Consider the following 70,889-nt stretch of genomic DNA (forward strand, 5'->3'; position numbering starts at 1 on the left):
GAGGTGGGGGGGAGTCAGGGGCCCCTTCTTGCACCTGCTCTTTTCCAAGTGCCTGCAGCTCAAAACAATCCTCATGCTGAAGCAGGGTGTTTGGGGTGGCACGTCCTGCTGTCCTTTAGAGAGCAAAGTCCCTGAGGGACAGCCTGCTTGGGTGGGTGAGGAACACTAAGGGCCTGGTGGCAGGAGCCGGGCGGGAGAGAAGCCATTGCCTGAAGTCTGGGGGCGGCGGGCGGGCACCAGGTCCTACGGCCCCTGGAGGGCTCTGCATGGGGCCCCTTGGTGTTTCAGGCAGAGTGTGATACCAGTGGCCCAGCTGGGGTGGAAGCAGCAAAAAGTCAGGGGGTGGTCAGATCCTGGGAATATTTTGGAGTCACCAGGATGTGTTGATGGATGGATGCAGTTGCGTGAGAAAGAGGCACGTAAGGTGTTTGACAGGAGTATCTAGAAGGCTCTCCATCAACTGGTTTTCAGGATTTGGGTCAACTGTTCAGTGTTCGGCAAGTCACATTTGTCCAGCAGGTGCCCCGACAGGGACAGAGGTACCCCGACAGGGGGGTAAAGGAGCTTCCTGTCGTGTGAGATCCATCACGTGCACGATTCACCAAAAGCGCCCAGCCCGGGGAGGCCCCCAAGGGAGAGGATGCGGCAGGAAGGTCCAAGGATGAAGCTCAGGGACCCCAAGTCTGACGTAGGGGTCAGAAGGAGGAGCAGGGCGGCAGCCCGGGAGACCGGGTGTGGCCAGGACCCCAGGGACCCGGGCGGTGGGGAAGGCGCGTGCACTTGGGTTAGTCTCGATACCACGGGAAGGAGCAGCCGCCAGCTCAGTGTCTTAAGACAACACGGGTTTATTCTCTTAGCGTCCTGGAGGTCAGAAGTCTAAGGAGTGGCAAGAGCTGGGTCTCTTCTGCAGGCTCTCAAGGAGACTGTTTCCCAGCATCGATTCCCTCCCTTGGCTCGAGGCCCCTTCCTGCAAAGCCAGACGCACAGCGTCTCCTACCCTCTCCGTCCCCATCACCCTCCTGCCTTCCTCCGACTCTGGCCCCCTGTGGGGACCTGGGCTCACTCGGGGAGTCCAACAACTTCCCCACACCTGCACCATCCCTTCTGCCAGGGAAATGCATAGTCCTCACTTCCAGGGACCAGGACTTACACGGGTTTGGGGCCCCAGGACACTGCCAGCCACGCAAGTGATGAAAGTACTTGAAAAAGGGGCCAGCCACCAACAGCATCAACTGCCCCTGAGGGGTCCAGTGGAGGAGCCCAGGGAACTGAGCGTGAGCCCATCCACGTGGTCACACTGACCTTGATAAGAGCAGGGAGCAGCTCCTGCAAGGAGGGTGTCCCAAACTGTCCTCAGTCCTGGACAAACCGGGTGTCACTGCTCTTAGGTTTTCAAGTAGAATTACCAGCTCTAATTAGCACCTAATTAGGTATGATCTAACTAACTCTGCCCCTGAAGTTAAGCCTTTTTCTAATGCTACACCTACCAGAGAAATATAAAAAAATAAAATAATACCTCCTTATCTGTTCTCTGCCAGAAGATTTAGGGATGTCATTTTTTTTTAAAAGGCAGATTTAATTTTAGAACAAGCCAAAGAAATCTAAAAAGTGAAGTTCAAAAGACTTGTAGAGGAGTTCCCTGGTGGCTCAGTGGGTTGAGGATCCAGTGTTGTCACCACTGTGGTTCTGGTTACTGCTGTGGGGTGGGTTTGATCCCTGGCCCAGGAACTTCCACATGACATGGGTGCAGCCAAAAAAATAAATAAAATGAGTTCCAAGTACAAAAAAAAAAAAGACATAGAATTCGAACGACGTCAAATAATTTTACTGTAGATAACAACTGTTGCATACACGAATGAAAAATAATAATGAAATACCCACGTTTATTTTGCATTTACTATATCCCAAGCGCTGTGTTATTTTTAAGCACTTGTCATGGATTAGCACATTTATTCTTCAGGATAATGAAATTGAAGCAGTACTATTATTAGTATTAGTATATTTGGTCAAGCTCCCAGCATGCAGAAGTTCCCCTGCCGGGAATGAACCTCCCCCCAGCAGTGACAATGCCAGGTCCTTAACTGCTAGGCCACAGGGGAACTCCAGGAAGGCAGTTTGTTAGGCTCAAGTTACAGGTGAGAAAATAGATACTCAGAGAGGGTGAGTAACCATTGAAGGCCACACCGCAGGGAAGCTGTGTACCATTTTTACCGCTATGTGATGCTTCCTCTGGATGCTGAAAATGGAGAGGCAAACGGAACACAGGCCACAAACCGTCTGCATTTATTTCAGGTTTTTGCGCCTCCAGGCTTTTTTTCCAACAACAAAAAAGTAGATTACCTTTTTTTTTTTTTGCACTAGTGTTGTGTACTATTTGAAAAAACTTATGCACAGAAATAAAAAGGAGTCCTTACCATTGGCCCCTTCAACGCCTCCAGCCCCCAAACTGAGCACCATGAATGGGCTGGAGCGCGCATTTCTGGATTTTTCCCTCAAGCAGCTTGTTCTCAGACTCCATGAATCCGATTGAACATAATAAAGCTTTTCTCATGTATTTATCTATTTATTTCCCAAATGATCCTTCACACCTAAGCAGGACATGGCAGAGGGTAGCATGACAAAGTTCCAGATGGTTCCGGAACTCCCAGTCCACGTCTCCGTCGGGGTCTGATCCCCACGCTTGCACCCTGCCCCCTCCCTTCTCACAAACAAGCTACATGGTTTCAGAAACTTTCTCCCGCAAACTCCTCACCCCTGTGGCGAAGTCCAGGAGCATTTCGGAATTGCTCATTAAATAAAAGTGTGTTCACCCTGTGTTCATAACAAAGGTCAAAGTATAACAACCCACATAAAAACAACGTTTGCCCGGGAGGTTAGCTGGCATGTTCGGCAATGGACACTCCTTGCCACCCATTGGTTGGAGGCAGGATGACAGCAATAACATCTCGGGCAAAAGAGCTGAGCTGTTTATTACTCTTTGAATACAAAACATCTTTGTACACTCAGAGAAGCCGATCTTATCGTGCTGAGAGTGGATTAAACAATAATTTACTACCAATCGCTCGTTAGCCACCAGTGCAATATAAGTAAATAAACACAGACACGACCAACCGTGCAGAAGAAAAACCTGACCTCTATCCTCCAGTCCCACTCTTTGACAAACGAACTTTCCAGCATCTTTTCCTTAGACTTGAGCTGATGAGAGTAGCACACACCGTTGAGGCAGCACGAACACACCTTAGGGAGCTGCCAGGCTACCCCTAACCTGCTGTGTGTCAAATTCTCTTTCCCCAAAAGCAGGCCCGTGGTCCATCCCGGGAAATGGCACATCCAGGTCAAGGTTGGAAATTCTGGGCACCAGATCACCTTTCAGAAAGGCCACAGAGCTCCCCGTTTCCCAACAGTGGAGTTCTCAGAGTTATTTACAAACACCCACCCAGTGCATGAATGAACAAGTGGTGAATCAGGTAAGAGAAGTTCCAGGAAGATTTCCTAAAACGAAGAGGTCAGCGATGGCCCGCGAATGCTCAGGGAGACATCGGTGCGGAGCTGCAGGAGCAAAGCACCCCGACATGGCTTAATGTCAGACTCCAGGACACACAAACCCACCTCACCCTTCCTGGATGCTAGAGAGGCGAGAAAAGAGGATGGTGAAAGGCTATGGATGCCAGCATCCAGCGATGCCGCGGAGTTCCCAGCACCCTCGTTGTCCTAGGCACGCTGGGCACAAAACTACTGACAAAGAGGCCCTGGCTGCAGATTTTTCTGGCAATTCCAGCCTTTACACACCATTTCACCAGGGAACTCCTTTTTCGTTTGGGAACCTCAGCAACTTAAGTGCTTGTAAAGATGCTGACCTCCAGTTAGGGGGCCAGGGACCAATTAAGTGGTAAGGCTCGTGCCACTCACTCTGGAAGCAGGGAGCAGGCTGAGAGTGATTTTCAAAGATGATGACGGCACTTGCTGGTCTGCTCCATTCACTGCTGGCCTGTAGGATGTTCATTTATTTATGGTCTCAAAATATTTTTATATGGATCATTGATCTACATTTTCAAACAGTGTTCTGTATCATGTCTGCCCCTCCCCCCACAGCCCTTGCCCACTGGGCCAAAAGCAGGCCTTGGAGGTGAAGCTGAGCAGAAGCTGCTGGAACATGTACCTCCTGTAATCAAGCACTAACGTGGCCTCCTACCCTTGTGCCATTTTGCCTCATAAGCACCGTATGCTTGGCCAGGACCTGTCTTTCCTCTGAGCTACACGTGCTGATCCAAAGCCGCTACTGCAGGGGAGCCAAAACCCAATGCTGCCTATGATGCTAAAATGCCAGCGTGCCAGGGCTCAGGGTGTCTTCCAGGAAACCCATCAGGTAAATTGCCATCAACTGTACAGAAATCATTTATCTTGGGCAAAAAAGTTTGGTAAGCACCACTGTCGCCTGGAGGAGGCAGGTGACCGACAGCCGTACCCCAGGCACTGGAAGATCCCGAGGGCAGCCAGTCCCAACCCCAGCATCTTTAGGAGATGAAACAGCCTTGCTTCCAGGAGAGCATGCTGGCTGGCCCGTCTCAGGAGGGTGATGCTCTAGCCACCAGCCCTCTTGCAGATGCCGACGAGGGCAAAGCCAGGTGCAAAGTTCTAGGCGTGAGAGGAGACGCGGGCTCGGCCACATGAGATAATTAGGAGATGGGTCTGGCTGGAGCAGGGACCGGGGAGACGTGTGGGGTAGCTAAGGGAGGCAACTGACCTCAATCTGGGGAGTTTCAACCTGACAAGACTGTGGTGGGCCCAGGAGTTAATTGAGCTTTTCGTTCTAGACTAAATGCAAGCAACTTGCCTCGTGCTCTGTCTTGACCCCTCATAAACACAGAGAAGGGTTTTTTGTTGTTGTTGTTCTGTCTTTTTTAGGGCTGCACCCGAGGCATATGGAGGTTCCCAGGCTGGGGTTCAATCGGAGCTACCCGCCTACACCATAGCCACAGCAATGCCAGATCCGAGCCGCATCTGCCACCTACACCCCAGCTCACAACAATGCCAGATCCTTAATCCACTGAGCGAGGCCGGGGATCGAACCCACATCCTCATGGATACTAGTCAGATTCATTTCCGCTGAGCCACAAAGGGAATGCCCAAGGGATAAAGAATTAAACTGGTAGAAACTGCTCCGCATACTCTTGGGGTGAAATTGAGTCACATCTGTTCTTTTGCTAGTCTCCTGTGCTCCAAAGGCCTCTTCGCAGAAATCCAGTATCTTTTCCTGGAGGCGTCCCCACCCCCCCAGATATTATCCTCCCTAAGAACTCGGGGGAGTTTGTGGCAGGGGTAGGGCAGGGTGATTTCAGGCTGCACGGACAACGAGAAAGGGACAACTGGCCATCTGCATCCCTGAATCCTTTGCTGAAACGAGGCCTCGACACTTTGGATTTTTCCAGGGGCCGCCAGGCAAGCCCACGGCCTCAGGATCAAGTCTGGTCTACAGGCGGGCTCCAAATGCCGCCCACATTTTGAATCCATTCCCAGGCACGGCCAGGGCAGCAGCCTGGCCCAGGATGGCTGCCCTAGCTGGGGCCACCTTGGGGGCCCTGCACGGCACAGGACAGCTCCCTTCAGCCTGACCCCCACATAAGGCGCCCCGCTTCCCTGGTCAGCGGGTGCCCGGACACTCTTGAAAACAACCTTCTGGGCTGTCCCTCCCACCTCCACCTTCTGAAAGAAGGCCCTTCAGAGGCTCCAAAGGGACACATCCTTCAGTGGGAGGTTCTTCAGTGAGTTCCAGGAAGGTCTGAAGAGCAAAGGAAACAAATGCAAACTTTGGTGCAACTCCCCACGTCAGCCTCGAAGTCTGGAAAATTGCAGGCGTGTCTTCTCTGCTTTGCCTCTTTGGAGGCTCTCACCCACCCCCCTCTCCCCTCAAGGTGGCTCGTCCCTCCCCTCCTGTCTCCCCCTCTCCCTCTCTCTTTTTTTTTTTTTTTGCATTTGAGGGCTGCACCCACGGCATATGGAGGTTCCCAGGGGTCGAATCGGAGCTGTAGCTGCCGGCCACAGCCCCAGCCCCAGCCACACCAGATCCAAGCCACATCTGCGACCTATACCACAGTTCACAGCAACACCGGATCCTTAACCCACTGAGCGAGGCCAGGGATCAAACCCGAGTCCTCATGGATGCTAGTTGGGTTCGTTAATCACAGAGCCATGACAGGAACGCCCCTCTCTGCCCTCCAGGTCTACCTCAGTCTCCCCTTTTTACGTTCCTTTTCTTTTAAAAAATGTAGGTGGGGAATCTGGGGTTAGTAGATGCAAACTATTGCATTTAGAATGGGTAAACAACAGTTGGTCATAACACCAGAATTATATCCAATCTCCTGGGACAGATCATGATGGAAAAGAGTATAAAAAAGAATGTGTGTGTGTGTATATATATATATATATATATATATATATATATATGCATATTTATATTTATAACTGAGTCATTTTGCTGTACAGCAGAAATTGGTGTGTTAAAAATCAAGTACAGTTTAAAAAAATAAAGAAATAAAATGTCCTAAGGGGAGGAAATAATTTTTAAAATAAATTTAAAAAACGTGCTTTTGGAGTTCCCTGGTAGCCTAGGGGTAAAGGATGCAGTGTTGTCACTTCTGTGGCGAGGGTTTGATCCCCGGCCCAGGAACTTCCGCATGCCACAGGCACAGCCAAAATAAATAAAAAAATAAAATTTTAAATGTATTTTTAATTAGTGTTTGAGATTCCTAAACATGAATTTATAACATAAACACAGCAAACCTTTCTAGCTGCATGAGTGTTAGGGCAATAATGCGAAATTAACCTAGATGAGACTAAACAGGTCATGATGCTTCAAGCCCCAAAACTTAGTTCAATGATTTTTTTTTTTTTTGCTTTTTTTGTAGGGCCAAACCTGCAGCACATGAAGGTTCCCAGGCTAGGGGTGGAATCGGAGCTGCAGCTGTCGGCCTACACCACAGCCACAGCAATGCCAGATCTGAGCCACGTCTGCGACCTACACCACAGCTCACGGCAATGCCGGATCCTTAACCCACTGAGCGAGGCCAGGGATCAAAACTGCAACCTCATGGTTCCTAGTCGGATTTGTTTCTGCTGCGCCACGACGGGAGCGCCCTCATTTCAATGATTTAAAAGAAGTTATTATAATCCTTCAAATATTTATCTTCTCCCCATACAGCACATATACTATAATAGAAACCCATACACAAGGCTAAAACTAGTGATCCAAGAATTTAACCAACAAGCACCTGACTGCTAGTACATGAGTTTCTTTAAAAAATGGATTTAGTTCTACCTTCTGTAATATCAAAAATAAAAAAAAAAAATGGGGGGGTGTTCTCGTCGTGGTGTAGCAGAAACAAACCCAACTAGGAACCATGAGGTTTTGGGTTCGATCCCTGGCCTTGCTCAGTGGGTTAAGGATCCGGCGTTGCCGTGAGCTGTGGTGTAGGTCACAAATGCGGCTCAGATCTGGCATTGCTGTGACTGTGGTGTAGGCTGGCAGCTACAGCTCCGATTCGACCCCTAGCCTGGGAACCTCCACATGCCGCGGGTGTGGCCCTAAAAAAAACCACCACCACAATTTTTTGGAACAAGTACTATACACAAGTATGTGACGCAGAGTGACAAGAAGGGGCTGTGGAGAATGAATGGGCAGACGCAGAGAAAGCATTTGGAAGGACAGAGAGAGTTCTCTGGCTACGGATGGGAGAAAAGGCCATCGCTGGTTTGTTGGTGGATGTGCTCATGCCAGGCAGGCCAACCACAGGCCATCCCGCCTCGAGGGTTCCCGAGGCCCATCCCAATCTGGTCCCCAAGACTGCTTCCTTCTGTGGGTTCTCTTGTCTGTTTGTTCGCCAGCATCCAAATATATTTATTCACAATCAGCCAACAAGAACATTTCATTAAGGCTTCATGAAACTGCTGAAAAAATTTGAAACGTGAAAACCCACCGACATTTCCCAGAATTACTGCAAATCGTACCTTAAAAAAAGAAAAATCAGCAAATTGCAGATTACTTTAATCATCCATTGTCTCCAGACTTGTCTTTATTTTGTATCTAGTTGGAGACCCAATTCCTGCCGGAAACCATCAAAATCATTCCCTCCATTAAAAAGGACTTCCTGAGGTGAACCCCTACGAGTCAGAGCAACCCTTCAAGGGGAACAATTCAGGGACGGGGAATGGGTTCAGGTCACGGCTCCTTCTCTTCCACTCCCGTCTCTGCTTCTTCTTCACTTTGCTTTCCCGCCCTGGCACCTGCCTTACAGGAGATGATTTGCAGAGACTTCTAGACCGTCGAAGGAGCTGAGCGAGAGGGGCCGCTGCGCAGGTGGTCCAGCCCCAGGTCACCCTCTCGAGCCCTCCCCTTCTCGCCCTTCCAGCCCCTGGCGTCTCCTCCACCTCGCGCCCTTTCTGCCCTGCCACTTCTTTGACTCCACCGACGGCCGCTTCTCACCCCTGCCCGCCTCCTGGGCCCCCTCCCATCCTCCATCACGCTCCCCCATGGTCCGCCCCCTCCTTCCGTCTCCTCTCGCCCTCTCTGTCTCCTTCCGCTCAAGTCTCCGCAGCCTCCTACGGCTTCCTGCCTCCTCCTTCCTCCCACTCCATCTCTCAAAACCTCGTTCAGCTGGTTCTCTCCCCCGCTCCATTCCCCTCGGCACCCATTCCCTGCACCCATGGTCTCTCAGCGCCCTCTGCAGGTCCCCCCCACCTCATCCATTCCCCCCAAGTCTCAGTGCCCCCTGCAGGTCCCCCTCCACTCCCATCAGGTCTCAGCGCCCCTTCAGTTCTCCCCCACCTTCCCCACCCCCCAGATCTCAGCGCCCCCTGCAGGTCCCCTCCACTCCCCCTCTTCCACCCCCCCAGTCTCAGCGCCCCCTGCAGGCCCCCCTCCACTCCCCCTCATCCACGCCCCCCTCAGGTCTTAGTACCCCCTGCAGGTCCCCTTCCACCCCCCCCCCAGTCTCAGCGCCCCCTGCAGGTCCCCTCCACTCCCCCCATCCACCCCCCCCCAGTCTCAGCGCCCCCTGCAGGCCCCCCTCCACTCCCCCTCATCCACGCCCCCCTCAGGTCTTAGTACCCCCTGCAGGTCCCCTTCCACTCCCCCCAGGTCTCAGCGCCCCCTGCAGGTCCCCTCCACTCCCCCTCATCCACGCCCCCCTCAGGTCTTAGTGCCCCCTGCAGGTCCCCTCCACTCCCCTCTTTATCCACCCCTACCCCACGCTCCCTCAGCACTCCTCGCAGCTCTCACCTCCTCTCCTCCACCCCCAGCATCGGCTATCACCCCCTGCCCCGAGCCCCGCCCCTTACTGCCGCCCCCCCCCCCCTTTTCCCGCCCTGCACCTGCGCACTGCCATCCCAGACCCTCGCGCCCAGGCGGCTGGTGGCGGCCGTGGCCTGCAGCACGCGGCACGAGGCAGAGCCCACCCGACCAGGGCAGGCCAGGCGCCCAGGCCACGCCTCCCGGGTGAGGGGCCGCCCCAAGGGACCAGACCTTAGCCTCCTGCAGAGCGGGAGCTGCTCCGCGTGGCCGTCGGCGTGGGCCCCGTGGGCAGCTGGCGGGAAAGGTTCTGGCGGGCGGCGGGGAGGGGCTGGGCCAGGGAGGGGCTAGGAGGGTAGGGGTGTCCCAGGCCTGGAAGGGGCGCGTGCTTGGCCTGAACCTGTCTGGCCAAGACTGCATGGGTAGAGGCTCTAAGCCAAACATTTCCGAGGCTCAAAGGGTACTCGATCTGAAATTATGGGCTGGTGGCCCCCTCTAGGCCCAGAATGTGCATTTGCTAAAAACCAGCTTAGGGCCAAGCCTTCTAAGCCCAGGAGGTACATTTGCTGAAAGGCTGCCCAGGCCCAAGCCTTTTAGGCCTGCAATGTGCATTTTCCAGAAGCCTGCTCAGGCCCAAAGGTGTTGGTTCTAGAATCTTCTGAACAAACACCTGCTTTGGCCTAAATCCTGCCTAGGCTCACCCCCCACTTGGCAGAGACTGAGTTAACTTAGTCCAGACCCCTCTGAGGCCTGTAGTTTTTTGGGACTGGAACTTTGTCAGACCTTGATCCGTACCCCGTGAGCCTGCTAGACCCAGTCCCCACTGTGCCCACCCAGAAGGCTTGCTTCTTTCCCCAACAGGCCAGGTTGTAATGGCAGGGGCCGAGCTCTCTGTCGTGCCCAAGCAGTTCACCCAAATCAAAGAACCCGAGTTGATGCTAGAAAAAGTCCTGGAGGAGGAGCAGAAAGAAGATGGGGTGTGCAGAGTGAAGGATCACCCAGGCTCTGCAGAGCTGGAGGCTGGGAGCACCCATGGGGCCCTCCAGGCCAACATCCAGGAGGAGGAGCTGGAGCTGGTGCTGGCCACCCCCGAGGACAACGAGAAGCACATCGTGACCCTGCAAACGGTGCACTTCACCTCGGAAGATGGGGCGCTGCAGGAGCTCGGCTGGCTGGAGGAGGGGCAGGTGGGGGTGCAGCCGGCCGGGAGTGGGCTGCCGTCGCTGGTGTGGCTTGGCGAGGGGTCCCAGCAGAGCCTGCACCAGTGTGTGGCCATTAGCATCCAGGAAGAGGTGTGCTCGATGCAAGAGCTGGAGAGGCTGCAGTTTCAGGTTCTGGAGGAGAATGTGACTCCTCCTGGTGAAGACAGTCGGTCTGCCGTGAGCCTGGCAGGAAGCACTGAATCCATTAAGGTACAGCTAGTTTTCATAAAATGGGGTGGGGGGGCAGAAAACTATTTTTTAGGATTGCCCTTGGGAGTTCCCTTCATGGCTCAGAGGTTAACAAACCCGACTAGGATTCATGAGGATTCCGGTTCCATCCCTGGTCTCACTCAGTGGGTTAAGGATCCGGCATTCCTGTGAGCTGGGGTGTAGGTCGCAGACACGGCTCAGATCCCACGTTGCTGTGGCTGTGGTGTAGGCTGGCAGCTACAGCTCTGATTCAACCCCTAGCCTGGGAACTTCCATATGCTGCGGTTGAGGCCCTAAAAAGAAAAAAAAAAAATAGAATTGCCCTTTGTGCGGCATTATGTATGGCCAGGCAGTTTTAAATTTGCAATTTAAAATTAAACATCATAGGAATTCCCCTCGTGGTGCAGCGGCAACGAATCTGACTAGGACCATGAGGTTGCAGGTTCAATCCCTGGCCTCGCTCAGCAGGTTAAGGATCCTGGCATTGCCGTGAGCTGTGGTGTAGGTCACAGATGTGGCTTGGATCTGGCATTGCTGTGGCTGTGGTGTAGGCTGGAGGCGATAGCTCCAATTAGACCCCTAGCCTGGGAGCCTCCATACACCATGGGTGCGGCCCTCAAAAGACAAGAGACAAAAAAAAAAAAACATAAAAAAATAAAATTAAACGTAATAAAAATGTTTCCCAGGAAAATCCTGGGGGACCTCGTGTTGCCTTTGAAGAGTCTAAAAAGTTACAGCACTTAGAACACTGTAAGGTGCATTGGTGTCTAAATAGTGTCATGTTTTGCCACCCAAGGTCTTGGTGCTTAATAAACACGGCCTAAGCACTTTGGTTGCCGTGGAGCATCTCTGTGCTTCTTCAATTTTTGTTTTTCTCCATGGATTTTACGGCTTCATCAAGGTGAGGCTTTGAATTGGGCTGTAATTGAGAGTCTTGTATTTGTGTGAATACTTCCTCTTGTTTATTAGCTGGACACAGGTCAGAAGGAGGAACAGCTCCTGGCGGAAGGAGGACTCAGCGAAAAAGCAGAAGAGCAGTTTTTTCTTGTGGAAGCGAGGCCCGGAGAGGAAGGAAGAGACGAGATTGTTCTGACAATTTCAAACTTCACCGTGGACGAACCAGAGACACTTCCTGCAGCGGGCGAAGCGCCTGTTGAAAAAGCCGTCGAGACACACAGTCAGAAAAAGACAAAGGGTAGGCCAGTTCATGTGGGCTCAGAGCCTCTGCCCACCGCAGGGCTGCGGGTTTCCTTTAGGGGAACGAGCTGGCCATGGGTGTTTTCAGGGGCGGACTTCGTTGCTTTCGGAATGTCAGGAAATGGGAGAAATTTTGAACCAGTGTCCTGTTTCGTGAATCCAATCCAAGAGTTTTGCGTCTTGCACCCAGATGTTTTTAAAAGCTAGGAAAGATGCGCCTTTCAGAGGGCTGTGCACTTACATGGAAGTTCGGGCCCCTTCTGCTCTCTAGTTTGCAGCCCCAAGGTTAGGGGAGGGGCTTGGGGGTCTGATGGAGACAAGAGCCGGTGCTTCAGAGCCAGGACAGGTGCCTTCTCTGGGAGGGGCTGTTTAGATGAGGGCCTCGAAAATGATTTGTTCTGTTTTTTAGAAATCTTTGTCTCACTTCTTTAAACCAGGGTTTGCTTCAAGCACATGTATTATTAGGTGTTCGTATGTTTATAATTGTTGCAGCTTCCTGATGGCTTGACTCTTTCATCATGACATCATGTTCTTAATCGCCTTGTAACGATTTTGGTCTGAGTCTGTTTTGCCCGTGCGTGCAGCCACCCCGCTCTGTCTTGCTTGCCGTTTGCATGGAGCGTCTTTGGTGAGGGTACCACAGGAGGGGACAAAAGGGACATGCTGGGTCAGTTTGATGTGGTTAAATGGAAGGTTGAACACCTACCGCAAGATTTTTCCAGCCGCATAAACGTCGTCTCTCCTTCCTGCAGAAGTAAAGCGAACCTTCCAATGCGACATCTGCATGTTCGCCTCTTCTCGGATGTCCAGTTTTAATCGTCATATGAAAACGCACACCAGTGAAAAGCCCCACGTGTGTCACCTTTGCCTGAAAGCCTTCCGTACTGTTACTCTGCTTCGAAATCACATTAACACCCATACAGGTAAAACGGCTCAGAGGGGTGTTCTCCTTGAACGAGGTGTGTTGAGGCTGATCACACGCAAACCCACCTTTTTCTCTATTAAACTAACGCGTGTTTTAGACTCTGGTTTTCTCTTTTTTTCCTCCCTTTTGGTTAAAAACCTTGAATGTTGCAAAATTGTTCTCACATCCCTCTGGGGCATTTGTGGTTTAAAGAGCCTCTTTGTCATTTTTAAAGCATTTTGAGACTGTCATTTATAAGGTACAGTTCCCTAGGAAAACGTGGTTCGATCATGCTGAAAAGAAGAAACTGTGATTGTTTTTCAGGCACCAGGCCCTACAAGTGTGGTGACTGTGACATGGCGTTTGTCACCAGCGGAGAGCTTGTTCGGCACAGACGTTATAAACACACTCACGAGAAACCCTTTAAATGTTCCATGTGCAAATACGCCAGTGTGGAAGTAAGTTCACCCTTGCACGTAGCATCTTCTTGAGAAGGGGCTGTACACGTTCTGTGTAAGTTCCTCCAGCAGCAGAATTTCCTGCAGCCCCTATGCTGGAAATAACGCTTCTTCTGTTTTTTACATTAAAACTTAAACACAGGATTTCTTTTTCTGTTCGATGACCAACTAGTGACAGCAATGGGTAAAGGTGTACAAATTGCAGATACTCTGTGGTCCTTGAGACGTGCTTCTCGTGTTTGTTCAAAAGTTCTGCCCAGCATTTTAGGTAGCACTCATTCCACACAAGCAAGATGTTTTTGCTCAGGAGTTCCTGTTGTGGCTCAGCGGGTTGAGAATCCAGCTAGTACCCATGAGGATGAGGGTTTGATCGCTGGCCTTGCCTAGTGGGTTAAGGATCCGGCATTGCCATGAACTGCTGTGTGGGTTGCAGATCTGGCCTGGCTGTGGCTGTGGTGTAGGCTGCAGCTCTGATTGGCCCCCGAGCTTGGGAACCTCCATATGCTGCAGGTGCAGCCCTAAAAAGACCCCCAAAAAAATGTATTTGCTCTAACACATGACATAGATTTCATCTGAATTTTTGCTGAAAGTTCGGAGCTGTCCCCATTGGCCCTTGGTCTGATACAAAGCACCTTCCTTGAAGGTTTAGACACGGCCACGTCCACTCGTAGTGGCAGAGACCACCTTTCCAGGCTGCAGTTACGTGTCGTGGTCATTTCCTGTTTGATGTCATTCTGCCGACTTAGCGTGCCCTCAGTGAAATGACAGCAGAGCGGTACCTTTAATTTTCAATGTCATTTTTCTTAGTTACTTCTGAGGGACTCCAGTATCTAGAGGGACACGTGCTGGGTCCGGATTTTGAACCCCGTTGGGAAAGGCCCAAACTGAGTGAAAGGGGTGGCTGAAGTTGAAATATGGTAGTGATGCAACGAGGTTTCATCAGCTAGGAAATTTCACAGACAGGGTCCAAATTTGATTCCAAGAAATTTTTCTTTGCACGTACTATTTTTAAAAACCTTTTCTCATCTGAGTTAAAGGTCATGATTATAGTATGAAAACACACAGTGAGAGCGTCAAAGAATGAAGCCATCTGAGACTCCGACGCCTGGCGGGGACCTTCTGGCAGGGGTCCTGGCTATTCTCAACACAGAGCTCCCAGGGTGGGCGGTCTGCCCCCAGCCTGTGGAGGGGGTTGCCCTGGACACCTGGACCCTCTGCTGCTGCCCTCACCCCTGTCCTTTGCAGCTTCCAGTCTTGCTGGTCTGCTCTCCCGGGGGATGGGTGGGGGGTTCAGCTCCCTGAAATGCACATCACACCAGCCTCTGAACCTCACTTTCAGAGCCGTCCTGAGTCGGTTTCCCCACGGCAGCCTTTGAACGTTCACACCACTCACAGCCTCGAACCTTTCATGTGACAATTTTAAAAACTCTTCCTCTTTTGCTTTCTTATATGCTCAGAAATAGCCCTTTTCCTTCAAAAAAATCTGAGCCGAATTGTTGCTTTAGATCTTGTTTTCCATTTGTTCTTGAAGGTTCTTTAGGCTTGTGTGTCCTTGTGGCACAGGGAACTGGGCAGAGGGGACCTTCCTGAGATGACCAGCAGGGCAGGCGAGGGCTTTCCGACACCTGTAGCCCAAGCATGCTGGATGCCCTCTGTTCCGCCAGATGAGGGCCTGGAAGAGGTGAATGCAGAATAAGGACAGTTCTAGAAGGGAATAAAAGAAGCAAAAAAATGATCAAATGGGAGGTGCGACTGCCTTTTAGCTAATTGCCTAGGACACGTAATTAATCAGGTTAGAATGTAGTTTCTTCTACTTAAAAGCTAACTTTTTGCAGTGAAATTACTACCACCTAGAATCTATTCTTTTTGGGGGGGCACACCCGTGGCATGCCAAAGTTCCCAGGCCAGGGATTGAACCCAAGCCACAGCAGTGCCCCAAGCCGCAAGAGTGACCGCACCAGATCCTTAACCCGCTGAGCCACCAGGGAACTCCTAGAACCTATGCTTAATGGCAAGGCTTCCCCTCCATCCCCGTGCCATTTAGGGTCCACAGAACTTGGAGGTGTGGGGCGTCTCTGACAGATGCTGGTCCATTAAAGAGCTGCTGTTTCAAGAGTCTGTGTTTATGCAAAACAAAAACGTTCTGGCCTCCATGCTTCTGCAGCATGTTCTCAACTTGGCAGCTCTTGAGAGGCTGTTGCTTTAGAAATGGAAATAAAATCGTGCGTGGCACTGAGCAGCGAGCTTTCCATTTTCCTTTGCCAAGTGACGTTGGATACGAGAGTCTCTGGAACTGACTGCTCATTATCACCTGAGGATCTTGAACACACATCAGATGAAGAACAGCCACCGCCGGAAAGAAAAAGCAGTGGTGTAGCGTGTTCTTGGGGGTGTGAACGTGGGCTCCTTTAAGTGTCTTTGATGATGCTGATGCATTGGAGACTCCCCAAGTTGGAGGAAGTCTCTGTTGCCCTAACTGCCTTTCATTTGTGTATTAGGCCAGTAAATTGAAGCGCCACATCCGTTCCCACACGGGAGAACGTCCCTTTCAGTGCCCACTGTGCAGCTACGCCAGCAAAGACACGTACAAGCTGAAACGCCACATGAGGACACACTCAGGTACAAGTGTCGCATGCATAAGGCCACGTGAGTAAAGGGTAGCATTCCTTTGTCACAGGGGACCTTGCAGCGCTCACAGAGAACTTTCGAGGCGCAGTGGTTCACAAATCCGTCTAGGAACTATGAGGTTGCGGGTTGGATCCCTGGCCTCGCTCGGTAGGTCAGGGATCCGGCATTGACGTGCGTTGTGGTGTAGGTCACAGATGCCACTCATGGCTGTGGCTGTGGTGTAGGCCGGCAGGTACAGTTCCGATTAGACCCCTAGCCTGGGAACCTCCATATGCTGTGGGTGCGGCCCTAGAAAAGGCACAAAGACCAAAAAAAAAAAGGAATTTTTGACACAGGCACGTTGATCTGCATCTTTGCATTTATTTAGTGTTAAGGAAGCATAATTCAGCACATAAACACGGCACAGAAATACCACGTGGGGGAGCTCCCCCTGTGGCACACCAGGTTAAGGATCAGCTGTAGTGTAGGTCACAGCTGTGGCTCAGATTCAGTCCTTGGCCTGGGAACTTCCACATGCCATTCGTACAGCCGAGAAAAGAAAAAATGAAAAATTAGAAGAAGGGTAATTTAAAAATTAAATAAATACTGCTTGGCAGCCTTCCCATAACAAGTAAAAACCTTCACCTATTTGTTCCCATAGGCTTCCCAGGTTTTTAAAAGTTGATGCCAAAATCCATCCTTCGACTTTAGGGCAAAATGTAAAACAAAGCGTGCTGGCTTCCAAGCGCGCTGACTCTGTGTGTGGTTGCTGTGGAAGGACTGTGCTTGTGTCCGCTCCTGGGTTCCTCCCGCCAGGGTGGGAACTAGGGATTGGTGTTGAGCCAGGAGTTGCCACTGGATGTTAGAAGAGTCGCCCACCAGGACTGCTGTCCACACATCTGGATGGCCCACTGTCGGGCTTGATTTAGGAACCGGGCACTCACCCAGGGGTTACACCACGAGAAAGGGGTTGATGGGGGCAGGGGGTCTTGGGGGAAAGAAAAGCTTTCAGCTCCAGCGGTCCTTGGGGGCGCATCAGGGATCTCGGGGTGAAGCCCCTTGGCGGCAGGGCTGTGTGTCATCATTATCATCCGTATTCCAGGTGAGAAGCCCTACGAATGCCACATCTGCCACGCGCGCTTCACCCAGAGCGGGACCATGAAAATACACGTCCTGCAGAAGCACAGCGAGAACGTCCCCAAATACCAGTGTCCGCACTGTGACACCATCATCGCGAGGAAGAGCGACCTGCGTGAGTGTCTCCTGTGGCTGCCCCGTGTGCACCTCTTCTTGGGAAACCAGCGGCGCCCTGGGCCTGACTCTGGGGGAGGCAGCAGGCTGTAGGAACAGCACCCAGGTTTTTTTCCAGGGGTCCTGCAGTGCCATCCTGTGGCCAGATAGCGTAAGTGCAGTTTCAGGGTTCAGCCCAGGATGGGTCCAGGCACACGGGTGAGCTCTCACCAGCCTTTGCGCTCCGAAGGGGCTTTCAGGGATGTTATGTTATTCCATAGTGGGCCCGTTTTTACAGATGATGAAGGGGATCAGAGACAAGAGAGTGAGATGTTCAGAGCCCGGTGATCAGGGCGCGGGAGGTGGCCTGGTGACCGACTGACTCTTTCTTAATGTCCTCAGCAAACTTTTCTTAAGGTTCTGGGAGCTGAGGGTGCATAGTAAGAAGCAAGACCTGGTTCTTCCCAGGAGGAACTTGCTTCAAAGAGCCCCCTTCACATGACATGAAGTACACAGTGTGACCCGGTGAATGCTCCCTGCGGTTCCAGGCACGTGAGGGACTCAGAGGGCAGAGTCCCAAGGAGCTGGGATTGTAAACCAGCCCCTACTTAGCAGCAGCGGTGACCGTGAGGGAACCAGCCCCTCTGTGGTTTCCGGGCTCCTGGCCTCTCACTTTCCCTGATCTCTTTCCACGATACGTAACATGGACACTCAAAATACATTGGCAAAAACAGAGTCCCCCGTTTGCCCAGAGAAATTCTGGAGATGAGAGGCACTGGTTTTGGAACCCTCTCTGAACAGATAAAGGTGTTTAATGAAACCTAACTTTTCTTTTTCATCCAAAACATTTGTCAGTTGCAGAAGACAGCTCTGTGGACCCTTGCAGGGTCCAATCCACATGCCCCAAAGGGATGTATTTGTCAGCACGGCCAAGAGATACAGGCTCTGTCCCATCCGAGTAGGTGATGCTGTCCACCTGCCCCGTAAGGTGCTTTGTAAACTGGCTAATGAGGCTCCCTTCCTGTCAGGCTCTTTATGCGACCACGTTGGTCAGGGGTGCACTTCCGCCCTGCTGGTGTGGATTTCTGTTTGGCCTCTTCCATAAAGGATCCCCACACCACCTTGCTTTCGACTCAGTTGAGCAGAAATTATCCTAGAGGGTGCCTGTCGATTCTCACAGAGGGAGAAAACAGAGCAGTGACTCTAACAGGACGTCTGGCCATATTTTAAATTCAAATGGAGAGGTTCTATCTTCGTTACATAAAACCATCTTCACCTTATCCTAAAAAACCCGCTCACGCTGTCAGGTTGTCCAAATGCTTTGGTAGACAAACACGTCAGGTCCAAGATGCTCTACTTTCTATAAGGTTTAACTTCATGGGAAGAAATGTAAAGGAGTTCCCTGGTGGCCTGGCAGTTAAGGACTCAGCGTTGTCACTGTTGAGACTTGAGTCGCTGCTGTGGCATGGGTTTGATCCCTGGCCAGGAACTTCTGCTGGCTGCAGAAAAAAGGTAAAATGAGATGCCAGTATGCGTCATCTAGAGCAGCGATTTTAGCTGAGAATGGTGTTACCCCCAGAGACATTTGGCAGTATCTGCAGGCACTTTGGGGGTCACACGTGGGGAGGAAAGGATGCTGCTGGCACTAGGGCTGGAGGCCAGAAATGCTGCTAAACATCCTGCACAGGACAGCCCACCTCACCCAAGAAGGAACTAGCGTCAAGGGTTAATGCAGGCAGACCTTGTTTTGTTGCGCTTTGCTTTGTTACGCTTCTCAGATCCTGCGTTTTTTACAAATTGAAGGTTTGCAGCAACCTTGCATGGAGCAAATCTGTCGGCACCATTTTTCCAACAGCATTTGCTCACTCGTTGCCTCTGTGCCACACATTGGTAAATCTCACAATCTTTCAGACCCTCCAGCAACGGGCTTCTAATCTGCTAAAGGCTCAGAGAGTGATTAGCTTTGTTTCGCCGTAAAGTATTTTTGAATGAAAGTATGTACCTTGTTTTTAGACATAACGCTATTACATGCTTAATTGATTACAATACAGCATAAACATACATTTTGTATGCACTGAAGAAAATCCGTGTGCCCCACTTTATTTGAATTTTCGTGATGGTCTGGAAAGGACCTGCCGTTATCTCCAAGGTCTGCCTGCACTGCCAAGGCTGAAAAAACCCAATGTGGGGCGGTGGGGGGGGGGGATGCTCTTCTCATGTAAGATACTCTGTAACTGTTTTAGGTGTCCATTTACGCAACCTGCACACGTACAAAGCTGCTGAGATGAAGTGCCGCTACTGTTCTGCCACCTTCCATGAGCGCTACGCTCTCATTCAGCACCAGAAAACTCATAAAAACGAGAAGAGGTTCAAGTGTGAACACTGCAGCTACGCCTGCAAGCAGGTACTGTTTTAGGCACTTTGGGGAGCAGCTGAGCGTTTAAAGCAGCTGTTCTGAAAGGGTGGTTCAGAAGTGTGGTTCATAGACCCCTAGAGGTCCCTGAAACCAACCAGGATCACAAGATCAAAATCACTGTCATTCATTAGTGATAACGGGCAGCACGTTATTTGCCCCTTTCGCGCTATGTGATGTTGGCAGTGATGGTGCAAAAGCAGTGGAGCTGCCTTAACATGAATCAAAGCAGCCACACCAAGCAGGACCAGTTTGTTCTTGTCCTTCATGCACTGGTGGCAAAAAGCAAGGGCAGTTTGACTCAAGAATGTCCTTGAGGCGTTCCCCTCGTGGCACGGTGGGAGTGAATCCAACTAGGAACCATGAGGTTTCGGGTTTGATCCCTAGCCTCGTTCAGTGGGTTAAGGATCTGGTGTTGCTATGGCTGTGGTGTAGGCCAGCAGCTACAGCGCCAATTAGACCCCTAGCCTGGGAACCTCCATATGCCATGGGTGCAGCCCTAAAAAGACAAAAGACACACACACACACACAAAAAAAAAAGAATGTTCCTGAGAAAGCAGTGAAAGTTGTTGGCTTTAGGAGTTGCCACTGTGGTGCAGCAGGTTAAGGATCCAGCATTGCTGCAACTATGGCCTAGGTCACAGTAGCAGCTCAGATTCAATCCCTGGTCCGGGAACTTCCATAGGCTTCTGGTGCAGCCAAAAAAAAAAGAATTAACTTTATTCCATCTTGACCTTGAATACTCACCTTTTTAATAGTCTGTGGGGTGAGCTAGGACCTTGACCTACAGCCCCGACCACTGTCCTCCAAAGCCCGATGGGCGTCTGGAACCCATGGAATTTTTTTTTTTTTTGAGTTGCCAGCTCAACTAGCCACTTTTTCATAAATCACTGTTTTTACTTGAAAGGACCACTGACAAACTCTGCTTATTCCATTACTGAGTATTTAATAGACATTTTCTTGAAAGCACACAAACTGATCTGGTCACTTCAAGGAAAATGTGTTGCCCAGGAAACAGTGTGCACTTTCAAGAGGAAATTAGACTTAGAACTGGGGGAAAGCTACCTCCACCCGCATGAGCCTGACGGCTTTCTAATACCTGAAGACTGTTCTGATGAGACTGGAGTGGTTTTAAGAAAACAGGTTTTTATAATACGTATTCAACACTTAGAAGCCCTTCCTAACTCAGTAAACTGATATTTTTCAAATAAGCCACCTACCACTGAGCGAATCATGCACATGTAAAGATCCATTCAAAGTACAGGATAGCTCTGTAGATTTGAATGTAACAGAGCTCCAAAGTCATCTTTGGTATGGTTTTGGATTCCACCTTTTAACCAACTTTTAAGAAATTGTCACTTGTTGAATTTTGGTATACTGTCAGAGAAGAATATCCACAATTATTTGAAAACCCTGTACACATGCTGCCCCCTTTTCCAATGACGTATCTGGGAGAGAACGTTTTCTTCATCTGGTTTAGCTATGCCAAACTCCAGCAGACCAAAGGCACAAGCTGTTTTCTTTTAATAAGGCTGCCAGACCTTGAAATAAAAGATGGAGGAGTTCCCGTTGTGGCACAGTGGTTAACGAATCTGACTAGGAACCATGAGGTTGCGGGTTCGGTCCCTGGCCCTGCTCAGTGGGTTAACGATCCGGCGTTGCCGTGAGCTGTGGTGTAGGTTGCAGACACGGCTCGGATCCCGTGTTGCTGTGGCTCTGGCGTAGGCCGGTGGCTACAGCTCCGATTCAACCCCTAGCCTGGGAACCTCCATATGCCACAGGAGCGGCCCAAGAAATGGCAAAAAGACAAAAAACAAACAAACAAAAATTTGTTTTTTTGTTTTTAATTAAGAACAGCGATGTTCACCCCATGCCTTTCCCTCCATATGAAGATTTGTTAGAAGACCATCAGGAAGGAGGGGGAAGCATTTAGATGCATAACATCCTTCCTACCCCACGGGTCTGATGAAGGGAAACTCTAACCATAGGTTTTCAAGTCTGCAGGTGCCATCTGCTCTTCGTAAACTCGGGTCACGGCGGACAGTTACAGCAGTGGGGCTGCAAACACACGAGTTGTCTTTTGGAGGGGAAATCCGTTATGGCTTTGCTCCCCAACATTCATTCTGCCACAAGCCCCGTGGGACCTCAGACCCTCTGGGACAGACTGTGGGGGCCTGACGGGAGGGGCCATGTAAGAGCTGGTTTCCTAGAGGCCGGATGGCGCTGCTTCCCCCAGAGTGCCGTGTCGAGGATGCAGTCGCTTTGTTGTCCCTTAAAAATGTACACACATCTTTGGGGAGGAAGGGGAAAAAAAAAAAGGTGTACAGTAGATAATGTTGGATACTGAGAAACTCCGGTCAAGACCTAAGCCACTTGCTTTCCTCCCCTTCCCTCCCAGGAACGTCACATGACCGTTCACGTCCGTACCCACACCGGAGAGAAGCCGTTTGCCTGCCTCTCCTGCGACAAATGTTTCCGACAGAAGCAACTTCTAAATGTTCACCTCAAGAAGTACCACGATACAAATTTCATCCCAACTGTTTACGAATGCCCCAGGTGTGGCAAAGGCTTCTCCCGCTGGGTAAGCTTTCTCAAGTCCCACTAAATCCTCTTAGAGACATCCTGCCATCTCCCAGGCACAGAGTCACACTCGGGCAGCTTAAACTTGATTATAGAAACTTGCTAGAACTCAAGATTGCATCTGTCATGCCTTGGGAAAGTGGTTATTCATTATTTTGGAGCCATGAAACTCGAAAATCTCATAAACGTGTGGTCTTCCTTCCATGTGTGTGGGGGGGAGACAACCAACCTGCAGACAAAATCTTGCAAATGGTTTTAGGGGGTTCTTAGACTCCCAACACTCTGTAGACAAAGAACCCCTGCTTTTAGTGCAACATTTAAAAATTGTCCCTGTGGATTAGATGTAGGCTCTTTCACAGAGAGAATGCAATTTTCAGTGTGTTTTGTAGGTATTCTTTCTTAGAATAGTGCTGTTGGTACAGTGCTAAGAAATACATTTACTCTTCAATTTGACTTTTTTTTCAGGTGTTGCATTAGCTACCTGTGGTTGCATAACAAATTACCTCTAATCTTCGTAGCTTGAAACAACAAACACCTATTCTCTCTCCTTCTCCGTGGGTCAGGAATCTGGGAGAGGCTGGACTGGGTGGTTCTGGCTCTGGGTGTCTCAAGAGGTTGCAGTTGGGATGTGGTTGGGGCTGTGGTCATTTGTAGGCTTCACTGCCTGGAAGGTCCACGTAATAATTAGTAATAAAGCCACCACCGGTGGTTAACTAGATCCCTAGATGATATATGCTTTGCTCTAACTTTATAGAAATTTTGAATTTCCTGAGGTTGACTATTTTAGGGGGAAACTATCTTTGAAAAGAGGGTGGTGGGAGTTCCCGTGGTGGCTCAGTGGTAATGAACCCCACTGTATCCATGAGGACACGGGTTTGTTCCCTGGGCTCGCTCAGTGGGTTAAGGATCTGGCACAGCTGTGAGCTGGGGTGTAGGTGGTAGACGTGGCATGGATCTCATATTGCTGTGGCTGTGGCTGTGGTGTAGGCCAGCAGCTGCAGCTCTGATTCAACCCCTACCCTGGGAACTTCCATATGCCACAAATGCAGCCCTAAAAAGCCAAAATAAATAAATAAATAAATAAAACAAAAGACCGTAGGATAGTTGTGTTTTGGGGGTAGGGTGAGCCAGTTCTGGACTGTTAATGCTGGTGGTTTAAAGTTTCAAATAAAAGGGGTGGCAGTGCTCCCGAAATAGTCATTCGTATGGAGTTAAAATTGTAAAGAAGTTGCCTTTTTGGTGTGAGAAACAAGAAAGCAGAGAAAAGAGTAAGTCAGCCTCATAGAAGCCCTGAGAACATAAAATCGGAAGTTCTGAAACTTTTCCGTTCAAGAAAGCACCTTTGGAGTTCCTGTCGTGGCTCAGCAGAAACGAATCTGACTAGCATCCATGAGGACGTAGGTTCGATCCCTGGCCTCACTCAGTAGGTTAAGGATTCAGTGTTTGTTGTGAGCTGTGGTGTAGGTCACAGACGCATCTCAGATCTGACATTGCTGTGGCTGTGGCGTAGGCCGGCAGCTATAGCTCTGATTCGACCCCTAGCCTGGGAACCTCCATATGCTGTGGATGCGGCCCTAAAAAAACAAAAGAAAGCAAGCAAGCAAGCACCTTTGGACTTACATCTAGAATATATGAAGGACTTTTACAACTCAATGATACAAAAATAACTACCTTATTAGAAACAGGCCAAAGATCTAAGCAGACATTTCTCCAAAGAAAATATACAAATGGCCCATAGGTTCATGAAAAGATTCATCACCGAGGAAACGCACATCAGAATCACAGTGCGATAGCTGTAGAAGCAGCCATTGGGATGGCCGAAGGCAGATAATAAAAGAGACGGAAAAATCAGACCTTTGTACATTGCTGGTAGGATTTGTAAATGGTGAAGTCGCCTTGCAAGGCAGTGGCAGTTCCTCAAAAAGTTAAACATGGAGTTATCATGTGACCTGGCAGTTCTCCTTTGAGGCGTGAAAACATACGGCCTCACAAAAACATGTACAGATGTTCACAGCAGCATTATTCATAATAACCAAGAAGTGGAAACTCCCCCAATGTCCTTCAACTAACAAGGAGATAAAACATGGTCCATCCACAGGGTGGAATATTATTCAGCCATGAAAAGGATACAGGCTATGGTGTGTGTGAACCCTGAAAGAGGTCAGACACAGAAGACCACATGATATGATCCATTTTAATGAAATGTCCAGAAACAGGCAAATCCGTGGAGACAGAAAGTTGATTCGTGGCTGCCAGGAGCTGGAGGGAGGGGACACAGAGGGACTGTTAAGAGTAGAGGTTCCTGGGAGTTAAGAGTAGTAGGGTTCCTGGGAGTTCCCGTCATGGTTAAGGAATCCGCCTAGGAACCATGAGGTGGCAGGTTCGATCCCTTACCTCGCTCAGCGGGTTAAGGATTTAAGGATTCGGCGTTGCTGTGAGCTGTGTTGTAGGTCGCAGACATGGCTCAGATCTGGCGTTGCTGGGGCTCTGGCGTAGGCCAGTCGCTACAGCTCCCATTAGACCCCGAGCCCGGGAACCTCCATATGCCGAGGGTGCGGCCTTAGAGAAAGGCAAAAAAAAAAAAAAAAAAAGAGTAGAGGGTTCCTTTTTGAAATGTTCTAAAGGTGAGTGTGGTGGACGGTTGCAGAATCCTGCAAATAAACCAAAAACCTTGAAGTATACACTTTCAAGGGATGAATTGTATAGTATGTGAATTAGATCTCAACTAGGCTCTTTGAGAAAACATAAAGGGACTTTCCGGTTCTGCGCGTAAGGAACCTGAACTGAAGTTGCCACTCTTTCGGAACAAGGAGAAAGCAGGACAGAGGGGACAATCGCCAGCTCTTTTAGGATCCACAGGAGGGGCGAAGACACACGGCAAACCGCTGCTGCCAAGACTGGAGACCCAAAAGGTGTGTGCAGGGCGTCCCTCCTTCCTGAGCAGAGACTTGGAAACAGAGCCTGCTGACGTGGGAGAACTGGGCTGTCATTGACGCATGGCTGCAGGTCAGTGTGCGCAACTCCGAGCGCTCCGACGTGCATGGGATCCGCTCCAGCGGGACCCCCACGATATTGTGAGATTTACCAGCAGGAATTTAGCAAGGTCCCCACAGTGAATATCTAAAAAATCTCCTACTTCCTGCAGGGGCAGTGGGGAGGAGCTGGTCCATATTGCCCCAGGGCTCTCAGTCCCAAAGGCCTGCCCTACAGGAAACTGACCAGGGGTTCCTATTGTGGCTCTGTGGGTTAAGAACCTGACTAGGATCCATGAGGATGCGGGTTTGATCCCTGGTCTTGCTCAGTGGGTCAAAGATCCGGCATTGCTGCTACTCTGATTTGACCCCTAGCCTGGGAACTTCCACAGGCCATGGGTGCGGCCCTGGAAAAACAGCAAAAAGAGGAAACTGGTTAACCAGAGCCTGGCCCGCTGGGGTTTTATCAGAGCCTCACTGACCTGGAGAAGGAAAATAGCCAGCCCGTTCTAGACGTTCTGTCCACACCCAACAGAGAAAGAAAAAGAAACTGAGCTCCCGAAAAGGCTGAGACCTAAAAGGCTGCACATCCTGCGCTCCCAGCACCACGTTACTGAGGCCTGTTTACTGCAGCCTCTTAAGCAGGACGTCACGCCCAGCTCTCAAGAAAAAAATGCCACCGCATTCCAAATGACAAAAACAACCCCACAATCTGAAGAAACAGAGCAAGCATCAGAACGAGAAACGGGGAGTTCCCGTCGTGACTCAGTGGTAATGAATCTCACGGGCATCCATGAGGGCACAGGTTCGATCCCTGGCCTCGCTCAGTGGGTTAAGGATCCGGCGTTGCCGTGAGCTGTGATGTAGGTTGCAGACATGGCTTGGAACCCACGTTGCTGTGGCTGTGGCGTAGGCCGGCAGCTCAGCTCTGATTAGACCCCTAGCCTGGGCACCTCCATATGCTGCAGGTGTGGCCCTAAAAAGACCAAAAAAAAAAGAAACAACAAAACACAGAAACAACAGAGATGTTGGAATGATCAGACCAGGAGTTTAAAACCACTGTGATTAATGCAAAGTGGCTCTAAGGGGGAAAAGAGGCAGCCCAGAGGCACAGACGGGCCGTGTAAGCAGAGCTGGAAATCCGAAGACAGACCCAAAAGAAATGCTGGACATCAGTATTGTAAGAGAAGTGAAGACGGCCCCGGGTGAACAGCAGGTCCTGCTGCGCGGCACAAGGAGCCACGTTCAATATCCTGTGATAAACCGTATTGGAAAAGAATACCAAAAAGAATATGTGTATATGTATCGTGTGTGTGTGTGTGAAACGGAGTCACTTTGTTGTACGGCAGAAATTAACCTTGTAAGTCGACCAGAAGAGCTAAATAAATGGAGAGACATTCCATGTTCATGGATGAGAAACCTCCGTACCGTCAGGATGTCACCGGCAGATTCAGTGCAGCTCCTACCAAAATCTCAGCACGTTAGTTTCTGGATTGAGAAGCTGAGTCTAAGGTTTAGAAGACAGAGCAAAAGACCCAGGAGAGCCTACTTAACACTGAAGAAGAGTAAAGTTGAAGGACTGACTCTCCGGCTCCAAGACTTACTCTAACGCTTTGGTGGTAATCAAGACAGGGTGATATTGGCGAAGGAACAGACAGCTCAGTGGAACAGAAGAGAGCGCTCAGAAACAGACCCCCATAGATAGTCGGCTGCCCTTCGAGAAGGAGCAGCACAAGAGAGAAAAGACCTCCTTTTCAACCAGTGGTGCAGGAACCACTGGACGTCCACACACACACACACACAAAAAAAAAGAATCTAGACACGAATCTGGACACCCTTCGCAAAAATTAACTCAAAATGGGTCACAGACCTAAACGCAAAACACAAAACTATAAAAGGCCTAGAAGATAACATAAGACAAAAAATCTAGATGGCCTTGGTATGGTGGTGACTTTGTGTGTGTGTGTGTGTGTGTGTGTGTGTGTTTGCCTTTTCTAGGGCCACTCCCATGGCATATGAAGGTTCCCAGGCTAGGGGTCTAGTCGGAGCTGGAGCCACCGCCTACACCAGAGCCACAGCAACGCAGGATCTGAGCCACGTCTGCAACCTACACCACAGCTCACGGCAATGCCAGATCCTTAACCCACTGAGCAAGGACAGGAATCGAACCCGCAACCTCACGGTTCCTAGTCGGACTCGTTAACCACTGCACCACGACGGGAACTCCTGGTGGTGACTTTTTAGATAAAACACCAAAGACACAATCCATGAAAGGAGTAGCTGGTAAATTGAGCTCGAATAAGATTAAAAACTTCTGTTCTCTGAAAGGCTTTGCCAGAAGAGTGAGAAGACCAGCAACAGCCTAGAACATAAATGCGAAAGTCACATCTGATAGAAGACTTAATCCAACTTATAAAGAACACTTGAAACCCCGCAACAAGAAAACAACCCGATGTGCAGATGGCCAAAGGCATACTCAGAGGCCTCACCAGAAAAGAAATGCAGAAGGCGCGCGAGCGTATGAAAAAGGGTTCCCCATGGGGCGTCATCAGGGAGATGCAGATTAAGATGAGATACCATGACGCACCTACCGGGGTGGCCAAGATCCAGAACGTGGACCAGACCAAACGCCAGAGAAGATGCAGAGCAACCGAAGCTCTTGTTCTTTGCTCCTGGGAGTGCAAAACGCTGCAGCCACCTTGGAAGCCAGTTTGCAAGGTTCATACAAAATTAAATATGCTCGTGCCATACAATCCTGCAGTCAGGCTCTTTGGTATTTACCCAAACGTGTGGAAAGCTTATGTCCACACAGACAGCTGCTCACAGACAAGTATAGCAGCTTCAGTCATAATTGCTCGACTTGGAAGCAACCAAAATGTCCTTGGGTAGGCGGATGGATAAATAGACCATGGGGCATCCAGACACTGGAATATTACTCAGCACTGAAAAGAAATGAGCTGGGGAGTTCCCACTGTGGTGCAGTGGGTTAAGAACCTGACTGCAGTGGCTCGGGTGGTTAAAGGATCCAGCATTGCCGCAGCTGCAGCAGAGGTGGCAGCTATGGCTCAGATTCAATTCCTGGCCCAGAAACTTCCCTGTGCAGCTGTGGGTGTGGCCATAAAATAACAAAAAAAATTTTTTGAATAAACTAAAAAGAAATGAGCTATCAAGCCATGAAAAGACATGCAGGAACTTCATTTTTTATTTATTTTATTTTTTAATTTTTTACTAGATTTACAGTGTTCTGTCAATTTATGTTGCACAGCAAAGTGACCCAGTCATTCAGATATATAGATATATATATACACATATGTATGTATGTATATTTCTTTTTCTCACATTATCTTCCATCATGTTCCCTCACAAGTGACTAGATACAGTTCCGCGTGCTATACAGCGGGATTTCATTGCTTATCCACTCCAGATGCAATCATTTGCGTCTACCAACCCCAGGCTCCCAGTCCATCCCACTCCCTCCCCCTCCCCCTCCCCCTTGGCAACCACAAGTCTGTTCTCCAGGTCCATGAGTTTGTTTCTTTCCTGTAGATCGTTTTATTTGTGCCGTGTATCACAGTCCAGATATTAGTGATATATCAATATCCTATGGTATTTGCCTCTCTTTCTGACTGACTTCACTTAGGGTGAGTGTCTCTAGTTCCATCCAGGTTGCTGCAAATGGCATTATTGTGTTCTTTTTTATGGCTGAGTAGTATTCCACTGTGTATATGTCCCACATTGTCTTAATCCATTCATCTGCCAGTGGACATTTAGGTGGTTTCCATGTCTTGGCCATTGTGAATAGCGCTGCTATGAACATACGGGGGCATGTAACTTTTTCTTGGAGAGTTTTGTCCAGAAATATGCCCAGGAGTGGGATTGCTGGGTCATGTGGTAGTTCTATATTTGGTTTTCCAAGGTGCCAAGACATGGAGCAACTTTAAATGTGCACTAGGTGAAAGAAGCAGTCTGGAAAGACTCCATACTGTATGATTCCAACCATAAGACACCCTGGAAAAGGCAAAACTACGGAGGTAGGAAACCAATCGGGGGTTGCCGGGGGCTGGGGTTGGAGGAGGAGGAAACAGGCAACCCCCAGAGGATTTGCTAGGCAGTTGTCTCTGCCTCCCTCTCGGTTTTGCTGTGACCCTTTAAACTGCTCTTTAAAAAGTTAAGTGCTGAAAGGGAGTTGGGGTAGGGGTCCATGAAGATTCACTGTATGGTTATTTCTGCTTTTGTATGTGTCGTATATAAAATTTTCCATAATAAAAAGAGAGAAGCCGTGTTTGTAAAGCTAAAAAAAACTAAGTGTTTACAAATTAAATAAATGAAAGCTCTTTGGGATATGTGAATCCAGTTGAATTTTTAAAAAGAAAATGAGTCACAAACTTCCCTTCTTTAGCACAGTGGTCCCAGGGTCCCCCCACATCAGAAGGTCACAGGCTGCCCCGTCCTTCCCAGAAGGATCCTGCTCTGAATTCAGGACCTGGGGAGCCTCCTCTCTCAGAAACATTCCCCCCCCCACAGATGCTTGTCATGTTGCTTTGCCCTCTGGGCCCTAAATATCAGTGTGTTTACTTAAAATCTTACCCCACTTACGTTTTCAAGGCTGGATGTGTTTCATGGGTTCATCCGAAACTAGTGTCGGGAGTTCTTTGTGTGTGTGTGTGTGTGTGTGTGTGTGTGTGTGTGTGTGTGTCTTTAGAGCTGCAGGTGCAGCATATGGAGGTTCCCAGGCTAGGGGTTGAATCGGAGCTGCAGCTGCCGGCCGCAGCCACAGCCACAGCAACGCCAGATCCGAGCCACCTCTGCAACCTACACCACAGCTCACGGCAACGCCAGATCCTTCACCCCCTGAGTGAGGCCAGGGATCGAATCCGCATCCTCATGGATACTTAGTCAGGTTTGTAACCCGCTGAGCCACGACAGGAACTCCAGGAGTTCTTTTTTTTTTTTCTATATACTACTTTAATCATAGATAATAGAGGTTTATTGCTGCAAACATACATGTTGAACAGTGGCAGTGCTCTATAATTTGAAATTATTATTTGAAGTTATTTTGAAATCAACATTTAATTAATACGCCTCCTTGTTATCAGCCGCTTATATAGGTTTGGAGAACATGGTGAGACTTAAGAGACACTCTCTCCATTAAACTCCTGATCTGTGCAGACTAGCCTGCTATTTCGTAATGAAGACTTTTTATAAAGACTGTCTTCCAGTTTTTGCAAGGTTATTTTAAACCATTAGCAGTTGGCGCTACAGATAAAGATTTTAGCACGCCTCCAAAGAGTTGTTTAGATGTACTCACGCATGTAAGCAGTGATGTAAAGAGCTTGATCTTTGTGCTGACCGTGGGAAGAAATCCCCCAAAATGTCCACACCGTATCAATGACGTTCACAGAACCGCTGCACCTGAGGCGTTCTTCGCCACAAACTCCGCGACATCGTGGGGAGATGGGGGATGTGGAGAGAGACGGCACTTTGCTGGGGGAGGAGCCATTGCTTTGGTCCTATTCATAAAGGAATCCTTGACTCTAAAAGGCTTGGTTTGGAGTTCCCGTCGTGGCGCAGTGGTTAACGAATCCGACTAGGAACCATGAGGTTGCGGGTTCGGTCCCTGCCCTTGCTCAGCGGGTTAAGGATCCAACATTGCCGTGAGCTGTGGTGTAGGTTGCAGACACGGCTCGGATCCCACGTTGCTGTGGCTCTGGCGTGGGCCGGTGGCTACGGCTTCGATTAGACCCCTAGCCTGGGAACCTCCATATGCCGCAGAAGCGGCCCTAGAAAAGACAAACATAAATAAATAAATAAAATAAAATAAAAGGCTTGGTTTATACGTCATCACCATAGAAACCAGGGGGCGGCACAATTTTTTTTTTTTCTGAAAAGAGCCAGATCGTTGTACAATGATCATCACAATCCAATTTTATAGGATTTCCAACCCACAACCCCAGCAATAAATGTAATACATTCATTGAGTAGTAAAAAAAAAAAAAAAAAAAGAGCCAGTAAGTACGTATTTCCAGCTTCACAGACCAGTTTCTGCCCCAACCACTCAGGTCTGCCGGTGTGGCCCCAAAGCAGGCTTGGCGGATGTGGCCCACACGACTTCCTTGCCCGGGACAGCTGGCCGGCTAGACCTGCCCCTCTGCCTCAGTGGGCAACCCCTGTGGGGGCCGTAAATGGAAGACCCCTCCCCCCTCACCTGTGAAACCTTCCTCCTCCTGCCCAGGCACCAGAATGTTCTGAGCACCACGCTGAAGTCAAGATGCAAATGAGAGGTTCGTTTTCAGTAACTGACCTATTTAATCCCCTGCCACCAGTAGCTTACTTTAGCGTATGAACTTTTCAAATAGTGTAAGTATTCTAACTTATTTTAAATCATCCCTACTGTTCACATAAAAATGTATCATTGACTAGGAAATCTCTGAGCTGCCTTTTTAATTCCAAATGTTGTACGGTCTCTTTTTTCTTCTTCTTCTCCTTCTTCTTCTGGCTGCACCTAAGCATGCATAAGTTCCCAGGCCAGGGATCGAACCCGCACCACAGCAGTGACTTGAGCCACAGCAGTGACAACACCAAGTCTTTAACACACTGAGCCACCGGGGGACTCCCGTGGTGCAGTCTTCATATCTCTGTGCATTGTAGGTCAGGAGAAAAGCTGACGGGGCAGTAAAAGTTCCATGGTATATGGGTGATTTTCATAAAAATCAGTCATACATTGATTTTTTTCCATTTGTTTAAGTTTTATGGAAGTATCGTTGATTTATAACATTTGACGATGTCTGCTGTGCAGCAGAGTGGCCCAGTTACACACGTACACACAGATACATTGAATTTTGGGTGTGACATCAGGCCTCACTTTGGAGATAGAAGCATTCAAGAAAAATTAATTTCGGAGTTCCCTCTGGTGGTTCAGTGGGTTAAGAACCCAACTGGTATCTATGAGGATGCAGGTTCAATCCCTGGCCTCATTCTGTGGGTTAAGGATCCAACGTTGCCATGAGCTGTGGTGTAGGTTGCAGAGGTGGCTGTGGCGTAGGCCGGCAGCTACAGCTCCGATTCGAACCCTAGCCTGGGAATTTCCATATGCTTTGGGTGCGGCCCTAAAACGCAAAAATAAGTTAATTAATTTTGTCTTCTCATTGACTTGTCCATCGTTTTAAAAATATTTAAAATCCAGGTTTTGGCTAGAACTAAACACGACGGAAAGGATCACCCTTTCTTAGTCATCTTTTTGTACAAGGTCGTGCAAAGTACTCGCCCCTCCCGGTTTCCCGTCCCTTTAGCCGTGGATTTTCCGTGCCATCCCCAGCGGCGCCAAGTTTCATGGTGCTCTGTGTCATTTCTCCGGCAGAATAACATGAAGAGACACTCAGAGAAGTGTGACTTGGAGCAGGAAAAGCCGGCCCCCTCGGAAAAAGGAAGAAGAGTGAAGAAGAGAAAGCCGGCCGTCCCGAAAGAGGCAGCCACGCAAGACGGTACCTCGTCGTAAACGGGGCGGGGTGCATTTGACCGTTTTCTCATTGTTGGGAAAGTGGGAGCGATGGCGGGGAGCAGGCGGGCCTGGGGCCCCGGCGGGTCCACACCTCCCGTCACCCAGGTCCTGGCCGGACACGGTCGAGGTGGTGGCCTGACCCTGTGCCTGGTGGAGCTTCTGGGCTCCCGGGCCATTTCCTGGGGCTGCTGCCACAAGTGACCACACACTGGGTGGCTTAGAACAACCTAAGTTTATCTTCTTCCGGTTCTGGGGGCAGACACCCTAAATCAAGGCATCAGCAGGCGGCTCCCTCTGGAGACTCAGGAAGGGGGTGGGGGGCCATCCTCGCTTTTCCTGGCCTCTGGTGGCCCAGGCGCCCCTCGGCCTGAGGCTGCATCACCCAGTCTCCGCCTCCGTCTGCACATGGCCACCCGCCCCTTCTGCATCTTGCCTCCTCTGTCCTTCGTAGACACTTGTCATTGGATTTAGGGCCTCTCTGGAAAATCCAGGGCGATCTCATCTCAATTATACCTTCAAAGACCTGTCTTCCAAATAAGGTCACGACCCCAGGTTCAGGCAGTTAGGATGTGGTGTTGGGGGGCTGCCGTTGACCCCACTCCAGCCTCAGGGAGCAGACGTGCGTCCCCAGGTGTTAACACAGAGGTTGTCCTTGTCCTGGGGACCCTGTGCGGGACAGCCTGCTGCACAAGGGGCAGCCCCGACTCCAGGGCTGCTGTCCTCTGTAGTTGCTGTTCCTTTCGGAGGAGAATCTTGGGCCTTGTGCGTGATCGGAACCAGGCAGCCTCACAACAAAGACGAAGCAAAAACATTTGCATGGCAACCGCGTCTTTACAATTCCCTAGATTTCAATTCCAGCCCCAACCCTGGACGTGGGAATATTCCCACAGGCAGCGCTCAGCCTGCTCCTTCCTCAAGGCTTGTCACCTAAAGTAGAGGATGCCCGGTTGAATTTGCATTTCAGATAAACCATGAATAACTTTGTCATGTGAGTATACCCCATCGCTCTCTGGGATAGACTTATACCAAGCGGTAATTCCCTGTTTATCTGACACTCAGGTTTAATTGGGCATCTTGCGGCCCTTCCCCGCCCCTTATTAAATAACAGTCCTCATGCCAGACTCCCTTGCTCTTTTCCCATGTCTCACCCGCCTGGCCACGCTCAAACCAGGAGCCAGGCCTGCTGGGCAGGTGACCGGCAGGACCAAGGGGTCTTCTGTCAGGTAGGACCCACAGTTCATTTCTGGAACAGCTTGCTGTCTCTGCAGGAGTCCCACAGAGAGCTCCCACAGTCCCTCTCCTGAGTGCAGCCCCACGCTGCCCACAGGGAGAGAACTGAGGGCCAGGGGGGACCTGCCCCGAACCCCAGGCCAAGGAGGGCGAGGCTGTGGCTGGAAAGCAGGGGGGACCATCCTTATGCACTTGCACCCCTACCCAGCTGGGGCTCCAGCTTCTCCATCTACAGCCTCACATCCGCCCACCTGTTTGTGGGGTGACATCAGAAGAAAAGGGGACGTCACAATAACGGGCATAAAATCACGAATCCAGCCTGGACTAGATTGTCTTTGTGCGGAAAGTGTCATAAAATACCTGTTCTCATCGTTTTTACAGAGGAATGGCCCACAGAAGTCTGGCCGCCTCCCAAGGAGCCCGTGGCATCTCTGCCTGGGTCTGTCCCTCCCGCTCACCCCTCCGCGTTTCTCATCTCCCTCCCCAGCAGTCACCTTGTCGGTGTCAGCCTGATCCTTCCGGCCAGCCTGAAACAGGCTAGTGTCTTGAGAAAAACAAAAACACCGGCAAGACTCCCAGCTGCACGTGGCTCCCTCTCACTCCCGCAGACTCGCCGGGTCTCCTCTCACCCTGCCTGCCCTGCCTGCCCCTTGTGGCCCCATCACGCCACCCAGGGTCCCTGCGATCTGCTGGCCTGTCCCTGCTCCCCGCAGCCCTTGCGCTGCTGACCCGACATCTTCACCTCCCACCCCAGCTCACCGGACAGCTTCCTCCTGGCGCTTCTTCGGCCCCTCTGGCTGCCTTCACTCCCTCCGCCTCTTCTAAACACAGCTCCTCCCGCCCGTCTCCCCCTCCGCAGTCAGCCTGGTGTCCAGAGAGGATCGCCGCCCCAAGCCCCACACCTGCACCCATGTCCACACCCGCACCACATCCACCCCTGGACCACGTCCACACCCGGACCACATCCACCCCTGGACCACGTCCACACCTGTGCCCACGCCCACATCTATATCCACACAGCCACACCTGCACCCACACCTAAACCTGCATCTTCACCAGGCCCACACCCTCTTGTGTGGCTTCAGTTCCTCCAGGCGGGTCCCGGATGGTCTGGGGCCAGGCCCCAGAGACTCTGCAGACTGGGAGCGAATATTCAGTGGCCTGAGACGCATCTCCCCTCAGTTGTCTCAGGCTCCGTCCATCCACAGCTGAAGTCTGGACGCCTCCCTTGTTCTCTTCTCAACCCTGACCCACACAGCTTGCACTGGCAGCTCCCTCTCACCCACACCCGGGGGCCGCCGGTCCCACGCTTCAGACCCTGCACGGCTGAGGCCACCCCTGCCTCCCCCCGGGCCAGGACATCGTCCAGCAGCGCCTCTCCTGGGGGGATGTCGGGACTCTCCGTCCTCACCACCCACCCTCTGCAGCTGCTTCCCTGACCACCCACTGCTCCAAGCCCAGGAGCCCAGGCGCTGCATGCCCACTGGGGCCCCCGCCATGTGGGTCCCCCTTCCCGGCCAGGCCAGGCTCCCCCTTTCCTGTGCCTGGAATTCCTGGGTGACTGTGCCCCAGATCCCCGAGGTCGTACCTGTGCACCCCTGATATCTCAGCTCTCACCCCCGACTAGCTTGCCCCCGATCCCACGCAGGTACCCAGGACTGTGCCTCTGCTTTACAACCCCTGACCTGGGCTGGATTTCACGTTCTGTCCCTTGGGCAGGTGCCTGTTGCACCTGTGCCCCTGGAAGGTGGGCTTGGCCATTGGGTCCCCAGCACCTCCCACCAGGCTGGTATTGGTGTGGCTACATTCTCCTCTCGTTAAATAAACCAGCGAATAAGGAGCACAGTCCTTTCTTGGCAAAGACAAACTGGTGAAATGGACTCAAATCCTTCAGCTCTAAAGAGACCCCGAGGCCAGGATCCTAAGACGTCCATGTGAACATGAGCCTTCCTGGCTCGTTAAACACCCAAGGGCCCCCTCTTGATACCCACATGCAGTGTTTCCTCTTAATTGATATTGAAGCCCCTAAGCACTTCGTGCCCAGTTCTACCTGAGTAAGAATAGCCTCTAGGAGTGGGCTGCGGAGGGTCTTGAGGGAGTGGCCCTCCGTTGGTGTCCATTCTGCTGGGGCACAGCGTTCAAGCACCAGGGCTTCACCTGAACCCACATCCGCACCTGCACCCACACCCACACCTGGACCACATCCACAGCCTCTGCTGTCACCCGGCAGCCCCTCGCCCTTGTTCATCCTGAGCTGACATCTCCTCAGTGTGCTCCCTGGATGGTGGTGTTGCAAGAAATTGAAAAAAATATTTTGCGAGATGAAAGGAGGGTTCCAGGGTGCCTCCTCCGCCTTTGGCTTACACCGTGGTCTGAAGCAGGAACATCCTGTTGACCAGCTCAGGGAAGGGCCCTGGGGACACTGCCAGCCTTGAAGGGTCACGTGCCAGAAGGGCAGACACGGCGAAGCTCTCGCAGGTTTAAATACCGGTAATGAAAAGACCGGACGCGTGACAACATTTTGCACGTGGAAGATGGTCAGCTGTGTGTTCAGAGTGTGAGTTGAGACAAATGACCCAATTAACCGTGGCCCAGAACACGACATACTGTGCATTTTCAGCATTTTTTAACCTGTGTCATCCAGACCGTCACCTCACGTCTCCATTTGCCACGTCCCTGGGGCACCACAACCCACACCAGGTCCTTGATAGGTTTGTATGCGCCCCTGTCGGTTGGCACCGATTCTGTGACGCCCACATTTACGTTCGTACATAAGACCTGGGTCTTAGAGCCCTGCCCGCTTCACTCCCCCAATGCTTCAAGGAGCCACAAGCAATATTATCTTGCCACATTCCCTGGTCTTGGAAAGTAATTGGGAAAATCAGTAGGGGTCGAATGTGCGTACACCTACGGGGTTTGCACTGGGCCTTTGTTTTTAGACTCTAAGAGCTGCGCTGCTTAGAAGCTGCTAGAAGGGGGCAGGGGTGGTTGGGCTCTGTGTATGACTCACAGAGTGTACCTGGCGGGACACTTGACCCGGAAGTGACGCGGGACATGTCGCTTGGCCAGAGGGACAGGTGCCTGAGAGTAGCTGGCATTTCTCCTTTCGTGAGTGTTGTTCCTGGGCCACTGAGACGGGACTTGGGTGAACAGCTCAGCCATCAGGTCCGTGGGGTCTGCCGTTGCCTTACAGTAGGCTCTCCGCCTGGGGGTGATTCTGCCCCCCAGGGGGTCAGGTGGCGATGTCCAGTTGTCACAACTGGACAGGCTGAGGTCAGGGAGGCTGATAGCCACCCTCCAATGTGCGGGACAGCCCCCCTGCTCCCTGCCCCCGATCCCTGGCAGATTATCCTCCAGCCGAAAATGCCTGCAGAGCCAAGGGTCAGAAACCCTGCCTTAAACAGGGAGCTGAGATCAGGATATTTGTGCCGCCCTATAAAGGGAGGCTCATTTTCTAAAACACTTGCTGCTATGCTCCAAATTCAGCGGTTGTTTCCCAAAGCCAGTGGCACCGCTTACCAATCCCAATGTCTCGGCTTTATTTAAAATTTGCCAACCCTGTGCCTTTTTCCCCAAGAAGCCGCTGCCGAGGAAACCGCCCTGATGAGCGGAGCGCCGTCCTTGGGAGGGCTGGTGCCCGTCGACCTCGGAGAAGCCGCGGCCGGCAGCGAGGACCCGGATGAAGACCTGACGTGCGAGCTGATCTTGGCCGTGATGGGTAAATGATGCAGAGTCGGGCACGTTCTTCCAGCGCGGGGGCCTCAAAGCGCATAACAAGGGTTTGGCAGCATCGCTGAAACGCTTAAGAGCGCGGCAGTGGGTGGTCACAGTTTTTCCAGAGCTCGTGGTAGAGCCTAGATTTGTTTGCCCGTTTTCAACAGGATATTCCAAAGCCATTACAGGTACTTGATAAAGGGCTCACATCCCGAGGTGGAGGAGAAAACCTCAAACCTATGAATTCATTCACTGGATACTGGGAAGGCAGCCCAGGATGAATGAGCAATGATTTTTGGAGAAGAGTTATTTAGGTTGCAGTGGAGACTTAGCCATGCAGTGCTTGGGCAGGCAGTCAAAGCTGGGAAACTACATGCTGGATTGTACACACCCTGATATTTCTGGTAGTATGTTTTAAACATCAAAGTCTAATTTTATGTCCTTTTTTACAGAAATGAATTTCCCATAAAATTCAGCAGACCCTCATGCTTTCGATTAGTTCTAAATTCAGTGTAGAAGAATGTTAATGCTAGTTTAAAACAGTGTGTAGAAAATGAGTTATTTCTTTACTTCGGGAGATCCAGAGTAAGACTTGCTTTTAGATTTCCTATATTCTTTCTTAATTATGTCCTTTGGCAGCTCTGAATCCCCCCATCACATTCCATTACTGCTTATTTGATTAGATCAGTTCATCGCACTTTTATTTTGCCGAAACATCTTTGTTGATATTTTTTAAATAATTGGCAGAGTGAGAAGACACACAGCAGTGTGACAGCGACATGCATATTTGTCAAGAATTGCTGCTTTTTTAGAACACCCTATAGTGAGTGTCTCTCTTTTCCCAACTGCAGAGATTTTTCCACAGTCGAGCAGCCTATGAAATGCCTCTTGAGTACTTTCTATGTCTCTCTTTTCGGCCACCCCTGCGGCATGTGCAAGTTCTCAGGCCGGGGATCCGACCTGAGCCGCAGCAGCGACCTACGTCACAGCTGCAGCAGTGCCAGACCCTTAACCCACGGTGCCGGAGCGAGAACTCCCTCCTTAGGACTTAAAATTAACTAGTTCCTGTCTTTATACCGAGTCATCTTTTTCTTCGTTTCTTAGCTCCGCAGCTGCTTTGGCTGTGAACTCCCCTCCCCCATGCGTCAAAATCATTCTTAGGTCCTCAATTCCAAGTCCTCTGTTCAGCTTTATTGCAATATCATTGACAAATACAATGGTAAGGTATTTAAAATCGAAACTGTGATGATTTGCTGTGCAACTTGATAAGCCTGTACCTTGTGGAAGAATTTCTCCCAACTAGGGAACTAAATTCAGATTCCTAAAATGCTGATCTGCTGTTTAAAAATACCCCAAGTTCAGAAACCTTGTAGAGCGTGAACATATGGAAGTAATTTCCCAGCAGGAAAGGCAGTATATTCTTTTTATGACAGTGAATTAATTGAAACTGCACGTCCCATGGTGTGTTGTATGCTGTAATTGGGCCTATTGGAACTTTTGTAACAGCTTCTTCTTCTTCTTTGACGGTTGTTGAAAGACGTTTTGCAAAACTCAATAAAATGAAATGACTTAAAAGCGCCATCTTTGTCATATGTGAAGGACAGTTTTTTTAAAATATCTCCTTTTCCTGGTGAGGATGTGGAGACATTGAAACCCCTGTGTGTTGGTCACATGTGTGAAATGGTGCAGCTGCTATGCAGACAGGGTGGAGGTTCTTCAAAAAATGAAAAGTAGAATTACCATGTGATTCAGCAACTTGGGCATATGTCCCAAAGAATTAAAAGCAGGGTCTTGAAAAGATATCTGTACCCCTATGTTCATAGAAACATTCTTCATAGTGGCCAAAAGGTGGGAGTAGCTCAAATGTCCATAGATGGACGAGTGGATAAACAGAATGTGGTCCATCCACACAGTGGAATATTATTCGGCCTTGAAAAGGAAGGAGATTCTGGACACACTACAGCCTGGATGAACCTTGAGGATATTATACAAAGTGAACAGGACATATACTGCTGACTCTGCTTATACGAGGTTCCTAGAATAGTCAGATTCATAGAGACAGAAAATAGAAGGGTGATTGGCCGGAGGGGGGCTGGGGGCGGGGGAAGGAGGAATTACGGTGCAATGGGGACAAAGTTTCACTTGGGAAGATGAAAAGGTTTCCTTAGATTGGTTGCAAAGTGAATATCCCTAACATTGCTGAACTTCAAATAGGGTGCTAAATTTCCTATCATGTATCTTACCAAGATTTAAAATTTTTTTAATTTTTTTTCCTTTTTTCTTTTATTGGCCGCGTCTGTGGCATAGTGGAAGTTCTGGGGCCAGGGATTGATCTGAGCCACAGCTTCTACCTATGGTCACATCTTCAGCAACTCCAGATCCTTAACCTACTGCACCACAGAGGTGGCCCCTTAAATTTTTTTAATTTGAAAAGAACAGATATGTAAGCAACAAGTTTGAAACTATAAGCCCTCTTGGCATCTAGTCACCATCAAAAACTCCTCGGAAACAGTCTTTTGTGGGTCATTTGCAGCGTTTTGCACTTGTGCCGCCTGGATGCTCAACTTTGATTCAGTGAGGCACCCAGATTCCCACCAATCCCTGGATCAAAAGAGAATCCCTGCCTTTGATTCTGTGACAGGAGCAATGACAATAGCCCCCACTAGAGGGCAGTGGTTTCTTTCCTTTTTATCCCCAGGGCCGGTTACAAACCACCGCAAGTTACAACAAAGCCTTGGCGTTGTGTTTGATCACTCGCAAGCCACCCAGAAAGATGAATAAAAAGCTGTATGTCTTTCATAGAAGCAGGAGGCTTTCTGGCACTTGAGGCTGCTAAGTGAGACAGGGGCCTTTGCAGGGCCTGGAAGAAAAGCCGCTCGTGGGCTTGGGGTCAGAGAGCCTGGAGAGGGTCGGGCAGGACACACTTCAGCTTAAAATAGGCCTGAGATCCAGCAGGAAACCGTTCTGGAATGCTCACCTCTTGTGCAATTTAAATCTCTGTTTGGGGGCAAGGCTGTTTAAATTACAACACGGTTTGACAACAGTTTTACTAAATAAAGGATGCTTGTTAAACAAACCTGAGGCTTGACGGACACCTCTGTTGTCTGAGGTCCGTCACTGAAAGGGTTGGTTACCCCCACCCCCGGGGGGGGGGGGCGGGGGGAGGCTGGTCCTGATGGAACTCAGGCAGCTCACAGGATCAAGTTCAACAGCCTTTTAAAAATGGCGGGGACTTTTGCAGGTCTTATTTCTGGTGTAAACTTTACGTTTGGGGCTCACCATGGATAACCTTATGGACTAGCCCCTGTGAGTGTATCCTGTACGACCATCGGTCATTCATGGGCAGTGCTCTTCATACTTAAACACCTTCAGTGAAAAGCCTTTGGCTTGTCTGACTGTTTATACGTTTCTCTCCATCCTTTTATTGCAGCTTGTTTTTAATGGCCTGTATCAGATAAAACACAGATTTTAAATGGCAGCCTCGTTTATGGGGCTCCTTAAGTAGCTTTTGCATCCTCTCCGAGGCTGTGATTATCAGCCTTTATTCTGTAAATCAGTGTCTTCTATGGTATATGTGCAGTTGAGGATGTCAAAAGACACAGACGCTGGATTTTCTGAGCAGTTGCAGATAAGTCCTATCGGGGGTGTTCATCACGCAGGTTGAGACAAAAAGCACAGTAAAGAAAAGAAAAAAAAAAGCCTCTTAATTGAGCCCCCGAGGCTGGGAGCCAGCCCCCGGGGGACCACGCAGGGAGGCTGCAAATAGCTCTCCTGCTGGAATATTCCTCTGAGAAGCAGCCAAATGAGCGGAGATGACACGTGATGTCATTTCCTGTTAATGAAGTCTGACAGTCTGTAGACGAGTCCAAAGGTCGCTGATTAAAAGACTCCTCCTGATAATTAGTATAATTACATCCCAAGACCTGAACTATCAGCATCAGAAAAGTAACAACAGAAAGTAGCACGCCAGACAATGAATTACTTTCAGGCAATCAGCATCGGCCCCTAAATTGATCCAAAAAGCTGCATTTAACCTTTTCTAAGGTATAGCCCTTTCACTTCATGGCTGTTTGGAAACTTTCAAGACAAACGTGTTTGTGGAGAAGAGCCAGTATGTCAAAGCGTGAGAACCGCTTTACCGCCTGAAAATGCGAATGATGCGCTTACGGCGTTGAAAGCATCAGTGAATACTGACCTAACGATTCCCAAAGGGATTCTAGGACTTTTCGATGCGGTAAAAACATTTTGTCAGTTAAAGAATTCGTCCGAAGCAGGAAAAAAAAAAAGTTCCACTACACAGGCATGCCCAGGTTTGCTGCTGGTGTAGAAGCATTTAAATACAGCTGCCCCGGGCGCTCAAAAATCAATTTTGAATGGAATCCAGGAACAGAGAGGGCTTTTCTCCCCCAGCCACAGAGTGTCGTTGGCAAGCCTGCAGTCCTGATGCCAAATCCCTAAATTGCAAGGCTAGTATTTGGAAGGAGGAGGCTTTCGGAGGAGATGGAGGACACTGAGTGATGGATGTGCCCAGCTAAGCAGGAAAACCCCTGGAACGTTTTCTGCAGGGACGAGCCGTGGGGACCGCAGTGTCACCAGTTATGACAGATTTCCTAGAAGGGGCCATGCTTGCTGATTGGTCTTTTTCTACTTTGTGCGTGTGGATTTTAGAGCACAATCCTGAAGTTGCTGGTATTCAATAGCAGGGGCGTGGACCGTGTTATGTCTGACGACTGAACTCCCTTGCAAGCCTCCAAACGAAGCGGAGACGCTGTTTGGAGCGTCTGAGAAGGGCAGCAGTCGTCCAGCTGCAGGGCGCAGCCTGGTGCCTTTGCTGGAAGAGGCGGGATGGAGCGGGGTGTCTTTAGGAATGGATGGCATGGCTGGAGCTGCCGGCGGGCAGCAAGGATAACAGGACAGCCCTGCCTGGCACTGCCATGTGCCTCTGCAAGCGACGCCCAGTTCTCTGGGGGTGCTTCTGCTCCAGGTGCACCCTGTGCAGAGTGGCCAGGAACAGCTCAGAGCAGCATCACCTGTCACTTGGGTTGTTTGTGCTTCTCGCTGCACCTGTCGTCTTGTCTCCTGTTGGCCTCGGCCAGCGTGGTGTCCCTCCTGGAGCGTGGCTCTGTGTTCCCTGTCCTGCCACACAGCTCACCTGACCGTCATCCGATCCCATCATGGGGGCAGGGGCAGAACCCCAGCTCCTTCAAGGCTCTTGACCGTGGCATCTCCAAAATCTGTCTGGGCATTGGCATTGTCTGGAGGGCTTATGAGAATCACTGGCCCGTGGACTGGACACGCTGGCAAAGCCAGCTCGGGGTCACCTGCCCTCCAGGCTGGGCTTCTTCCCTGTTTTCACCATTGTTGGAAAAAATGAAAATGCTTTTATCGGTAGCCGGGATTTAAGCGTTTCGTTCTGGGTGGTTCTACCCCAAAGAGCAACTCAGCATCTCTCTGGTGGCCTGTCAACTGGTTTTTGTTCCAGAGGGAATGGAAGAAGACATGTGACTTGTGTTCTGGAATTTGCCAGGCCTCCTCCGTGGCTTGGCACCACGATGCCACGCTCAGGTGAACTGGAACAGAGCATAAGCCGTGGGAAGGGGAGGGAGCCGGCAGGAAGATTCGGGATCTGCCGACCATACAGGAGTGGCCATCAGGCCGATGGTAAATATGTCATGTAGGGCACGAGGGTTTGAAAATGCTTTTGTCTGACTTGGCAAACTGGGTTTGTCCTGGGTCAGCATAACTGCTTTGAATAACAGACTCATTTCAGAGTAAGAACAGCCGGGTCTTAAAAATTATTCTTACCATTTATTGGTGCAGGTTGGGTAATATCAGATGGATGGATGGATGGATGGATGGATGGTGCAGATAAATCCTTGCATTTTTTTAAATTGTGTTTTTAAAAACGTTCATGAAGAAGTAGAAATTAGTCATGGGAATGTGGGGCCTTCAAATGCTGGCCAGATGGAAATTAGTTTACTAATTGCAACTTTTTATTTAAGTGAAATGGGTGTTGGAATTCTTCTCGGTGCTGTTTTCCAAGAAGGCATCTTTTTTTAAACATATTTTTAATTTTTGAGGTGTAACTTACATACAGCAAAATCCCCCCTTTAAGTAGGCCCCTTCTATAAATTTGGACAAATGAACAGTCATGGAGCCACCATTCCAAATCCCACTGTGCCCCTTTGTAGCCAGTGGCTAACCTGCTCCCAGCCCCTAGCAACACCGGTTTCTTTATGTCCATATAGTTATTTCCAGAATGACATATAGATGGACTCCAATCAGGAATCTGACTCGCATCCATGAGGACGCAGATTTGATCCCCGGCCTCATGCAGCGGGTTAAGGATCTGGCATTGCTGTGGCTGTGGCGCAGGCTGGCAGCTACAGCTCCGATTTGACACCTAGCCTGGGAACCTCCATATGCCACAGGTGTGGCCCTAAAAAGACCAAAAAAAAAAAAAAAGCCTATATGTGTGAGTCTGGTTTCTTTCACTCACTGTAATGACTGAGATTCAGCCCGGTGGCTTCCTGAGTCATTTGTTAGTTTCTGCTCTTGCAGGGTTGTGTTCCGTTGGCTGTTCCACCATTCGCTATCCATCCCCCAGGTCTAGGACATTTGGGTTGTTCCCGCTTTGGGCAGATTATGATGAAAGCTTTTATAAACATCTGTGTACAGGTTTTACGCAAATATCTATTTTCATGGCTCTTGAGGTGAGATCGGGCTCTCATAAGGAAGATATTTGTTTACCTTGATAAGAAACCGCCAAACTAGATGCTACAGTGGATGCACCTGTATTCCAGCCAGCTCAGTATGAGGGTACCAGTTGCCCCACATCCTCGTCACCACTTGGCGTTGCCAGGGTTTGTCTGGTTTTGAGCTGTCCAGGTAGGTGTGTCGTGATAGCTCATTGTGGTTTAGCTTGCATTTCACTACGTGATTTTGAAAATCTTTCCATGGGCGTACTTGCCGTCTGCATATTTTCGTGCCATCTGCATATTTTCTCTGATGAAATCCCTGGTCAAATCTTTTAACCATGTTTAAATTGGGTTGAGAGTTATTTATAGATTCTGGACACAAATTCTTCATCCGACATATGTTTTGCACGTACTTTTTCTCCCTCTGTGTCTTCCCCTTTCATTCTATCAATAGCGTTTTTCAAAGAGCAAATTTTTTAAAAAAATTTATGATATCTAATTTATCTTTTTTTCGTGATGAATCATTCTTTTAGTGCCTTGGCTAAGACGTCTTTGCATGATGCAAGGTCACAAACTTTTTTCCCTAGGTTTACTTCTAGAAGTTTCCTAATTTTCCTTTTTGCAGGTAAGAGATTCATTCTGAGTTAAAGTTTATTTACGATCGAGGGGTGAATCAAGTTGCCTTCAGTCACGTTTGGATGACCAATTGTTCCAGCACCATTTCTTGCAAAAAACTCTCCTTTGTCCATTGAACTCTCTCTGCAGCTGTGTTGAAAATAAATTGCCACACATGTGAGCATCTATTTTTGGATTCCGTTCTGTCCCCTTACCAATCCAGCCTTTCATCGGTAGCACAGTCTTGATTACTGTAGCTTTATAGTAAGCATCACAATTAAACAATGTGAGCCCGCCAACATTATTTTAGTTTTTCTAGAACGTTGCCTCTCCATATAAATTTGCAAACCCACTACTAGTTGATTTGTACAAAAGTTATACAAATTTGTACATTTTCATGAACAAAACCGCATTTTGGAGGGGATGAATTTTCCTATTCTGGGGGAAGAATTTGTCATTTTCAATAATATTGAGGTTTCCAATCCATGAACACAGTATATATCCCTCCACTTATTTAGGTTTATTTAGGTTTTTTTTTTATTTCATTCATCATTGTTTTGTGGGCTTCAAGGAACAGATCTTATACAGGTGTTGGAATTTGCACTGAAGTGTTTCATGAGGGTTTTTTTTTTTTTTTTTTGGTACTGTTGTAAATTGTACTATTTTTTAGGATTTCAAGTTCCTTTCGTTCATTGCTCATATAGAGAAGTACAGTTGAGTTTTGTGTATTGACCTTGTATCCTGCAACCTTACTAAACTCACTTATTATTATTTCTGGTACTTTGTAGATTCCATGGTGTTTTCTAAGTAGATAATCATGCCATCTCCAAATAGAGATGATTTTATTTTTCACCTCTCCGATCTATGTTTTTATTTTCTTGCTGTATTGCACTAGCCAGGGCCTCCAATATGGTGTCAAGTAAGAGTAGTCGGAGTGAACATCTTTGCCTAGCCCCCAATTTGGGGAAAGATCTTTGAATCCTTTGCCATTAAGTAAGATGTTACTTGTGGGTATTTTGGAGATGCCCCTTATTACATTGGGGACATTTCTTTCTATTATGAGTTTGCTGAGAATTAATGGGTGTTTTTGTACATTAATTAAGATGATTTTGTGACTTTTCTGTATCTGCCAGAATTATGGATTATATGGACTGATTTTCCAATATTGAACCAGCCTTGCATTCCAGGATAAACTTCACTTGGTCATGATGTGTTATCCTTTTTATATTTTGTTGGGTTTGCCTTAATAATCTTTTGCTGAGGAATCTTTTCTTTATACACACTAGCAGTACTGGTCCATAGGTTTCTTTCTTTCTTTCGTTCATTCGTTCTTTCTTTCTTTCTCTTTTCATGGCCACACCTGCAGCATATGGAAGTTCCCAGGCCAGGGATTGAATCCAAGCTGCAGCTGCTGACCTATGCTGCAGCTGCAGCAATGCTGGATCCTTGAACGCACTGTACCTGGTCAGGAATTGAACCCTCACCTCTGCAGTAACCTGAGTTGCTGCAGTTGCATTCTTAACCACAGCCAGAACCCCTGTCTTTTTCCTGTAATATCATTGGTATAAGGATAAAGCTAGCCTCAAGAAATGGATTGGAGGGATTCCTTTGTGGCTCAGTGGGTTAAGGATTGGCATTGTCACTGCTGTGGCACGAATTTGATCCCTGGCCCAGGAACTTACGCATGCCAAGGACAGTGCCAAAAAGAAAAAAGAAATGAGAAGACTCCCCTCTTCTTCCGTTTTCTAGAAGAGTTTGTGTAGAATTAGGACTGTTTCTTCCTTGAATGGTCGTATATATCTGTGAAGCCACCTGGTCTGGAGTTTGCTTCATTAGAAAGTTCTTAACTGTGGCACCTGCCAGTTTCCGTGGTGTGTCTACTCCCAACCACAGTGGGTTTCGAGCTGTCATTGTGACTCACTGTGTGCGGAGCAGGGGGCACACAGGCACACCCTGTCCTACAGCATTTCCACTCTGGAGACACAATAGAGAGAAACAACCCCGAGGGCGTGGATAACTGCCAAGTGCAGTGAAATCGTTAGGGGATGATAAGTGCTGAGTATTGATTGCCTTTGCTTTTATTATTTTTTTTATTTTTACATTTCTTTTTGGCTTCGCTTTGGAACCCATGCCACAGCATCAACCCAAACCGCTGCAGTGACAATGTCAGAGCCTTAACCCACTGCACCACAAGGGAACTCCGCATTGCCTTTGTTTTTAGTCTAACTCATTTAATTATAACTTTCTAAAATTTAATTTTAGTATTGGCCATGTTTAACAACCGGTATGCAAAATTCCTGATAATTCAGCCATCACGTTGTGGGCATTCATAGGGATGCTGCCTCCTTTGCTTGCAGAGACCCAGCAGGACTCAGATGCGCCTCAGACAATCTCCACCAATGAGTTGGTTCATGTGACAGAGGTTTCCCAATAGCTCTTCAGCGGAGGCTTCCATTTTCAACAACGTAGTAACCTCCCACCCCCAAAGAACCAGGGCCCTGCGGTGCTCTGATTGGCCAGCCCTGGCCACGCCCCTCCCTGGGGCTGGGGGTGGAGTCAGCACACAGGGCACCGAGCCTGAGCCTCGGAGCCCCTGGGACATATGAGAGGTGCTAGGGAATACGGAGTGGATGCCCAGCGATAGATAGAGTGGGGGTCCCCATGCAGAACCTCAGAAGCCCTTGGCAAACTGTGAAATCCTGTGTGAGCCTTTGGTTTGAGGCTTTTCGTCTTGGGATATATTTAAACTTTCTGGTACTCAAGGTTTTCAAATTCCAGACGTCATCCACACTTGCTTTAAACAGTAAATATCAAATTTTGCGTAAGGGCAACATTAACTCACCTCCCCAGCTTCCAAGCCCCTCAGCGCCCCCCAGCCCACCCTACCTCCGCCACCCTCTGGGCTCTGCCATCCAGAACACCCTTGCATGTGGGCATTGTCTTTGTTTCTGCAGACCTAGACCCATGTCACACACATGATCTTGCAACTTGCTTTTTCTCACTTCTCACCTGTCAGTGGACAGAGCCCAGCAAATGCTAGGGTGGGCTTTAGCTGGACCAGCGGCTGGGGAGGGGCCTTTTCATTCATTGCTCCTACCCAGGGCGTGGAAGTGCAAAGACCTCTTGAGATTTCTAAATTTGGTCAGAGTCTTTGAGGCTGTGCAGGGTGCCTGTGTGCTAAAAATACCAGCGCGGGTCTGGGGTGGAGGCCGCATATTCAGAGCAGAAAAAGTGGGGGAGCCCAGGTACCAGCACCTTTGGGGTCCTTGGCAAAGCATTTTCAGGCTTCTCCAAAGAGCCTCGGCCTGGCCTACACTGACGCCCAGGCCCCAGGCCACCGTGTGCCCGTCTCCTGGTGACGAGGTTATGGACGCTGCTCCCAGTTGAGTCCCCAGCCCCCGTGGGTCATGTTAACCCATCATTCAACATCACCTCAGAATCCGGCCCGGGTCTGGGGACCACTGCACAGCCATTACTGCAACTCCCTTTTAAAAAATCAAATACATCTAGTTTTAAATAAAACTTTGCAACACTACAGGATATGGAAAACCAATCTCGCTTATTATCATGAAGAGTTATGACAGGTAAGTAGGTAATATACAGCATGATAATAAATAATAGTTTTATTGTGATTAACCTTTTTTGGAGCATTGGCTCTGTGCCAGACACTGCTCTCATCTAAAACGTGAACTCCTCTGACCCTTACAACAGCCCCCTGAGGGAGGTGGCGTGGGGCCCCTACAGCTGTCACCCCATCTCGTCGATGACAAAAGGGGGCTCAGGGTAGCAGCACCTTAACCAGACAGGTCACTACCCAGCAGGGGCCACCCCAGCCATTCGGGTGCCTGTGGGCAGGAAAGCTCAGCTGTGCTGGACTTGGAATTTGCTTCCTGCATGTCTTCATTCACTCACTCACTCGTCTGTTCAACAAGAGTTTACTGAGGACCTACTGTGTGCCCCGTGCTGGGGAGGGGGAGGGGGGATTCTGGCTCTGCCCTGGACGAGCTCCGTCTGGTGGTGGAGACATGTGGTGGGAGCTTAGAAGCTGCCATGAGGCGGGTCACCAGCCAAGGCTTAGGGATGGGGGAGGGGTAATGCTGCCAGTTTCTAAACTTTCCAGAAAGAATAGAATCTGGGTGAAATAAGGGAAGAGGAGGGAAACATGGCCGTTCAGATGCATCGAAAAGATGAATTCAAGTAAGTTTCACGTCTTCCCTGGAGACAGACTGAAAGAATTCTTTTTTCTTTTTCTGGCTGGATCTGTGGCATATGGAAATTCCTGGGCTGGGGTCTCATTGGAGCTGTAGCTGAGGCCCATGCCACAGCCATGGCAACACCAGATCCAAGCCGTGTCTGCGACCTACACCACAGCTCACGGCAACACCGGATCCTTAACCCACTGAGTAAGGCCAGGGATCGAACTTGCATCCTCACAGATACAACAGCGGGTCCTTAACCTGCTGAGCCACAGCAAGAACTCCCACTCTTCCTGGTTTCAAGTCAGCTCATGAGCAACCTTAATTCCCCTGTGATGTAAGGTGATGTCACAAGTTATGGGGCTTGGGACAGGGACATCTTTGGGGGGCCATTACTCTGGCTGCCATAGCAACCTTTAGTAAACCACTTCACCTCTCTGAATCTCTTTTCTCAGCTCTCAAAAAAGCAATAATGTCTAACCCCCATGGATACTGCAGTGGAGAAAAAAAAAAAAGCATACAGGCAGAGTTCCCATCGTGGCGCAGTGGTTGGTGAATCCGACTAGGAGCAATGAGGTTGCGGGTCTGATCCCTGGCCTTGCTCAGTGGGTTGGGGATCTGGCGTTGCCATGAGCTGTGGTGTAGGTTGCAGACGCGGCTCAGATCCTGCATTGCGGTGTCTCTTGGCATAGGCCAGCGGCTACAGTTCCGATTCGACCCCTAGCCTGGGAACCTCCATATGCCACGGGAGCAGCTCAAGAAATGGCAAAAAGATGAAAAAAAAAAAAAAGAATACAGGCGTGAAGCCAAGACCTTGAACTGGCAGCAATAGGCCACGTCCAACCAATGGACATAATTGCATCTCCCCGCCCCCCCTCTTTTTAATCTCAATTAGTTGCTGGTGTTTTAAAACTAGTTAATTTCCATGAAAGTTCAGAGTTCCTGTTTCTCTGGACTCATGAGAAGCTCTCACCCAGTGGGTCTGCTTCCTAGGATTTTGACCATCAATTGCGCTGAGCTGCGGCTGCCTCTTTAGGACGGGCCGTGGTTCCCTAGTGCACCACAGTCCCCGCCATTCCCTGTTGCCTCTCACTCACTCAGCTTCCTACCATGACATGGCCAGCCTGGCGCCTGGAGGGAAGCCCGGTTTCTGACATTCGCTAAAAAAAACATCCAGTGTGCCTGCAGAAGATGCAAGATAAACAATAGTTCATGTTCTTATCATCCACAAAGATCCAGGAACACAGGTAGCAGAACACAAATTTGGCCCTGCAGTAGAATTCCCTGGGGAACTTTAAATCATCCTCGTGTCCCAGCTGCGTGGAGACCAGGACCCCCAGGGTGGGGCCCCGCTCGGGACAGCTAAGACTCTCCAGGGATTCCAGCCAGCGGCCAGGGCCAACAACCAGGGCGTTTTCAGATGCCTGCAGAGAGCCAGTGCTCAGGCAACCTCAAAATCTTTGGAGACAAAGATATCGAGATCAGCCGTCAAGGGCTGTGGAGCGGGCCTCCCACAGGTCGTGAAACCATCAATGAAATGCTCACGGCTGTGACAGCGAGCCTGGGCCGCCCGCAAGCCTCTTCCTGAGCAGACACCTGAAGGGCTGCCTGGACCCTTCTGGAAGTTGCCAGCACTCAGGGGCCCCTTCAGAGTGGCCGGGGCGGGCTCCTCAGACCAGAGCCCGTGGAACGAGCTCCCCTTTTCTTCCCTCCTCACGCCCCTGGAGCCCTTCCTGGCTGCTTTCTGAGGGACCACGGTCCCCCCTGCTCTCTGTTCAGAGCTGGGAAGCCTCCATGCTGCTCCTTGGCTTCTTCAGCAGTGGCTGAATGTCCTGGTGACTCAGATGCAAGGTCAGAGTGTGTTTCCATTCCTAGCGACGAGAAAGAAGCAAACCGTTGATTGAATATCCTAATTGCGTCCTCAAGGACAGAGCACCTACTGTGTGCAGGCCACCACTCGAAACAGACTCAGACGCTCACCCTTGGCAGAGCCTACAGTCCAAGAAAAGAAATAAGAAAAATGCCTGGCAGGCAGAGGACCACGGTGCTTGGAGAAAAATACAGTCAAGGGTCGGGGTAGGGGGCTAGGGAGGGAAGAAGGGATGAAATATGCTATTTCAAAAGGTGGTCCGAGAATTTGACACTTGAACAACAAAGAGGAAGTGACTCATGGGACAGAGAGATACCAGGCAGTGGCAGCGGTGGCGGAGGGTGGGGGATGCAAAGGCCCTGGGGTAGGGTTGCAATGCCCGCAGTGCCCTCATCCCAGCAGCACCTTGGGGCTGGTAGCACGACCACACGGTCTTTACAGACAGAGACTCAGGGAGGCTGGAAACCAACCAAGTTCAGCGGACGAGACGCTAAGCCGGGATTTGAACTTGGGCTCTTCAGGTTTTGCTTGGTCGCCAATGAAGTCTAGATTGGCCCCTCCTGCAGGTTAACAAGCATCCTCAAGGTAACCCCCCGAGTCCTGCAGCCTGTGGGGGAGGGAGGGGCTGAGGGAGGTCCGGCTGTGGGGCGTGGGTGGGGGGCTTCCTTTCTTTCCCCACATTCCCCAGGGGACATCCTGGCATTTCTCCACCCAGATGCGTCCTTTGGGTGTCAGACCTCCATCAGAAGGGGTGGGGGCAGGTGAGCCCCCAGAAAAGGATGACTCTCTTCTCTCAGCACCTCCTGCAGGCCGGCCTTCTGGTTGAACCGCATGGGAAGGAGGAGCCTTTGGGTTCTGAGGTTGCGCCTGGCCCCAGATGCCACCACACGTGGTGAGGAATACACAGAAAATGCGTGAGTGGCCCTCGGAACCGGCTCCCACTCCAGAAACCCCCAAGCCAGGGTGTCCTCAGGCTGCTCGGGCTAGAGGCACCTGGCCCAGGACCTCCACCTCAGAAGGCAGACACTGGGACAGGGCGTCCCCATTGGCCCAGAATCCTGGACGGGTGGCATCTATGGGGAGGATGAGCAGGCCCTGAGCCTGTCTTCCACCCACGCCGCACTTGGGCGTCACTCTGGAGGTAGAGGGGAGACCCCGGCGTGGCAGCCCCAGACCCGCCTTGGCTGGCAGGCCCTCTGCCCCGACTCTTTTGTTAAGAGAAACGGGGAGAGAGCGGTCAGCCCAGAAATGCTGTAAGGGAAAATGACCCGACAAAAAGGTCAAAAGGAGACGCCCCAGCCATGGTGACTAAGCAAAATCCAGCCAAACTGCCCCTAACCAGTCAACTACCTCTAACCACCCCTCCCCTACACATCTGCTTCTGTAAAACTCACTCCTACGTCAATTACTTCGCCAGTTCTCACTCCGGTCCGCCAAGCATGGACCCAGAAGAACTAGCCCATAAAAGCCTTGTGAAAGCCCTCTTCGGCGCTCAGACCTCAGAGCGCGATCTCCTCTGAGCCCGCCAGCGTAATAAACCTGAGTTCTCCAACTCTCCGAGTGCTCGCTTGGTTTCTCGCCGGGTGAAAGAGACACTGGAGCTGGTACACTGCGGCCACAGGGCCTCTGGAGCTGGTACACTGCGGCCACAGAGCTGCTGGAGCTGGTATACTGGCCATAGGGCTGACACCAGAGCTGATACACTCCGGCCTTGGGCTGCTGGCAGCAGCCATAACAATGCCAGTCCCCGTCACCAGCTCCACCCACCTGCCATCAGACCAGAAGAGCTAACGGAGGCCCATTCCAAATCCCCAGTGGGCATCTGGCCCATTGTGACTGTCTTGGAGCCGGGGCAGAGGAGGGGGCAGGGACAAGCAGGGGAGGGGAGAGAGGAGGAGGGGGGAGAAATGAGCTAAAGGGAAAGGAGGGGGAAGAAAGGAGGGGAGAGAGAGAGGAGGAGGGGGAAGCAGGGCTCCCTCCATCACCCCAGGGGATGCGAGCTCCTTGCCTGCCCTGGTTGCGGGGGCTGATGGAGAGAGATCCCTAACGCAGCCTCCCCTTACAGAGCAGATGGCGGGAATGAAGCACCTGCCCCAGGGATGCTGAGGGCTCATTTGCAAATGCAAAGAGGCTCCTGGTCCAGAGGCCAGGCCAGGCCAGGCCAGGGTCTGGCAGCAGTTGGGAGGGTGGGCCAGGGATCATCTGCCCCCACCCCTCCCCCAGTGTTTGGCCTCACACTCAGCCTGGCCCTCACAGGCTGCTTGACCTTGAAGCCAGGCCCGCCCCCGAGAGGCCCCTAAGGACAGAAGGGAGGAGGGAGCAGGGGCAGGAAGGAGAGATGAGGAGAGGAAGGCTTGGTGGCAGGAGGGCCAGGTGACATCAAAACCACTCAACAGGAGTTCTCGTTGTGGCGCAGTGGTTAACGAATCTGACTAGGAACCATGAGGTTGCGGGTTCGATCCCAGCCCTTGCTCAGTGGGTTAAGGATCCGGCGTTGCTGTGAGCTGTGCTGTAGGTCGCAGACACGGCTCGGATCCTGCGTTGCTATGGCTCTGGCGTAGGCTGGCAGCTACAGCTCGGATTAGACCCCTAGCCTGGGAACCTCCCTATGCCGCGGGAGTGGCCCGAGAAATGGCAAAAAAGACAAAAAAAAAAAAGAATTCATTCATTAAAATTAAACATTTCTGGAGTTTCCATTGTGGCACAGTGGAAATGAATCTGACTAGGAACCATGAGGTTGTGGGTTCGATCCCTGGCCTCGCTCAGTGGGTTAACGATCTGGCGTTGCCGTGAGCTGTGGTGTAGGTTGCAGACATGGCTTGGATCCTGTGTTGCTGTGGCTGTGGTGTAGGCTGGTGGCTCCAGCTCCGATTAGACCCCTAGCCTGGGAACCTCCATATGCCGCAGGAGCGGCCCAAGAAATGGCAAAAAAGACAAAAAACAAAAAACAAAAAAACACTCAACAGTGAAGGGCAGGGATGCGGGGACCTGGGCACCCCCTGAGGGCTAGGCTCCACTAACCCCACCCTGCGCTCCCCCTCCGAGGCTGCATCTCCCAGGTCCACACGAGCACCTGTGAGGCAGGTCGCCGTACCCATTTCACAGATGGGGAAACTTCCTCCTGTGGGAGAAAGAAGACAGAGAACCCAGGAGGTGGACACCGAAGCCGAGAACACTCAGAAATCGGGCCACGGCCCACATGTGCATCTCAGGACAGTGCCAGCAGCCAGTGGGGCACCACACTGGCAAGACCAGTCGTCCGTCCTAGGGCTTTGAGGCCACTCAGAGGCAGCGTGTTGAACTCAGCTGTTGCAGGAAGGGAATATGCAAAATCGAAGGCAGCTGAGACAGCCTGGTGGGGTTACAGTGCCCACCTTGATTAAATGTCCTTAAATTTGCTGGCTATAATTTATTTCTTTTTTTATTTTTTTGCTGTTTAGGGCTGCACCTGCAACATGTGGAAGTTCCCATGCTAGGAATCTAATTGGAGCTGTAGCTGCCAACCTACACCACAGCCACAGCCACGCTGGATCTGAGCCGCATCTGCAACCTACACCACAGCTCCAGGCAACACTGGATCCCTAATCTGCTGAGCGAGGCCAGGGATTGAACCCACATCCTCGTGGATACTAGCCGGGTTCATAACCTGCTGAACCACAACAGGAACTCCTGCTGGCAACATTTTTTTCAACAGAGAGAGAGATTTTGAGACACTGAGTTAATTTGAAAGGAGAGGCATTTCAACAGAAGGGAGAATCTTTCAGCTGGGATATGACAGGGTTTCTAAAGGGAGCTCACACCCCCCGCTGAACTTCTGGGCCGCCAGAGTTCTCACATGTGAAATGAGAGCTTCAGCTGAACTATGCACCCCACCCCTGCCAGGGACCAAGTCAACCCAGGGCCACAATTAATTCAAATGCCTTCTGCGCCAGGCAGGTACAATGAGCGAGTCGGAGGAGAGGCAGGAACCACATTTTCATGGGAGCCTTGCCCATGCTTCTTACATAGTGGGCACTAATTTGCAATTTTTAGAAATGGTTCCATTTGGCAGAAGATGCCGTCTGCAGCTAGATTTGCCCGTGGGCCTCCATCTCTGCATTCAGCTGCTCTGGGTTCCCTCTCATCCTTCTCGGAACAGTGTGTCTCTCCGAGGCTTTCCAGGACCCGAAATAGCCAGGAGCAGGCTATTTTTACAGGCCCCTGATAGCACAGGTCTGCAGCCTGCAGGGCCTGGCCAGTGCAGGGGGTGGATTTCTTTATTGGCCTTTATCGCCCAGCTCTGAGCCATTGGAGTAGCCCAGGAATGTTCCCACTGGCCGCGTCTCGGGAGAGTCCAGGCAGCGCGGGGTGGTTATAAATAGGACACCCATGCAGGTGGGGGCCCAGCCGGCAGGCCGCAGGGAAAAGCTGGTTTCTGCCCCCAACCATTCTCTCTCTTCCTCCGCCAGAGCCTCGGGGCCCATTTCCCTAATATTTGCATGGCAGTTGCCTAGGTCCTCAGTCAAAGTTCATATGCAAATCCAAGTTCCAGGCCAGCCTAACTCTTGATGGACACTGTTCCCAGGAGAGCCCTGGCCAAGATGCTGGTGGGGGCTGGGGGGCAGCTGGTCCTCTTTCAATCCCCAAATACACCCTAGGTCCCTACTCTGTGCAGGCATTGTGCCAGGGGCTGGGTACCAGAGTGGCCAGCCAGCCAGGCTCCCGTGGGGCTTCCCGTCAATGGGGAGACGGCCCTCCAGACCTGTCGGATGCCTAATGGGATAACTGGGGATGGAGGTGAGGTGTGAGGGGGTGATGCCTAAAGCAGGATTGAGCGAGAATGTTCTTAGCAGCATTATTTAGAAGAGCCTCCAACCAGAAATAATCCAAGCCCATCAACAGGGGATAGAGAATGAAATATCTGACAGTGGAATAGTCCAGATCCCTGAGCACAGACAGATGAGGCACCAGGCCCAGGAATGCCTCTCCATGTGAGAAAGGAGCCAGACCAGCAGAGCACGCTACAAGCTTCCATGCATAGATCCGGGGCAGGAAGGGTCAGTGCACAGAGCTGAAAACGAGGACAGTGGTCAGCCCGGGGTGGGAGAGAACAGAGCACAAGGGCACGAGCAAGCTTCTGGGGTCACCCTCTCTTCCTAGATCTGGTGCTGGTTACCGCTGGGTGTTCTCTTTGTCAAGATTCGTGCATCTGGTCAGTTAAGACGTGGGCCCTTTTCCATTTGTCTATTTCACATCTCAATAAAAAGTTGCCATCAAATAATAAAGGAAAGTAGGGGAGGGGCGGTCCAGGACGTCGGATTGCCGATAAAACACAGGACACCCAGTTAAATTTGAATTTCAGATAAACAAGGAATCATTTTTTAGCAGAAGTATGTCCCGAATGTCGCCGGAGCCACTGGGCATGTTCCTGGGGACCACAGCCCCGGGAATGGGCTCCCTCTATCCCCGCCATGGCCTCATGAGGTTTGCAAATAGCACAACTGCTCCCCAATCCCAGGGCTCCGGGGACTCGCCCTTCCAGGGCAGCCCAGCTCTGCACCAAGACCTGGAAATGGGGTCCGGGAGTGGAAAACACCAGCAAGTCCCCCCTGCCTCAAGGGCATCCTTGCGTCCAAATGAAAACACAAATCGGGCAGAACTTCTGAGCTTTGGAGCCTGAGGGTGCCCTACATGTCCAGCATTAGGGGCCTCTGGTCTGGTGGGCAGCGGCACTGATTAATGCTTAACGTGTGCCCGCACGTGTACGGGCGATGCCAGCACGAACCCAGAGGAGAGCCTTTTGCAAAGATGGTTAATAGAACCGAGCACTTCTGTTGTCACAGCCATCCTCCTGGGTGCTGTCATGCCCCCCCACCACCACTCAATGGGACTTTGGAACCCTCCCCTCCCTTGTTCAGCCTCAGTTTCCCCCTCAGCAAAACTGAGAGGATGGTCGTGGCTGGCCTGCCAAGCAGGGGCTCAGCCTCGGCACTGCGGCCGTTTGGTGGGATCATCTGCCCGCCCATCGGGGCTCAGCAGCACAGGGTCTGAGCTCCACCCTCCAGGTGCCAGCAGCTGCCGCTCCCATTTGTGACACCAATGTGTCTCCAGACATTGCCAAGTGACTTCTGGGGGACAGAATCACTGGAGGAAAGCCTACGGGTTCTTGTGAAGATCAGGGAGATGAAGTCTGCCAAGGAATTAGCAGACCCCCCAGCACTTCATCGTTGCCGTCCAACGGAAGAGCCAGAAAGTGCCAGGACGAGGAATGGAACTCGGGTGGGTCTGACCGAAAAGCCTGACTGTGCCCCCAGATGGCTGGAGGTCTTGCTGGGTGTAGACCAGATGCGGCAGGTCTGGGGCAGGCCCAACTGGTGCCCGTTGAGTGAGCGCATGTGCCCCTGTACTCAGCGGCCTCCTGGGACCCCCTTGACCTTGGGGACCCCCTTGACCTCGAGGCGCTTACTGTCCAGAGCAGGAGATAAAAAGGACACACAGCGCAGGATTCTGCTGAACTTCCCTCTTTGATCTTTTGTGCCTGCTGGCAAGTTTACATAATAAAAACCCGCTGGTGGTGGGGAGGAAGCACATACATGAAGACTTGAATTTGAAAATTCAAATCGGTAAACTGTGGCCCACAGGCCTGCGTCTGTTTGTGTCAATAATGCTGCTTGGCCCTGGGGCCCAGCCTAGGGCAAGGCAAATGGGGCAGGAAGGTGCCCAGGCAGGACTGCAGTCTGTGTCAACTATTTCCATGTTCTGAACTTCATGGGTTTTTTGACATTGACTTTGACTTTTTTTTTTTTGGTCTTTTTGCTATTTCTTTGGGCCGCTTCCGTGGCATATGGAGGTTCCCAGGCTAGGGGTCCAATCGGAGCTGTAGCCACCGGCCTACGCCAGAGCCACAGCAACGTGGGATCCGAGCTGCGTCTGCAACCTACACCACAGCTCACGGCAACGCCGGATCCTTAACCCACTGAGCAAGGGCAGGGACCAAACCCGCAACCTCATGGTTCCCAGTCGGATTCGTTAACCACTGCGCCACGACGGGAACTCCCAGACTTTGACTTTTTACAATGTTGCTTTCTATTTATCTTGATGACTGTGCCCAGGGACATGCCTCAGTCATGACACCAGCCCTGCCTGAAGGGCCCAGAAGGGCTCCGTGTCACCAGATGGAACCAACAGGGGCTCAGACAGGACATTGCCCTGTGTCTACACCCTGCTTCTGTCCCCTGCTGGCTGTGTGGCCGTGGCCTGAGCTCCAGGGCCTCTGCTTCCCCCCCTGGGACATAGATCCAGTGACACGCACACACCCCACCCACCTGGCAGGGATATTGTGGAAATTAAAGGAGCCAATACAGGCAGAAGCTTCTAAGAGGGCTGAAAAATACTCATCATTGCCAGCTCGAAAGCCAAGTCAAGGTCAAATCCATGCCGTGGAGGCCAAGAAGATCCAGGGAGACCCATGAGGGGCTGAGCTAGGCCCTGACACGTGGCTCTGGAAATGGGTCTGGAAGAATAAGGAGAGTCTTCAACCCAGAAAGACATTCAGGTGAGGGAACCCTCAGGGGATGAGGCTCAGAGGAAGGAGCCTTCCTGCCAGGCAGGACCAAAGGCCACGACGTGCAGCGGGCACCCAGAGCCTGGAGAGCTTGGCCTGTGCGCACATCAGTGGCAGAGGTCCATTCTCCATAACCAGGAGGGAGGGGCAGTGCCCACCCGTGTGGATGGCAGAGGAGAGCAGTCACCACGCCAGCACCCACCATCCCACGTGCCAGAGCCCTGGCAAGCAGGCAAGCCCCTGCCCAGCACAATCTCCTTCGCCATGGATGCCAGGTGCCATTTGAAAGGTGAGAACACGTGCTTCCGCTGGTCCAGGCCTGGAGGGCGGGACATGGGGACCACGGGACCTGGAGGCCGTGGGGTCCAACCTCAGAATTTCAGCTTCAGGTGCGCTGAGTTTCCAGAACCATGGGGTCGCCGTATCGGAGAGACACAGGCTCTGCCAGCTTGGTCCCTGGACTGGAAAGCAGGAGATTCCGCAAGGGGAGGCAGAGCCGGGTCTGGGAGATTGTCCCCCAGCCTTCCCCACAGGTGGCCCCGGGAGGCGTCCCCTGAAGTCACCCAGGGTTGGGGCACCCAGGGTTGGGGCCTTCCCTTTGTGTCCATCGCGACAGGCTGCACTACCCTGGGGCACCAGTGTGAGGTGCCCCTTAGAATGTCGGTCTTATCTCCTTGGTCTGTGTTTCAAGACCTGCGTTACCCCCTTTGCAGCTGAACAGAGTAAGGCTTGGGGATGGGGTAGGATGAGCGGGTACAGGTGGAGGGGGATTCATGCCCAGCTCTGTCCTGTTCCAGAACAAATGCCTCTCCCCTGAGGACATAATTCTATCCAAATCGCCTCAAAAAAACACAAAATCTTCTCCGATTTCTCTGCATGGGAGGGAAGCCCCAGGACGTAAGCTTTCTTGAAATTGGAAGAAATTGCTTCCCCAGGACAACACACCTGAGCCTTCTCCGCGGCCTTGCACCTGTGCCTGCGGTCTTTCCAAAGAGCCTGTGGGGGAGGTGCCGCCTCCAGGAAGTGGCGGCGGAGTGGGGGGGGGGGGTTCGGTGTTGTGACGAGGTCTGATTTCAGCAAGGAAGTTGGCCAAGTCAGATTGCAGGACGTCCTAAAACTCATGTAGCAAGAGAGGTTGCAAGGCGGGCGTGACGCCCTCCAGGGAGAGGCTGGAAAGGCCTGGGGGAGGGGACGCCTACCGACTCCGGATATTCATCCTCCGGATATTCAGCTCCAGCCCAGGAATCCGCACACGACCTAAACCCAGACAGGGCTGCGAACTTGGGTCGAAGGACAAAGGAGAAGAGGAATTACAATCGCGGCAATTATAGCATCTGTATGCCCTTCCCTGTGTCTGCTGCTCGGATGTGCCATGAACGGGGTGACTTAAAACAACAGAAATTTACTCTCTCCCAGTTCTGGGGGTCAGAGTCCAAAGTCAAGTTGGCAAAGCCTCTCTGAAGGCCCTGGGGGAGGGTCCCTCCTGCCTCTTACCGCCAGCTTCTGGTGGCCCCAGGCATTCTAGGCTTCTCCCTGGGTGTCCTCCCCCTTCTCTTCTAAGAACACTTGTCACTGGATTTGGGGACACGCACACACACGCCCCCCACCCCGGATGCAGGATGACTCAGTCTGAGATCCTTAACTTGAGTATATCTGCAAAGATCCTTTTCCCAATAAGGTCACGGTCGCGGGCTCTGGGTGGACATAACTTTTGAGGGGCCACCCTCAACCTCCCGCAACGCTCTTCCCCTGTGCCAGCTGCCGAGCAGGCAGGGAAGGGCTTCGAGCAGAGTGTCCCGTGAAAACATGAGCTTCCGATGGAACAGTGAGCTGGCTGGGAAGCTGCACCTTCTTTGGCCAAAGTCATTGCCTGGGGTTTCCTTGTCACCGAGTGAGAAGAGGAGGGAAGGGGAGCTTGCAAATGGCACATCCACTAACCCTTTTGAGATATTTTATATGCGAGGGAAAGGGCTGCACAACTCACACACATACATACGTGCACACGCACACACACACAGGTTCAAAAGCTAAGCATCTGGTCATTTCACAGACGGGGAGAGCGAGGCTCAGCCGGCCGGAGGGAGGCTTGCGGGGTCAGGCAGCCTGTCAGTGGCCGGCGGAGGAGCAGAGCGGGGGCCTCCGAGCCCAGGTGGGGTCGCTGACCCTGGGAGGCCCCCTTCAACCTGCCTTGAGCCTGGTCTCAAAAGGACGTCCTCCAACAGCTCCCAGCACTTTGGCTGAGCGGCTTCCAAGAGAAAATCACACCTGAAGCCCTTTTCCTCACACGCCTGGGCTGAACCCGAGCAGCCGTCCCTCCGTGGAGCAGACCCAGGCCTGCTTCTCGGAGCAGAGCCGAGGCAGGCTCTCCGCACGTGTCTGTTTGCACTCCTGGAATAAGCTTAGCTTGCAGAGATCAAATCCGCTCTCAGGGCTGAATGAAAGATAGTTCCTAATGCCTAGCTGGCCTTCCAGAGCCCCGTGGGAGACGAAGTCCTTTTCAATCCCTTCCCATGAACCCGTACTTGCCCCCAGTCAAACAGCCACATCATCCAAGGCGGGGAGCACCTGAGGCCACTGGAGGAAAACCTGAGTTTTCTTTCGGTGGAAAGTTTGGCATCTCTGCTGCTGGGATTAAACTCCTGGCCCTGCTTCAGACTCCCTGAGGAGCACACGCTATTTTCACTCATTCATTCATCCATTCGTTCATCCAACAAGTATTTATTGAGTGCCTACTTCGCCCCGGGCTCTCCTGAATTCACCGTTCAGAGGAAAGCGGACGTTAAGCCAAAAAACCACACAAATGACCACATGAGGTCAAGGAGGCTCGGGGTGCTGCAGGACGTGACCGGCAGATTTGACGGACGCTGTTGGGAGGGAGATGCTTCCTAGAGGAGATGCCACTTGAAAGGAACCTTTAAGGACAACTAGGACAGACTGGGGGGAAGTGGACCTGAGGAGGCGGGAGCCATCCAGACAGAGGAACAGCATATGCAAAGGCCCTGAGGTGGGAGGACACAGAGGTAGGCGGGCCTGAAAAAAGGCCATAGGGGTGGGGGATTGGGGACCACAGGTGAGAACCCAGGTATGCGCTGGCGTGGGTGGGACCAGAGCGTGAAGGGGCTTGGATTTAATTCTGGACAATCGGAAGTCTCTGGAGCATTTATTTTGAATTAAACTTTTAATTTTGAGATAATTATAGATTCCGACGCTGTTGTAAGAAATAATGCAGCAATTCCGATGGACTTTGACCTAAGTTTTTCCAGTGGTAACAGCTGGCAAACATGTAACATCACAACCCCGATATCGCCACGGATACAAGCCACCCATTTTAGTCAGATTTCCCCCAGGCTGCTTGCACCTGTGTGTGTGTGTGTGTGTGTGTGAGCGTGTGTACATGTGTATGTACGTGTCACCTGCGCGTGTTTAGTTCCGTGCCGGGTATAGATGGGTGTATCCAGCCTCCAGCCCACAGCCCCACGGAGCACTGTCGGCAGATAAGAGTCAGCGGACCTGCCGGATAATTGGAAAAGATACAGAGATGCCAAGGGAGGCCCAAGAGCACGAGGAGATGGGCAAGGAGCCTGCGTGGTCCGCCAGGAGGAGAGGGAGGTGGCCGGGACCAAGGGGCCATGACAGCCATGGGAGAACTGGGGACTCAGAAGGTTTATGGGAACAATCCAGGGGCTGCGGGATGACCTCAGGTGGGAGAGAGGGAGTCAAGGATGTTACCCAGGGTTCTGGGCTTTTTTCCTGGGCGGCTCAGAGTCCTGCTGGGATGAACGGCCGTTGCTACTTTCTTTCTCTCGCTCCTGCCCTGCCCCCTCTCCCCCGACCAGCAGCATCGACAGCACCAGCCCATCATGCGAGGAGCCTGGGGGTACCAGGGAGCTCATACAGTCCTGAGAGGTCAGCTGAGAGCATCTCCCCTCAGAAGGGACCCCAGTGAGAGGTGCCCGGGCCCACGTGACTCCAGAGGCCAAGCTGTGACTGGGCTCCAGGACATTTGGGTCTCACGCTTCAGCCAGGCACTTAATTGGCATCGTCCTCTTTCTAGTCCAAGAAATGGCTTTTAAAAGCTCCTTAGAACCCCTCAGCCCTGGGAACCCTGGCTCGGTCCAGGGCTCACGTCCCCAGGGAGGCCACTCTGCCAGCTCAGACGAGGCCCAGGCTGGCTCCTGGTACCAACTATATGTGGCCCCTACGGAGCGGTCCCCTGGTGGCTGCCCTCCACCCCAGTGAGGCAGCCGCAGCCGCCGAGGACTTCAAACACCCACACCGTCTCCAGCCCAGAGCAAGCATGGAGGAGGGCACGTCGCAAGGGGGCAGGGAGGGTGTGGACGCTGGAAAACGCTGGAAGCGCTCCTCTCCCTCTGCCCTCTGGGGGCGGAGAGCGTCTGCTAAGGGTCTGGGCCCCACAGCCTGGCTTCAGCACAGTCTCAGCCTGCTGCACAGCCTCCCAGCCTCCCCTTCCCCCCCTGTAAAGTGCTTGGACCATCATTCCCATGGGCTGCCGTGAGGACTTAAGTGAGACGGCGCAGGAAAAGAGCTCAGGCCAGCACCGGCTCAGAATCAATGAGTCCATTGCCGGAGAAAGGTCCAACATTAAAGAAAAAGCTAGGGGATCAAAAACAGGGCTCAGCCAGGCAGCTTGGAGGGGCCCCGAGCCAGAATGAATGGGCCACGACGAGGAGCCGCCTCTCAGGAGGAAGCAGATGTTCCCGAATGTGTGTGGAAAACAGGCACTTGTCCCCCGGGGGAGCAATTTCAGGGCCCCAACCAGCCCTATAATCCAAGGGCAGGGCCCGGTGAGAAATGAAAATTCGGGGCCCTTGTTCAAAAAGTGCTGAGAATTTCCAAAAGGTGACAGCAGAGCATTAAACCAAGCAGAGGGTCCTTGTGTGACTCGCCGGGTCACGGGCCCGTGAAGCCAGCCTTGCTCAGAGGTCTCTCTGCCTTGGGACAGTGAAATCCCCAGACCCTGTCAACAGATGCCTTTACCCAAGCAGCTGGCCCCTCCCACCTCCCTCGGTGGCTCCCTATTGGTCAAAGTGCACTTGGATCTGGAGGTCAGAGCGGCCCACGCCATTATCAAGAGGAGCAGTGGGAGGAGGGAGCGAGTCTCTGGGAAAAGTCAAATTGTCACCACGCAGCTCCTGCGAAGAAGCCAATCGGTGGCCGAGAGCCAGCAGCTGCCAGATATTTGCCACGACGCCAGCAATGGCACTTCTTGGGTTCCTGCCGTCTTGGAAAAAAGTCTGATCACACACAGGGGACACCTGCTCCGTTCCAGGCAGCGGGTGGGCTCCTTGAGCCTAAGCACACTACAGGAGGCAGCCAGCATCCGATGGGACCGTGGAGCACAGGGACCACCTTCCCGGAGCATTCTTGGGGCGCCTCTGGCCACTGGCAGCCGGGGGAACAGGCCTGGAACCTGCAGACTAGGGGAGGTGCCCTGGGGAAAAAGGTTCCTGCCTGGGGACCCTGGATCCGCTGGAGGCCTTCAGATCGGGGCACATGGGGGAGGGGGAGGAGGTGCACCTCTCAGAACAAGACAAAGGACACCGCAGAGGCAGTCAGGGCCCCGTGGGCAGGCGGCCGAGTGCCAGCAGGAGAGTCACGGGACTGCAGGGGGGGATTAACTCCTCACCTCACACCCGAGGCAGTGCCCGCAGAGGTGGCCACAGACAGAGACCAGGCCCTGTTCTCAGGGTGTCCAGACTCCGGGGTGATTACAGATGGACAGCTCGCCCCCACTCCAAGCAGGCCCCCCACCCTGCAGAATTCTCCTGATAGACACAGTGATCAGCCACAGGGCCCAGCCCTGGGACCACCGCCAATGCTGCCCCACGTAGGCTCAACTAACCTGGCATTAACTGGATCCTGCAGAAGAGGAGCCTGAGGGTTTGAGAGGAATTGCCTCTCTGCAGTTACGCTGCTGATCGGTGGCAAAAGTGGTATTTAACCCAGATTTGAGTCACATTCGGGTTCTTCTGTCTTTGAAAGGAGGCTTTGGACCAGCAAGGGCATCTGTCCCCTCTGCCACCGGCCAGCAGAGTCTGTCTCTCTTTCTTCTGCAGCCCAGAGAGGGCATGGGTCCAGGCAGAGTGCCTGGGGAGCAGGAAGCAATAGGGGTGATAGGAGGCATCGCTTGACTCAATTCTTTTAAGTCAAATAGAATTTGATTTTTAGAGGGAAATGCCAGGCCCCTCGCCCACTGCTGGGCAGTTCCATGGGTGGGTGAGGCCTGGCAACCACATAGCCCCGAGCTCAGAAGGGCTGCATTGGGTTTACTACTCGGTCCTTGGGTTTCCCGCTGTGGCTCAGCAGTAATGAGCCCAACTAGTATCCCTGAAGATCTGGGTTCGATCCCTGGCCTCGATCAGTGGGTTAAGGATCCGCCGTTGCTGTGAGCTGCAGTGTAGGTCACAGACGCCGCTCGGATCCCACGTTGCTGTTGCTGTGGCGTAGGATGGATGCTATAGCTCTGATTGGACCCCTAGCCTGGGAACCTCCATATGCCATAGGTGTGGCCCTAAAAAGCAAAAAAAAAAAAAAAAAAACTAAACACTATAGAATTTCAAAAGAGCAGAACACTCTCAAACACAGTGCCCAGGACTTGGGTTTTTGTTTTTGTTTGGCTCTTTAGAGCCACACCCGCAGCATATGTAGGTTCCCAGGCTCGGAGTCCAATCAGAGCTAGAGCTGCCAGCCTACACCGCAGCCACAGCAATGCAGGATCCGAGCGACGTCTGCGGCCAACACCACAGCTCAGGCAACACTGGATCCTTTTCCACTGAGCAAGGCCAGGATTGAACTCGCCTCCTCATGGATGCTTGTCAGATTCGTTTCCACAGCACCACAACGGGAATGCTGTAACCCCCTAAGGAGGCAGATCTGCAGCCTCTGCTGGGCTGGAGCTGGGACTTGGCTGGAGCCAGGCCTCTTCAGGAGCCCCAAGGAGACAGATTCCCCCACCCCCGCTGAAGTCCTGCCGTGTACACCTCACCACTGTGTACCCCTCACCGCTGCCCCGGATGTGCCGCACCCCCCTTCCCAGTCTTGGGAGGTGCCCCTCCCCCAGGGACGGTTGTGTCCCCTTTGGCCCTAGTCCTTCACTCACCTCTCAGGCAGGGCCCTTTAATTCACACACACCACACACACACACACACACACACACACACTGGCCTTAGATGTTCCCCTTTGGTGGTGAGGGGTGGGAGTTGTTCACACCCCTCGGTTTCTGTCTCAGCACGTGTGGAGACAACTATAGCTCCGCTGCCACTCTCTGTGCCTGCCCCCGCCTCCCAGGGTGCACTCCTACTGCTTCCAGAAACAGCACTTAGAATTTCTCACAGGATTCCCTATCGCACCCCATGCCTTATTGTCTGGGCAGGGGAAGCCCACTCCTGGAGTCCAAGGGTGGACGTGTGACTCAGGCCTGGCCCATCAGCTTATTGGTTCACAGATGGGAACATGGCCCAGATCTATCCAGTCTGAGTTAATTCTGTGAAACTATTGGAAAGAAGCAACCCAAGTTTGTACTGGGAGGGGTGGTGGGAAGATAGAAATCTTGAGTTGCCAGGGGCTGACTGGGAAGGAAGAAAGAGCCAGAGACGGAGGGAAATCAAGCCCTGATGATCATCTCCTGGATCCAGCTGTGCCTGAAGCCACACCCAGACCATTTCAGTTACATAAAAATGGTTATTCTTCAGTCAGTTGAGTCAGGTTCTGTGCCACTCATGATGGAAAAAGACCTGAGCCATATCCTGTCTCTCTCTGCTGTGAAGGACACAGCCACACAGGAGCAGAATCCACGCTTGGCTCTCAAACACAGTGCCCAGGTCTTGGAGAAACTCCCAAAGCTGGCAAAAGGAAAGCTTTGGAAAGGGGCCTGTGCGTCTTGCTGACTTTTCTTTCTAAGACATTTCAGCCGGGAGTCCTTCCCCAGAGTGATCATCTCCCCTTACAGCACCGAAAAGCCTACATCCCTTGCAAGAGGCAGAATTCTGCCCCCTGGTGCCAGCATCAGAATAATTCCCTTTCCTTGAATGTAGGCAGGACTGTGAATATGATGGAATATCACTCCCCCAAGGAAGTTACCAATTAATTGACCTGGAGTTTATCCAAAGGGAGATCACCTGGGGTGGGCCTGACCTAATCAGGTGCGCTCTTAAATCAGAGCTTGAAAATGGGAGAGGGCCTAAGGAGGGGGTCATAAGGTAAGGACCTAGGCATGGCCTCTAGAAGCTGAACGCAGTCCCCCACCAGCAGGCAGTGGGACAATAGCATCTCAGTTCTGAGTTTGCCAACATCTTGAAAGAACATGGAGGTGGTCTTTGGCTGAAGCTCCAGATGAGAACACAGCCCAGCTGACCCTGTGGCTGCAGCCTTGTCAGACCCCGAGCACAGAGCTCAGCTAAAATGTACCAACTCCAGCCCCATGGACATCCTGAGATAATAAAGGGGTCCTCTTTCAGCCGCTGAGTTTATGGCAATTTGTTACCCAGCGCTGAAGACCAACGCACCTCTCCTCCGCCTGGCTCACCCCTCTCTTCATTCAGGTCTTTGCTCAAATGTCACCTCCCTGGAGACCTTCCCTGATCGCCTTGTGGCAGGTAGACCCCTATCCCATCAGCCTCCAGGCTCTTATGCCCTGGAATGGTCTTTACAGACCTTCCACCTGCCATAGCTGGACACGACATGCTTGCTGATTTATTACCAGTCTGCCCTTCGGACCCGGGACTCCAGGAGAGGGGCATGGCCTGACTGCTGCCCTGGGCCAAGAACCCCGCACAGCAGAAGGTCTCAGTCGACACGGGGTGAACAAACAAATGAGCGAGTGAATGAATGAATGAACGAGCAAGGGAACGAAGAACCACCGACTTGAGCTGCTCAGGGGCCCTGCCGCGTTGAGCACTTGTGGGGAGACGATAAGAATGTGGTTTCCAAAATTTCCCCTTGAGCGGCCGGGGCGCACCCCGTGAGCTCTGTGGCCGGGCTGAGAATCCCCTCCCCTGACACGTGCAGACACAGGGGCCACAGCCTTCCTCCCAGAGCCCAGGGTGCTCCAGCCGCTGCTCCCAGGAGTGCGGGGCACTGTTAATGGAGCTCCTGTGCCTTGGTCTTCTTATCCATAAAATGGGTACAAAAGTTTAGCTGGCTCCCAAGGCTTTTTGAGGATTAAATGAACTCTTACGTATCTGGGTTGAAAAACGGCCCTTCGCTGGTGCCCAGTAAGCGTTAGCAGGTGTTATCATGGAAGCACATTTGCAGTGCTGCCCAGAAGGGCGGCCTTCCCTCAGGGCCCTCCACCCCTTTCCTGGGGCAGGCTGCAGGGATACTCAACCCTGCTGAGGGCATGGCCGAGCCAGAGCAGGGACCTGGCACTGTAAGGCCTCCAGGCCGTGGGTGGAGGGGCAGTGGTAGCTGTCGAAGGCGTCAGCTCACCAATGATGCCTCGCCTTTCAGACGGTCCCCAGGGAGAAGCCTGGTCCTCCCCTTTCCTGCCTGAGCAGACCCTGAGTCTCCCCACCCCCACTGCCAACTTCACTGAGCAGGAAACAGAAATGCCCGGGCCCCCAGCCAAGAAGTGAAAGAAACACAAGCCTCCAGGGAGGGTGAGGAGGCAAGTGCCAGGGACAGGGGGCTGCTGTGGCTGCGGGGGACCCTGGAGACAGACAGATACCTGCCAGGCCCATCTCTGGGCTTGTGTCCCAGCAGGGACCACACCTTCCAGTGAAGGAGGCACGACCATGGGGTCCTGACCTCACACCAGGACAGAGAGGGGCCATGAGCTCTCCTTACAAATGGTGAAATGCGGAGTTCCCGTCGTGGCGCAGTGGTTAACGAATCCGACTGGGAACCATGCGGTTGCGGGTTCGGTCCCTGCCCTTGCTCAGTGGGTTAACGATCCGGCGTTGCCGTGAGCTGTGGTGTAGGTTGCAGACGCGGCTCGGATCCCACGTTGCTGTGGCTCTGGCGTAGGCCGGTGGCTACAGCTCCGATTCAACCCCTAGCCTGGAAACCTCCATATGTGGCCCAAGAAATAGCAACAACAACAACAAAAGACAAAAGACAAAAGACAAAAAAAAAAAAAACAAATGGTGAAATGCGCCAGCCACATCCCGTCTCTTGCTGGCTCCCACCCGGGCTCCTGTAGGCCACCACGTCCTTCTTCCCTCCACTGGGTCGCAAGGCGCACACAGAGCAGAAGCGTCCTGGAAACCGGATGTCAACAGCGCATTACCCCAACAGCCCGCGATGCCCTATCTCACCCTGGCTGCCAGGCCCGGCCCCCAGGGCATTTCATCACCTGCCCCACAAAGGGAGCTGCCCAGACTTCGGAAGCTGCGCTCAGCATCCTCCGAGGAAATAATTCCCAACGAACATGCCGGCAGATGGACCGCAGCCAAGCAAAACTCAGGAGCTGGCCACCTTCAAGTGACACCCAAGCAAGGGATGCCCTCCGAGGCAGCTTCCCCATGCAGGCCGGCTAATTGGCTGCAGGAAACCCAAGAGCCGGGCCACAGCCACAGAGAGTGAGGAAACAGAGGCCTGTGTGAGAGGAAGGCACGTGTGTCACCAGCCGCTGCCAGCCTGTTAAGCAAAGATAGCTGAGCGGGCTCCCATCCCTTTGTGTTACGTAACGCTCTCTCTGACCCTGCAGAGGGAGGCTCCCACCACAGCCCAACCTTAGAGTCACCTAGGGAGCCTTAGAAATGCAGATGCCTGGGTCCACGCCAGAGAGTCTAAGGTAATTGATCTGGGGCATGGTCTGGGCATCAAGAATTTGAAAGCCGTTTGGATGATTCCAAAGCCAGCCAGAGCTGAGAACACAGAGCAGAGCCCTGGCCCACGGGCCTGAAGGCTGGACCTCACCCAACCGCAAGGACCACACAGTTTGAGGTGTTAGCCGAGCCCTGGAGTTGTGCAGTCCACAACCTGTGCAACTGAACGCCGCAGTCTTGATGGAGTCAGGGGAGAAACCAAGCAAGCATCCGATCCTCTTTGTTGATAAGTAACAACATGGAAGTGCAGGTTCAAACTCTGGTCCTGCCATTTGTTCAGGGGATTTGTACTCAGTATCTCCAGCCCTCAGTCGTGGAGCTAATATTCTGGGGAGGAAAATAAAAAACAAAGAATCTCACAATAAACATATAATGACAAATCTGATAAATGCATGTGATGGGAGAGCTCAATTACATAACTGCAGGAGGTTACACTATTTTTTATTTATTTTTTTATTTTTTTATTTTTTTGCCATTTCTTGGGCCACTCCTGTGGCATATGGAGGTTCCCAGGCTAGGGGTCAAATCGGAGCCGTAGCTGCCAGCCTATGCCAGAGCCGCCAGCCTATGCCAGAGCCACAGCAATGCGGGATCCGAGCCGCGTCTGCGACCTACACCACAGCTCATGGCAATGCCAGATCGTTAACCCACTGAGCAAGGGCAGGGATCGAACCCGAAACCTCATGGTTCCTAGTCGGATTCGTTAACCACTGCGCCATGACGCAGGTTACATTATCGATGGTCCCCCAAAGATGTCCCATCCTCAATGCCCAGAATCTGTGAATGTTAGGTTATTTGGCAAAAGGGAAATTAAAGGTATAGATGGAATGAGGTCATTCAGCAGCTGACCTTTTTTTCCTTCACATTTCACATTCGAGCTTTTTTTTTCTTTTAAATGTTAGATGTAATTGGTATATGTGACAATTTCATATGCACAGGTCGGAAGCTCTTAAAGCCATGTAGTCACTCAGACAGAGAACAAGGTAAAAAAATATATGAGAAATTAGAAAATGAATGAAAACATCCAGGCAAATTAGAATGGCACACTTCTAAAGGAACAAGTCAATGACTTTAGAAATTTCTAATTTTATGTTTCGGTTTACATTGAGAAAATTGTTTTTATTTTTTAGTAATTAATTTGTATTGAGGAGTAATTGGCAAATATTATATCAGTTTCAGATTGTACAACATAAGGATTCAATATCTGTGAACATTGGGAAATGATTGCCACAATAACTAACATCTGTTCCTACACATAGTTATGGAAAAAAAATTTTTTTTCCTGCGGGTGAGGACTTCAAGCTAATCTACTCTCTTAGCAAATTTTGTGTTTTTTTTTTTCCTTTTTAGGGCCGCACCTGCAGCATAAGGAAGTTCCCAGGCTAGGGGTCACACCGGAGCTGCAGCTGCCAGCCTACGTCACAGACACAGCAACACTGGATCCAAGCCACATCTGTGACCTACGCCACAGCTTGGGGCAACACCAGATTCTCAACCCACTGAGCGAGGCCTGAAACCAAACCTGCATCCTCATGGATACTAGTCAGCTTCTTAACCCCCTGAGCCACAACAGGAACGCCTCTTATCAACTTCTAAATATGCAATTTAGTATTGTGAGCTATAGCCACCATGCTGCACCTTCCAGCCCCATGATTTGTTTGGCTAAACGGCTGACCTTGAGA

General features: G+C 51.4%; 1 protein-coding gene across 1 annotated transcript; it reads left to right on the forward strand.

Moving 5' to 3' along the window:
- The first annotated feature begins 10,155 nt into the window (after positions 1-10,155).
- On the forward strand, positions 10,156-37,510 carry CTCFL (CCCTC-binding factor like). The gene is made up of 10 exons (XM_047770285.1): positions 10,156-10,695; positions 11,680-11,890; positions 12,645-12,815; positions 13,121-13,254; positions 15,753-15,873; positions 16,964-17,113; positions 19,335-19,495; positions 21,903-22,085; positions 32,414-32,537; positions 37,362-37,510. Exons 1-10 carry the CDS (start codon positions 10,156-10,158, stop codon positions 37,508-37,510), a joined length of 1,944 nt encoding a protein of 647 aa, XP_047626241.1.
- The last annotated feature ends 33,379 nt before the right edge of the window (positions 37,511-70,889 follow it).

The sequence above is a fragment of the Phacochoerus africanus genome, chromosome 3, assembly GCF_016906955.1.
Source record: "Phacochoerus africanus isolate WHEZ1 chromosome 3, ROS_Pafr_v1, whole genome shotgun sequence".
Lineage (NCBI taxonomy): Eukaryota > Metazoa > Chordata > Mammalia > Artiodactyla > Suidae > Phacochoerus > Phacochoerus africanus.

Coding starts and splice junctions, on each gene's coding strand:
- CTCFL (XM_047770285.1), top strand. CDS start 10,156: ATGGCAGGGGCCGAGCTCTCTGTCGTGCCCAAGCAGTTCACCCAAATC. Junction 13,255..15,752: donor GCAAATACGCCAGTGTGGAA/GTAAGTTCACCC, acceptor TTTGTGTATTAG/GCCAGTAAATTGAAGCGCCA. Junction 15,874..16,963: donor CCACATGAGGACACACTCAG/GTACAAGTGTCG, acceptor TCCGTATTCCAG/GTGAGAAGCCCTACGAATGC.